The 65,015-nt window shown below is 35.9% G+C and overlaps 2 protein-coding genes across 2 annotated transcripts; both read right to left on the bottom strand.

The window, feature by feature from the left end:
- Positions 1-579: 579 nt before the first annotated feature.
- On the bottom strand, positions 580-12,864 carry LOC308338376 (transmembrane protease serine 11B-like protein; the record flags this gene model as incomplete). Its single annotated transcript, XM_080796374.1, has 10 exons — positions 580-741; positions 1,550-1,692; positions 2,162-2,421; positions 3,474-3,648; positions 4,170-4,208; positions 4,914-5,074; positions 7,773-7,840; positions 7,939-8,057; positions 9,462-9,577; positions 12,836-12,864. 10 exons carry the CDS (start codon positions 12,862-12,864, stop codon positions 580-582), a joined length of 1,272 nt encoding a protein of 423 aa, XP_080652500.1.
- A 13,580-nt stretch (positions 12,865-26,444) lies between these two features.
- Positions 26,445-43,134, bottom strand: LOC308338377 (transmembrane protease serine 11B-like; the record flags this gene model as incomplete). Its single annotated transcript, XM_080796375.1, has 10 exons — positions 26,445-26,606; positions 27,238-27,380; positions 27,730-27,989; positions 29,913-30,087; positions 31,138-31,176; positions 32,819-32,979; positions 34,561-34,628; positions 34,713-34,828; positions 41,712-41,830; positions 43,124-43,134. 10 exons carry the CDS (start codon positions 43,132-43,134, stop codon positions 26,445-26,447), a joined length of 1,254 nt encoding a protein of 417 aa, XP_080652501.1.
- Between the last annotated feature and the right edge of the window lie 21,881 nt (positions 43,135-65,015).

Genomic DNA, 65,015 nt, shown 5'->3' on the forward strand with positions numbered 1-65,015 from the left:
AAAGGCATTTTGCAGAGTTTTGCTGATGGTGAGATTGTTTCACAGTGATTTCCAGAGTCGATCAAGCTCCCCATACAAATAAGGGACTTGAATTCAATGCCTGATTCTGGTCAGCATCAGTTTACAACCATCCTCCTTCCTCAAATGCTATGACATAAAGGCAGATAGAGCATGTTTCAACCCACCCCTCAGGAAGTGTTGGTTCCAGTCTCTCCCAGTGCTGCCAGATAACTTGCAATGAAAAGGGACATATTTTCATAATTCCAGAAAGTCTGAGTGACTCAAACCAATAGCTTTATGCTATGGTAAGACAGTCAAGTCATGACGTGGGTTCATGCAAGAGAGAAATAGTAATTGTCCTTTTTCGATAGGAGCACTTTCTGTGCTCAGGTCTTCTTGACTAAACATGAGATTTACTTTGTAAGTCTGCTTAAAATTCAAGTTCATAAATATTCCCTCAGGACCACAATTCTTTCAAAACAGCCATTGCACACACTAATTTAAAATGCATGCTAAATAAGGTTGGGAGTAACCTTAGGCAAAAGTGACTTCAGAGAGTTGCTACAAGATGCTTTTCTCTTAGATACCAGTCTTGGAGGCAATCCAGTCGCGGTAGGCAGTCACTCGCATATAGACACCTGGCTTATTGACTTCACCACATTCTTCTCCCCAGCTCACGATTCCAACAAGGTACCAAATATTTCGAGAATTGGGATGAACTAGTGGTCCTCCAGAGTCACCCTAAATAAAACATAGAACAGTGATCATTATGAGAATTAACTTCCAGATACTTCACTAAGTGATAAACCCAGATGAAATTTGTGATTCATGCTTCATACAGACCGTAGGAAAATGTATGGTGTAAATCCCTGCATTGCCCTTTACCCCATCTGTGGCTGGAATATATTCTCTGGAGCTCTTTGGAGTTAACTTGAACCTTGAAGGCATGAACTTATAAGGTCTAGTTCTATGAGAAAGCTTTTGGGAGACAAATATTATAGATGTACTTGGAGAACTGGGCTTTATATCTGAGAAAAGTAGCCAAAACCCTGGCCATGGAGAGGCCAAGAAGGTAAGAGATATGGGCTGGAAGTAGTTGGGAATTCTCAGAGACTAACCCTTTACTGAAATATGGTTAAATTATGGACTGTGATGCTAGAAGACCTTGTGTGCCAGCTTTTCCGCTCACTTGCTATGTGCTCTTGTGCAGATCAGTTTACCTTCTTGTGACTCAGTTTTCTCATCTGTAAAATGGTAATGGTAGTATCTACATCACAAGGTTGTGATGAGGATTAAATGAAGTGTTTGTAGAAGACTCAGTCTGTGCTTGGCTCAGAGTAAGTCCAACTTAAGTATTTGTTAAACACTTATAAACATATATCACATGTAGTGGAAAATTACTTTAGCACCAAAACTAGAGGGGGTTTAACAGAATTGTCAAAGGACAAACTAACAGAAGCATACAATTGTCTCCATATTGATAATTCTCATAAAATAACAGCAATTATTTATACACTATATGGTCAGTATGACTAGTGTCCAGACTTACCTGGCAGGCATCTATATTTCCTTCCAAGTACCCAGCACATAGCATTGTGTCAGATACCAAACCATCATATCCTTCTCTAGAATTACAAGTGTTTGTGTCAATGATCTTCACAGGTGCCTTCTGAAGTACCTCTGGGTATTTACCTAAAGGGAGTAAACATCACCAGTAAAAGAGCTGCTTTGTAACAGAGCAGGGTGGAAAGCTTGTTTTGTCCTCTGTGCATAAAATCTACATTTGACTCTTGCCTATTCTTGAGGTTAAAAAGCCCACTCAGTTCCCTCACCCGAGTCAATGAAATAGAAATTTTCAAAGAATAATTTGAAGTGTTTTAAATGTTGTCTTTCTAGGTCTTTATCTCTCTTCTTGTATCTTTGAACTTTCTCAGTTAGTTACTCCAGGTTGGGGAGTTTCTACAACCAATTGGTCTCCACAGAATGTTCCAAACCAAGGCAATTTGCAAAGCCATAACTCCATAAGCATTATTTCTTGAGACATTGCCTGGGAGAACTAGGCATCCTGAAGTAATTGATGCCTTTGACTCTGTACCTTAGTCACCATTTTTTCTTGATGCTTTTGTATTCCAACACTATGGTAAGCCTTCACTGAACTTACCATTATATGAAAGTGCTCCCCATCCTGTAACAACAACTCCTTCACCTGGTGGAAAAACCTGTGTGGCTTCAGGAAGACAAACTCGATGTACATCGCTCTGAAACAAGACTTTTGTAGTGAGCTGTATAACTGCAATATCATCATGATGTTCACCCTGGATGTAGTCTTCATGAACAATAATTTGTTGAACATAACGTTGCATATAGGGGGGATTTACTCTGGTGCCAAAGCTGACAGTATAGTTTTTTGGATTGTTTGTCCTAAAGAAACAAAAATTATGTATTTTGTATTTATCTCAAAATAATAACATAAACAATGAATTTGGGACAACTAAAAAAAATAAAATTAAATTTTAAAAAATAGAAATACAGCCTGTATCTACTGTTCTCTTTTCATTACATTAATATTCCTTTGCTGTATAGCTCATTAGCAGTGATAGTCTGACTTTTAAAATTCATTTAACAATCTCGTTTGAGTCCCTATACCATATACTATGTAAAGTAATGGGAATATAGAAATAAAAATTAATAGTCATACCTTCAAGAAACTTAAATCTAATGAAAGATGGGCATAAACACAGACATTTATAATTGCTTAGTGATTTGTATCTAATTAGTGGGACAACAAAACAGGTGGACTTAAATCTGCATGCTCTAGAGAAGAGATTTCTTAGGGAAAGTAGCATTTTGGATAAGACTATAGAGCTGAGTCACAGTTGCCTAAAAGATCAGGAGAAGGGGACAGGCATGTGCAGAAGGGGAGGGAGGTATGACATAAGATGATGTGTTTTAGCAACTATGAGTGGTTAGGGATGTCTAGAGTATAAAGTGATGAGAAAGAAGAATCACGTGAGAAAAAAATGTAATATCGAGAATGAATGACTCTTTGCATTTTTATAGGTAATGCAGAAAAATCTTAGATTGGCTTCCTATATAGTCTTCCAAGCCAGGACACTTGAAATGAGAGTGCTACTGATAATGAAGCTGGGAAAACAGGTAAGAACCTCAACTATTCCAAGGTCTTCGGTCTCCCTATCCTTGGGCAACATGAAGAACTTAACTATTTATTTATTTATTTATTTATTTATTTATTTATTTATTTTTAATTTTTTTTTATTTTTAAAGATTTCATTTATTTATTTGACAGAGATCACAAGTAGGCAGAGAGGCAGGCAGAGAGAGAGGAGGAAGCAGGTTCCCTGCTGAGCAGAGAGCCCGATGCGGGGCTCGATTCCAGGACCCCGAGATCATGACCTGGGCCGAAGGCAGAGGCTTTAACCCACTGAGCCACCCAGGCACCCTGAAGAACTTACTTTTGAAAGCAGTGAGCTGCAGTCACCAAGTATCTTTCACTGATCAAAGATGCCCCGCAGTGGTGTTGGCCATTTTTTTTGAGAGTTGCTTGCCATGGCCATTCTCCTCTCTCAGCGTTGGAACCTCCCCTGATTCTGTCATACGTAGCTGACATCCTTGCTCGTGTCCCACAGCCTGTCAGAGTCAGTTTTGTTCCATTGAGAGTAGGAAGATAATGTTTATTTGATTATAAAGCAGAGAGTAAACTGAATTATTCTTGTATGGTTCTATCTGACAATATCTTGCACTGAAGAGGATAGGTTATAATTTGCACAAGAATCACTAGCAGCCCTTGGATCACCTCCATACGCAGCATAGTATCTCCAAGATTCTTCAGCACTTGGAGAATATGAGAGCTGCGGAAGGCAGATAAAGTCACAGTTAAGTCCATGGGCTCTGCCACCCTGATCTGAATTCTGACCATACCATTCACAAGCTGGATGATCTTGGGCAGATTGTTTCACTTCTCTGTGCTTCAGTTTCCCCATCCTCAAATGGGATGATAATAATAATATCTACCTTTGGGATTGATGTGAGGATTAAATGATTTGTATGTAAAGCACCTGATTAGAATTGTGCCTAGTTAACAGTAACAAGTCTTGACTGTTATGTCTTAGATCATCTCACACATTTAATTAAGAAGTATCTGAACTTACGGTTGTTGATAATCTTTTCAGCATCAACCTTACTGATTTCTGAAATAGAACAAAAAGCTCATGGTAAATATAATACCTAAAATTAATCCATTGACCGTAGGGCCAACGAAGTAAGATGCTTAGTTCAGCAGAGCAGGAGGGGTCCAGAAGATAATTTTGAATCTCAGGATAAAATGTCAGTAGAAAAGAGAGTATTGGTTTATTTGAATTGTTCTTTTACTTAATGTGAATGTATGATATGGAAATACCACCTTCATAGTTCCACATGAGAGACTTCTTTTTTATTTAATTGGAACTGTATTCTTTATCAACTAAGGTGGAAAATTGCCAGTAACTTTTCTTGGTGGAACAGGAAGACCTGCAAGTGAATCTGATTCCTGTCAGTGCACAAAAATAATTTTTAAAAGTGACAGATAATGGCAGATTGTATGCTTTTTTTGAATGTTATAGGAGATCATGAAAAAATATACAAGACTCACCATTACTTTTAAGGACTGTTCAGAGCTTTACTATTTGCTTTATAATAAGAAGCAGTTTTCCCCCCAGAACAGCTTTCAGTTATGCTATTATTATGATTTGAATATTATGTTCTCAATAATAAAGAACACAAATTATTGCTCTGATATAAAATAATGACATAGTCATTGAAAAAATTGAGTATCAGCTTTGTGCATGGTACTTGTGATGTATGTTAGAAATAAAAAGATGAGAGTAACACTGCTCCTATTTAATACATAAGCTTACCCATGAGCCTAAGAGAATTAGGATCTGTAGTCAGAGAGCCTGCATGGTTCCTCAGCATCTGACGTAAGATGCTTTCAATTCTTCTTCTTGTGTTTTCCTTCATTGATCTGGAAGCCTTGAATACTAGCCATATATGTGCAGTGACACTGTTGTTATGAGGACTAGAAACAAGATAAATATGTCTCAACAAGATAAACATATTTCATATATTGTTTAAAAATAGCATTTCCTTCCTCATTCCTGTTCTTTTATATTTTAATTTCTTCTGCTTTTTTATGGGTTTGTGTAGTAACTTCACTTTTGGTTAAACACAGGATCATCCATCTGCCTACACTTATTTGGTGACAATAAGCATGCAGCTCTAGTATTCATCTTAGAGGACAAGTAGTTCTACAAATCTGAAAAATAGGAAAGGCTTGAGCATAGAGTAGAAGTACCACAGAAGAGGGATTGAGCCCTGAATCAGGCTTTGTGCTTAGTGTGGAATCTGCTTGGGATTCTCCCTCCCTCTCCATCTGCACCTTCCACTCATGATTGCGTTCTCTCTCTTTCTCTCTCACACACACACACTCTCGCTCTCTCTCTCTAAAATAAATAAATAAAACTTTTTTTTTTTTTTTTAAAGAAGTACCACGTAAGAACTGGGCTCACTTATTCATGTATTCACCAAACATTTACTGAGCAACTTGCTATAGACAAGTGACTGGAATAGGTACTACTAGGTCTTGCAAGGGTGATTAACACATGGTTCCTATCCTCCAGGAATTTCCAGATTTCTAGGAGATAAGACATGTATAAGACATGTACAAATTACTACAATAAATTAGGCAGAAGCAATGATATTTACTTTATCTTATCTGCAATAGAAGGGTAACGCATTTTTTACTTAAAGAATCAGAGAAATTTTCATGGAAGAGGTGACACTTACACTGGACCTTAAATTATTGTTTCACTATTTCGTTATCAAACAGAAAATTTCATCAGGCAGAGAAGAGGAAGAGTACTACTCCAGACTAACTGGAGAGCAGTAATTAATTAACATCTACTGGGCATCTGCTGTGTTTTCACATTTATTATCACACTTAGACTTCACAACAACCTTGCAACATAGGTGTCATTATCTTCATTTTATAGACAGGGAAAAATGGAAGCTCTAAGCGGCTACCTAATATGCTTAAGATTATGCAGCTACTGAACCCAAACCATATTCAGTACAACTGACTCTGTAACCCAGGATTTTTAAACTGTACTACTCTTTATGCCCAGTCACAGAGACAACAATGTCTAGGAGATTGGGCTCAGATGAAGAGGACATTTAAGGCTAGTCAAGCGGTAGCAGTAAAGAGAAGTTGTTGAATAATACCGTGCTTGGGGAAGATGAACCTGACTGCGGTGTTCAGGCAAGATTGGTTTGGAATTCAGAAAGGGGTGAGCAACCTCACAGGTTGACCAGCAGACATGTAGGAATTGTAAGCAGCTTTGAGGCCAGCGTCTGAAGTGGCACTATTATGCTTTGGCTCTTTCTGATGGATGACTAATGTTTTGGCATATAAATCAGTAACTAGTGCTAAGAAGCACTCAGTACACACAGGTACCAAAGTGAAAACCTCTGTCCTGCAACCTCTCCATCACTTCCTTTGGACCTGCCCTTCCCGTAGATACCTAAAGTTACATGCATGGGAAGAAAAGCAGAAGCTCTCCAGTGGTCGCGATGATCTCTGAAAGATACCTGGGCCCTTCCACTTTAGCCTTCCATCTCTCTCCAATACTAAAATCAACCCTTCAGGTTAATTCTAACCGAGATCTTGATGTGTTCTGCAAGTCCAGAAGTCCCATGGGTTCCAGCAGCAGAGGAAGAAGGCAGGCCTATAGTCTGGTGCCATTGATGAAGGTAAAAGCAAAAATTGCCTTCATTGGAAATATGTTTATTTGCAAATATTCCCATACATTTCTTCTTTGATCCCGAATCTAGTTGTATGAGAGGCAGTGACTGTGCTATTTCATGGATCGATGAGGAGAATCAAAGTGATATAGTAACTCACCCAAGGCTCCGGGGCTGCTACGTGACAAAGGCTGGGCTCAGGTTGACTAATTCCTGTTCTTGGGCTCCTCTGCTATCTCATGTACTCTAAACCTCCATAAAGGGCACACATAGCCTGTTTTACGTATAGACTAGAAGGACCTCCTTGTCATCAAATCTTGGTGTAGATATGCTCTTTTCTACCCTGTAAGAATTCTAGGGTAGTTCCACAAGGTATTTAGCTGACTTGCAAGTGAAAAGATGTGAGAAAACAGGGTCTGTATTTACACTACTGCTAAAATGTTAGACTATCAAACATTAGTCAAAGGGATCATCTGCTATTTGCTGGACATAAAAACTTAAGAAACTTGAGTTATGAAGGGTTTAATGAACAATAAGTTCTCGATAGATCTAATGAATAAATAGGGAGCCCAATCTTTGTGGTTTTTTTTTTTTTAATTAAGATTTTATTTATTTATTTGAGAGTTGGAGAGAGAACACAAGTAAGCAGAGCAGCAGGCAGAGGAGCAGGCAGAGGGAGAAGGAGAAGCAGGCTTCCCGTCAAGCAGGGAGCCAGATGCGGGGCTCCATCCCAGGACTCTGGGATCATGACCTGAGCTGAAGGCAGCTGCTCAACCAACTGAGGCACCCAGGGGCCCCCCTTTGCTTTGGTTTTATATTGAATAATTATTCTGACATTTAGCTTAGGGTGATACTGTTTATTAGTAATTTATTGACTAATGACTATTATATTTCAAAATTCTTCTTACAGAGGTCCTTGAAATACATGTCTACAAATGGATTGATCTCTTTTCTAACTGCTATTATTAGTTACTTACACCAGTGTGATGACTTGAGAATTGATATATTGTCTGTAAATACTAGAACTTTGAAATGCATCAACCATCTGTTAAAGAGAACATAGAGCCAAACATCAAATTCCAATAATATATTTATATTTTAGAGAACTAACAATGAAATAAATATAGGAAAAGACTACTTTACCTTAGTCTCAAGAATTTTGCTAAGATAGTTATTTTCCAATGACGTCTCTCTTTGATAATTTCTGTTATATGGAATATCCAAAACTGTAAATCTACCTTGGTAGTAGTAGGTTTTATTTTCTGTAAGTTAAAGTGATCCAAGAATTATTTAAGTGAAATGGATTTCAAATGCAAATATAGATTACCTAGTAATACCAACTAGTAAATATTGTGCTTGTATTTGACATTGATATAGCCCATGAATCCTTCTGTCACAGTTGATTAGATATCCTGGGCATTGTGAAAAGTGTTTATTGGACCCATAATGCAGCAGATATAGATATAGACAAAGGTAAGAAAAAAGAGTAGTATCTTGATTGAGACAGATAGGACTATGTAAAAAAAATGAGATTTATGTCCCATAATCATCAGACTATGAATAAAAATAGTTATCATTTATTATGTACCATGGGAAGATACTTTATAAAACACATATGAAGTATACATTTTTTTTTCAGGAGAAATGTGGTCTCAGAGATATCCAGTAACTTATCTAGTATATAGCTACTAAGAGACAAGGATCAAATTTGATTTGACTACAGAGTCCACACCTAACCAATTATATTTCCTTCCCAAATTTTCATAGACATTAAGCCCATTTGGTATATGATACGTCTTGCCCCTAATATGTGATAGATATTAAGCTGTTATAGAGCACCTAGCATATAGTAAGCACTAAATCAATATTAATACTATTTTGCAATACGATCATTGCTTTTGAAGACTGTGATGAAAGAGACAGGCTCAATATGGATAAAATCATTACATGAGGCAATAATAAGGATATAATTTTAAATGATAATGTTAATTGTTTCTCTACAGTTTCTATCTGAATGCAGAGGATTAAAGCACCGTAATTAAAATAAAATATGACTTACTATTATAAATGTGGTGAAAATATTTTATATTGAGAAAGGTAATAGAAAAGGAAGTCAGAAAGTTCTAAAGAAAATGCTGGAAATGGTTTGTTTATGAACAATAATTTGTGAACCAACATTGTTAATTGTAGTTAGTCTGTCTGGGGGTCATGGATCTTTTACTATAGAGACCAAACTTTGCAATGGTAGGTTATTTGACTTTACCATAAGTAGTAAAAAAAAAAAAAAAAAATCTTGAAACTATTCAACTTTCTTTTTAATTCAGTGTTCACAGTGCACCCTTTAGTTCTTTATTTAGATTCCTTTATCTTAATATTTTAATTATAAAGTCATATAATACCATCTTGGTAGATTACTTTTTCTGACTATCAATTATCTATCTGTACATTCATGTCTGTATATTGCATACATTCTTTTGCTTGTGTATATTCAAAAGATGTCTGCAATACAGTGCTTGGTAAATGCATGTTTCTGGGATCTTGGGTCATTGATGGCCATTTTAAAGGAAGATAGATAATTTATTGTTTGCAATTATCTTTGTCTTCGGTAGAAATGGAAATAAAGTTTACAACAAACTGAAGTAAATAAAAATGTATTCTTTACCAACCTACTGCCAGAAAATGAACCAGGAGACCAATAGTTATTCCCAGGATTGCCAACACTCCAAATACAATGAGGGCAATCATCCATACTGGCAAAGATGGACGGGAAGCTGTGACTGGTCTGCAAGTAAAGGATAAAAATATAAAAGGTATATCAGAAATTCAGAAATAAATCACAGTCATTCCAAATATTTATTTCTTTCCTCTTGTTCACTCCCAGAAGCTCAGTTTAGACATCATAGTAGCAAAAGGTATATGAAGAAAATAAAGAAAATGAAGAAAGGAAGAAAACAAGAAAGAAAGGAAGGAAGGAGGAGGAGGAAGAGAAAGAAAGAAAGAAGTTTAAAATCAAACCTCTCTGGATTTATGCTATGAAGTTATTTTTCAGGAGTATGATGTGTCTAGTTCCCTCCCACCAGTGACAGAGTTACCATCCATAAATGAAGAACTTGCCAAGTTAGGGAGGATGGAGGGAGGAAAACAGAAATGCCTTAGAAGTTCTTTACGCCAAAGCCTATCATAATTTTTGAAGTATGATCATGATTCTATTTTATTTGCTATGCCCTTATGTACAAAGAACACACACAAATATGAATTACTATACTGGGTGAGAGCAGCGTCCATCTTTCTTACTAGCTTAATTATGGCTGTAGTTCAAAGAGATATTTTGTAGAAAAGCATGCTGTGTTCAACCTATAGTAAGTATTCTTACCATGTTTCATTTAGACAACAAATAGGTATTGCCTAAATTGAAGTAGGGATTTGGGGTAAATTTCCAGATGAAGAGGCATGAGAAGATAGTCTAGGAAGAGGGAACAACAAGCAGTGCTTAAAGAATGGCCAGCAATTCAATTTTATTGCAGCAAACTATGTGTCATGGATTGGCCAAAGATGAAACTGGACAGTATAATGGCTAATTTTAAGTGTCTACTTTGGCTAGGCTATATTGCCTAGTTGTTTAGTCAAACACAAGTCTACATATTGCTGTGAAGTATTCTGTAGCTATAATCAACATTTATAATCAGTTGACTTTAAGATATAAGTGGGTGGGCTTCAACCAATCATTTGAAGGACTTAAGAGCTAAAACTGAGCTTTTCATGAGAAGAAAAAAATTCTGCCTTGGGAGTAGAAATCTTGCCTGAGTTTCCAGCTTTATCAACTGTAAAATTGTGTGAAGCAATTCTGTTAAATAAAATCTATCTTAGATACATAGATCCCATGGTTTTATATCTATATATATATTTATATGCCCAGCTAGCTAGCTATCCATTGAGAGAGAAAAGGAGAGAAAGAGAGGGGGGAGGATCAAGAGAAAATAGAGAGAGAAAGGGGTATCCTATTGTTTCTGTTTCCCTGGAAAATCCTCTTCCTCTGTTGTTATACAAAGATGTTTATATTTTGTCTTAAATATTGAGGCTCCTCCAAGTGTGACTGGAGGACAGCCTTTATCAAAATCACCTGGAAGTGCTTACTAAATAAGCAGAAAATTGTATCCTACCTCAGATCTAGTTAATTCAAACTCCTGAAAGGGTCTGTGAATTTGCAGTTTAACACTTAGTGATGAAGATTTTTGCTAAACTATAGGCAATCTTCACAACAAAATTGGAAAACTTTAATCTAGCCAGGCCTATCACGAGGGCATTCAGATTAGAAGTGGCATTGAAGGGGTGTCTGGGTGGCTCAATCAGTGAACCATCTGCCTTCAGGTCATGATCCCAGGGTCCTGGGATGGAGCCCTGCTTTGGGCTCCCTGCTCTGCAGTGGGAGTCTGCTTCTGCTTCTCCCTCTTCCTCTGTCCCTCCCCACTGCTCATGCTTGCATGCTCTCCCTCTGTCTCTCTAGCGTGTTCACTCTCAAACAAAAAAATGAAATCTTAGAAAAAAGAAAGAAGGGGCATTGGAGGGGAATCTATTGGATCTCAGATAAAAATAAATGGGGTTGGTGCTTTCAGGAGAACAAGTTTTAGTATCTGATTTTTTTTTTTTTTTAAATACATCCCCTGTTGATTTTTTTCCCTCTCTCTTTGAAAACTATTTCATACTTCTTTTTTCCTCAAACCTCCAGCACCTTTTATCCCATCCTCAATCTGAGCTGACCTGGTCTACTGAGAAAATTAAAGGTGTCAGAAGAGAATATTTACAACTCCATCATCACATTTGTAAACTTCTCATCTGTACCCCACACTCTGCTTTTTCCTCACGTTTCTGTAGGTAAACTGTACCCTCGTCTTAAGGCAACCTCTCTGTCATCTCATCTCATTCTCCAACCTGCTTCTAATCTATGTTCCAGCCATTTCATACTACTCAGACTTTCATGGACAGCCAAACTCCTTCATACCTCCATGTCCTTACGCATACGCTGATTCTTCTGCCTAAAGTGTCCACCTCAAGTCTACCCAGTGAGCTCCCACTCAGACTTTATCACTGAACTCTGTCATCTCCTTCTTATTGAGGTCTTCCATGGCTCACCCTAATACTATCTACACTGAGAGTATTTTGTATTTTTACATAGCAATCTTTTCACCTCTAATGGAGGCCATACTATTCTGGCCCAAGTCATTAATTATCGTTGATGTTGTTACTGTTTTATACCTAGGCCATATTGTGGGGTCTAGTACATTATAGATAGTGTTTGTTGAAGTAGAGAATAAATGAAGCCAAGGGCTATTGAGGACAACTAGATTATGAAGGATATATAGATCAGAGGGATACAAATTATGGAAAGCCTTCAGTGTTAGTCAAAAGGTTTTTGACTTTATCTGGTGGAAATGACTAACATGAGTACATGCAGTGCTTAGGGAGATGAATCTGCAGTCTGCGTAATGATAGTTTAAAGAAGGGAGAAAAATAAAAGAGGAGGACCAATGAGCACAGAGGCAAATATAATCAATGGGAATGGAGTGATGGCATCCTGGATTGTGATAGTAAGAAAAGAAACAAAGGGATGAATTTGAGGACATTTACAGTAGAATATTTGTCAGAATGTGGTAATTAATTAGCTATGATGGTAAAGGATAGGGATATGTCAAAGACGACACAAGATTTTATCTTGAGAAGTAAAAAAAAGTCAAATGAAGTCTAGGAGAGGTAATTCGGGGAAAAAATGTTAAATATTTTATATCTGAAATTTAAGAGACCTTTAAATTTCCAGTACACAAATGGAGATGTCGGACCAGTAGTTAACTGAGTGAGGCACCATAGTTGGGGTTAGCTTAGGAGTCACCCCAAAACAGGGAACAAAGCAAGCTGTGAAACTGGATTAGCAAATTCAGTTCTTATTATATAAAATAGAGTACAAAATTGACATTTCTCTTCCTGAGGCAAACATTTGTTTCCATTCTAATTACAACTAATTTATCTCAATTTTTTCATGCCTTACCTGATTTTCACAGTCTCATTGTTTGACATCACTCAAAAGACTTTAAATTTTCAACATACATTTCTTAAGTATAAAAATTTAAGACTTGTCCACCTTTCAGGGATGGGTAAACACTTACTTCCTCTTCTAGGCATTCAGCTCCACCAAGATGACTTTGCTGCGCACTTGGTTCTCTAATTTTTGCCCCACACCCTTTCCTTACTTTTCTGCTCCCATAAATTGTCATTGATTACTTTTCTTTTCTTAGAAGTCTCTTAACGGGGGATATATTTATATATTTCTTGTTTTGTGTAATTTTGTTTTTAAATTTTTAGATCAGGACAGGACTTCATATAGATTTGGGCAAAGTTTTTTCTTTTATCTTTACAATTTGTTTTAGGGCTGGTATTCTTAGAAGAACAGAAATAAATCTAAATCTATTAAAATGTGATCAAGTAAGATATCTTAGAATTCATCCAGACACTATGGCTTGAAAGAAGACTGAAATATCTTCCTAATTTTTATTTGTCTTTCATCAAAAATGCTGTAGAATTTTATAGTTACATTCCGTATCCTCTTTTTCCATTTTGATTATTGCTTGTCACCAGCTCAGATGTTTCTTTCAGATGCAGCTACCATTAACTGATAACCTAAAGATCTTACACACCATGACACAGATTAAATATCTGTTTAAAAACGACAGACTTCCCACAGAGAAAAATCACTCAACTATTTACCCAATATTTCTGGTACTCCATACTATAAATTCTTTTGAGAAACCACATAAGGGAGATTACAAGAAGAGGATATAGAATATCTATTGTATCTTGCCATAAAAAATAAAAATAAAAAACAACAACAAACTCCTGTCCATGAAATCTTAATGCCACCTTGGCGAGGATCTAAAACATCACTTTCTCCTGAGAATTTTTCCATTCTGTCCTAGAGAACTACTCTAAGAAAACAATTGAAATTGATAAAATATGGCATTGAAGTCTTTACTTCTACGTCTAGTGTACCTTTTCTTCTCTTGTCCATTCATTATTCAGCCACTCATATGCAACCACAAGATTGCCCAAGGTCTCCTCAAAAGCACCTGCAGAAACAACTATGTTTCCAAATCCTCCCAAGCTCTTCCGGGTAAAATAATGCCTCAGTCTGTGGGAAGTTAACCACTAAATTATGGTTGAACCTTTCCTAGGTAACTAGGAGTACTTGGAAACAATGGATTAATCCTTTGAAATCTTTCAGGTGAAGACTTTACACAAGTGTTAAAATGTCAAAGAAGAAGAAGATTCCCTATTTAAAAAAAAAAAGCACATCCACCCAGCATAAAAATGATGTCTATCTTATAAGCAAAACAACAAAATAATCACCTGTTCACTTTCCACTTATTAAATGTGTATGATCACCCTTTCCTTTACTGATAGATCAGAAATGCAGCTAATAAGAAAACATCGGAGTTATAAATAATATGACATATCTAATAAAGAATATCTATTAAAAATTATTATTATCTAGTAAAAAATTATTTACTTTAGTTCAAAAAATGTCCTTAGTATAATCCATCACAGAGAGTATGCTCTTTCTAACCACATTTTTACATGAATAGTGATAATGTAAATTATATGTGTGTGTGTATGTTGTAAAGGGCTAATAAATTGACTAAAGATGCAAATTTTTAGAGAAATATTTGTATAAAGCCTGCATTTATATTTTACAGTTATCTGAACATTAAATATTTCATAACTCGGTTCACTTTATTTTGTATATTTTGATGAAAATGTCTTGTAGGTTGAAACTATTTTTTTAAAATGGCATTAGAGGTGCCTGGGTGGCTCAGTCAGTTAAGCCTTTGGCTCAGATCATGATCCCAAGGTCCTGGGATGGGGCCCCGCACCAGGTTCCCTGCTCAGTGAGGAGACTGCTTCTCCTTCACCTGCTGCTCCAACCCCTGCTTGTGCTTCTCTCTCTCTCTGTCTCAAATAAATAAATAAAACCTTTAAAAATATAATAAAATGGCATTAATAATCACTGTTCACTTAACATAATTATCTAGTTAGATACTTTAAAAGTAAATAGCACATGTCCATACATGATTCTCTTCTAGTTCATGAACATTTTACAGATAAAAATGCATGGTTTATAAACGATTCTATAAGGAATGCCTATGAAGCAATGGTACTGTAAGATTCAAGACAGTATTTATGAAAGCAGTTTAGAAAGTACAAGATATTAAACAAATACAAAGGAGTCATCATCCTTATCACCACCAATAACAATTTAACATTTAACAATATAACAATTTAACATCTTATTTATGAGAGAATTTTTCCCTCTGCTTCCTCCTTTGTATTTTACACCAGTCACACAGTCATTTTTCATTCACAGGATGTTAAGCTGCTTGTCACCCTTCTGAAGCATTCTCCAAAGCATGACATAAAACTACAGATCCAGACTCAAAAGCATATGTGTTACAGGGGTGTCTCCATGCAGAAAATCCAAAATGCTGTAGAAAAAATTACAAATCCCCCTCTGAACTCAGTTACTTTACTGCAACCCTTGGGTGGGAGTCATATTGGGGAAACAGTTAATTCTAATTATGTCTAATTAGAATTTTGGGCAAGGTAATGTCCACTTACCTATACATAATGTGCTGATATAATTTAGGCTGTTGGTGTTAATAAGATAAAGGAAACTTCTGCACTTCTTTTGTCCTGGTCAGTGGTTCTCAGGTAAATGTGCTAACCACAATGATACTTGGGATTTTAAGGGTTGGGTGCAATAGCAGCAAGCAATTAAAAGGAAACTCGTTTAACAAGTGTTGATGACATCTATGGAACTGTGGTTTAAAGGAAGAAATGAAAATTCCCTTTGAGTTGAATATTTAGAAAAAGAATAGACATAACTTGGATTGGCTGCCTGAGAGGTCCACCCAGGAAATACCACTGCAGATTGGTGAATCAGTGCTCTGACTCAGATCCCATCCAGCCCTTTCATGGAGAAGAACTCCTCCTCAGTGAAACCAGCTGAATCCACCAGAGCAGTCTCTGACAAATGACTTAAATATACATTATTTTTTTAGTATGAAAATTCTGCTACAGCATTACTCATTTGAAATGTGCTTAGTCTAAAAATTCTCACTGGGACTATATACATAGTATTGTAAAAAAATGGATTTACACTACATGTAATTAACTGAGTTTAAATTAGAAAAAAACAAAAGAAATGAAGTGTTAAACTATGTTAATATATTACCTACTTAAAAATACATTTGCATTTAAAAAATAGATATGTCATCACGATAAAAAAAAAAAGAAATGGATTTATAGGTGGAGATAGGTTATAGTGTAAGAAATACTAGTTCTCTTTTGGTAATTGTTCATGGAAAATGGTACTAATTAATCTAGTCAAGAGTTGTTTTACTGGGACACCTGCGTGGCTCAGTCGGTTAAGCCGCTGCCTTCCGCTCAGGTCATGATCCCAGGGTCCTGGGATTGAGTCCCACATTGGGGTGGGGGGGAGGTCCTTGCTCAGCAGGGTGCCTGCTTCTCTCTCTGCCTCTGCCTGCCTCTCTGCCTGCTTGCTGCTTGTGCTTGCTTGCTCTCTCTCTCTCTCTGACAAATAAATAAATAAATACAATCTTTAAAAAAAAAAGTCTTTTAAAAAAGGGAGTTGTTTTACTAAATGAATATGAATTAAGTTTTAGGTGACATCAAATTCTTACAAAAACAAAAAATCAGGAGGTCAATAAGATATTTTGGATACAAATATCTGGATCTTTAGCACCATCTTTCTTGTTTTTAACTATCTATTCATTCCATTCATTCATTTAATAAATATTTGTGGTAAACTTCCTGAGATTTACATATTGTTCCTAGTAGTGGAAATACAACAAGGAACATAATAAAGTCCCTGCCTTCCCAGTGTTTATACTTTAATGAGAAAAACAGGCAAACACTCAAGAAAATAGTAAATGCATAATTTAATATGAGACATGGCATAAAGAAAATGAAGCAGAGTAATTGGGTAGAGATTGGCCAGTATGTTGAGAAGGTAGCGAGTGGCTATCTTCAGGGTGGTCATGAAAGTCCTCTCAGAGGAGGAGGCTGTTGAACAGAGAAATGGATTATAACATATATAATATAATATATAATATAATATATAATATAATAATATAATATTATAATATAATATATATAATATAATGGATTATAATATAATAATATAAAATGGATTATAATATTATAATATAATTATAATTATAACATAATTATAATTATAATATTATAATGGATTATAATAATATTAATTAGCACAACTCATCTTCCTAAAATAGATATTCATGACATTTCTCTATTTAAAATCTTCAAAACTTTCAATTGCTTTCAGAATAAAATATAAAGTTCTCTGGTTGATATTCAAGGCTCTTTAGGATGTCATCTATTTTTATTTACGTGGTAGTTTGGTGAAACAAAGTTGGTAGTTTGGTGAAACAAAGGGCATAAAATAATCTGAACTTCAGCTTTCTTACAGGTAAAAATGCAAGCTAAAGATGTCCTACTTGTTAGGTGCTATATCATCTGAGGCCATGTATACCAACTGCTCAGCACAATATCCAGGACGTTGTATTATCTTAACGATGACTTTGTCTAAAATGGCAAGTGCTTTCCTACATCCCTGCTTTTATTCATGCTGTTTAATACTCTCAGGATTTGTCATTTCTACCCATTCATGCTTCATGGTCCAAATTAATTGCCACTTTCTTCATGAAGCTTTCCCTGTAAAGCACTTTCTTTGATCTCTTTTTTCTGGTTTCTAATATTTACTGTCATTAGTACTTTTATAAATTATAAAATTAGTAATTTTAGATTTAATTGTCTGCTATGTTGTACTGATTTCTATTTAAATATATCCTGCGGATGGTAAGATTTGGTAACATATGGGCTCCCATATGTTCATGGTAGGAGTTAGAATCAAGGCAGAAACTTTAGAGGGAGCATCTGTTTAATTTTACACCTATATCCCCTGTAATTAACAGTTTCACTTCTAGGTATCCACCTAGATTTGTATCCTGGCATAGGTAATTAAACAGGAATATATGAGGATGTTTATTACAAAATTTGCAATAGCAAAAAAAAATGGAAACAAATTATTAATTGGTAGAGGAATGGTTAAATAAACTATGACATATCAATATTCTGAAATGTTATTCAGGTGTTAAATGAGGTTATAGTAAATATATAGTAAATATGGTGGTTTGACTTACTCATGTTTCATTCTAGGTCCTTTTTTGTGCTGCAGAGATCGGAAAACTAAAAATAACATCTTCCAGGCTCCTTTGCTGTTAGAATTCTGGCTGCACTTTAAGTTCTATCAGCTAGATGCACTATGGAAAATAGTATTGAGGTTCCTTAAGACGTTAAAAACAGAGCCACCCTATGACCCAGCAATTGCACTACTGGATATTTACCCCTAAGATACAGATGTAGTGAAAAGAAGGGGCACCTTCACCCCGATGTTCATAGCAGCAATATAAAAAGCCTTCAGCAGATGAATGGATGAAGAAAATGTGGTATATATACAGTGGAATATTACTCAGCCCATCGAAAAAGATGAATATCTACCATTTTACATTAACATGGAAGGAACTGGAAGGTATTGTGCTAGGTGAAATAAGTTAATCAGAGAAATATGATTATATGGTTTCACTCATATATGGAACATAAGGAATAGTTCAGAGGACAACAGGGGAAGTGAGGGAAAAATGGTAGGGGAAGAAATCAGAGAGGGAGACAAACTATATGAGACTCTTGACTCTGGAAACAGACAATTGCTGGAGGGGAGGTGGACGGGGCAATGGGGTAACTGGGTGATGGGAATTAAGGAGGGCATGTGACGTGATGAGCACTGGGTGTTATACGCAACTAATGAATCATTGAACATTATACCAAAAACTAATGATGTAAAAGAAAGAAAAAAAAAGAAACAGAAGAGAGAAGCATGTCAGATGCCTTCTAAGGCAGAAATGAGGCCACTTGTGGATTTATGCTGGTTAAAGTTCATGGATATATGATGTTTCCTATAGCAGAGTTTCACTGTCCATTCTTCAGATTTTTGGGAGCTAAGAAACAATTTTAGAGTAGGCAGGGACCCGACCAGCTTGTGGGTGTCAGGAGGCTGCAGTGATGTTATCAATGCTTGTGCTCTTTTCTTCTCCTTCCTTCCTTCCCTCCCTCCTTCTTCCCTTCCTTCCTTCCTTCTTTCTTTCCTCCCTTCCTACTGCCTGCCTGCCTTTTTTTCTATATTAATGAGTTTAATTAGTTGGTATAAGAAAACACACATGTATCTGTTATCTCTGTTAAGAAATGGAAATTTGTCTGTCACGCCCAAATCTCCCCCAATACCCTATCACAGCCTTAACCTCCCACCTTCCCCCAAAAGTAACCTCTACCCTGAATTTTTCCTTTCTTTTTTTTAGTTAAAATACAATTAAAATACAGTGTCATATTAATTTCAGGTATACAATATAGTGATTAAACAATTCTACACATTACTCAGTACTCATCAAGATAAGCGTACTCTTGATCCCCTTTACCTATTTCAACTTTTTCCCACCCATCTGCCCTCTTGCAATCATCCAGTTGTTCTCTGAATTTGAGTCCTTTTTTATTTATTTAGTTTCTTAGATTCCACATATGAGTGGAATTGTGTGGTATTTCTCTTTCTCTGACTAACTTATTTCACTTAGTGTAATACCCTCTAGCTCTGTCTATGTTGTTGCAAATGGCAAGATCTCATTCTTTTTTGGGGCTGAGTAATATTCAATTTTTTAAAAAATCATATCTTCTTCCTTTTCCATTCATCTAGGGAGGGAAACAGGTTTCTTCCATATCTTGGTTATCATAAATAATGCTGCAATAAACCCAGAAGTTCATTTATCTTTTTGAATTAGTGTTTTTGTATTCTTTGGGCAAATACCCAGTAGTGGCATTATTGGATCATATGATAGTTCTATTTTTAAGTTTTTTAGAAACTTCCATACTGTTTTCCACAATAGGTGCACCAATTTGCATTCCCACCAGCAAAGCACGAGAGCGCCTTTTTCTCCACATCCTCACAAATACTTGTCATTTCTTATGTTTTTGATTCTAGCCATTCTGATAGGTGCAAGGTGATATTTCATTGTGGTTTTTATTTACATTTCCCTAGCAATTAGTTAGTTGAACATCTTTTCATGTGTCTGTTGGACATCTGTCTGTCCTCCTTGGAAAAATGTCTATTCAGATTCTCTGCCCATTTTTAAATTGGATCTTTGTTTTTTTGGTGTTGAGTTGTATAAGCTATTTGTATATTTTGGATATTAACCCCTTACCAACTATATTATTTGCAAATATCTTCTCCCATTCAGTAGGTTGCCTTTTGGTTTTGTTGATGGTTTCCTTTGCTATGCAGAAGACCCTAAAAAGCCAAATCAATCTTGAGAAAAAAGAATGGGACTGGAGGTATCACAATTCCAGATTTCGAGATAAACTACAAATCTGTGGCAATCAAGACATTATGGTACTGGCACAAAAGTAGCCACATAGTTCAATGGAACAGAATGGAGAGCCCAGAAATAAAGTCATGATTATATGGTCAATTAATCTACAACAAAGGAGGCAAAAATATACAATGGGAAAATGACAGTCTCTTCAACAAATGGTGCTGGGAAATTTGAATGGCTACAATGCAAAAGAAAGAATGAAACTGGACCACTTTCTTACACCATAAACAAAATTAACTCAAAATGGATATAAACCTAAATGTGAGACCAGAAACCTAAAACTCCTAGAAGAAATAGGTAGTAATTTTTTTTGACATGAGCCATAGAAATACTTTTTTAGATATGTCCCTTCAGGCAAGGAACAAAAAAGCAAAATTAAACTGAGATCACAACAAAATAAAAAGCTTTTGCAGTGAAGGATACCATCAACAAAACAGAAAGTTGCTGGTGCTTTCTGATCTCTGTATCTTATCTATTAAATTCAGAAAAGCCAGTTACAGTCCCTTCCTCTGGCATCAGTTCTCTAGTATTCTGTGAATTATCCTTGAGGCTTAGCCTAGAGTCTGGATCCTCAGTTGCTCTGACAACTTTTGAAGTTTGCAGTTTTCTGCTTCAAACTTCTGTTTAACAAGCCTTTCCTGATCTGAACTCTGACTGATACAATTGTAGATCAATATAGAAAGACTTCAAGAAATATTGAGTGAAGGGGTGTCTGGGTGGCTCAGATGGTAAAGCGTCTGCCTTTGGCTCAAGTCATGATCTCCAGGTCCTGGGATGGACCCCCACATCAGGCTCCCAGCTCAGTGGGGAGTCGGCTTCTCCCTCTTCCTCTCCTCCTGTTCATGCTTTCTCTCTGTATCTTTCTATCTCAAATGAATAAATAAAATCTTAAAAAAATATATTGAGTGAAAATATGAAATTCAGAATGATAATTCAATTATGATATAATTCATTAATACTTAAAAGAAATAGTAACTAATACTTCACATTTAAACTGGGTTTTAATAGATGTACTTAAATCCATGTGTTTATTTATGAAATGTTAAATAAATAGATGAAAAAATCTGGAAGAATTCACAGATCAATGACTTCTCCTGAGGAGAAGGATAGAGACCAGAATTTAAAACAGTGATTAAAGCAATTTTAGCTTGATCTATAATGGGTTTATTTTTTTTCACAAAGATAATGTGTTAATACATTGGTTATGTAATTAATTTTTTAAAAATGTACTTGTTAAAGTGAAATCAGTCTGTCCTCAATATGATCTGAGTAGAGGAAAAGGTAAAATTAGCAATAAAATACAACTTCTCAGATAGTCAGGGCCAAGTAAATATTGGCTAAAAATAAATTATATTTTTTGGCTTTGTAGGACTTTCCAGGATAAGATGATAGCTTAATGATAATAAGCTCCAAATCCAGAGAACCCAGGAGATAAAAATCTCACGAAGGTGTGAGCTATTTTTTAAAGAATGGAAGGAGTTTACCAGGGGGGAAAAGAAAAGTCAGAGAAAGACATTCTAGGCAAAGAGTACATCATTTGGAAAGGTCCAGGATAGCAGGTTTCAGAAATCTCATAGTTGTGATTGGAGAACAAATGAAGTTTAAGGGCACAATGGGAAATAAAAGAGATGTCTCCAACAGCTAGATCCCAATAGTGCATTTCAGCATCATTCCTTTTGACGTAATGATTACCTCTGTTGAACCAACCACAGGTCTAGGAATACAGAGATGGAAAAAAAGGCTTTGAGAAGTTCATGGTCTAGTAGGATATTTAGATGCATATACAGAAGTTTTACAACCTGTGGAATGTGTTATGACCAGGTGTATGCCTGGGTTAATCTGGAGCACCAGTGTGGGGATGTCAGGAATACCTTCTTGTGGGAGGTAACACCTGAGCTCTGTCTTGATTAAGGAATAGGAAGAGCGAATCAAGCTTTTTAGGGTTTTGCAAGTTATAATAAAGAGTTTAGGTTTTATTCTCTGAGGGTGTTGAGACCAGGACTGAGTAGGATGTTAAGCAGGAAAGAGAGGAGCTCCTAGACTAATTCTCCCTGATTACTAAGACTTTGTCCCTGCTCTGACTGTGGCTTGGTTTGATTCCTCTTAATTCTCATTCATCAAATGACATGGGAGGAAAATGTGGGCACAATCTCTCATTACCTTGGCTAGTAATTCCTGCCTTGCTGAATCACTTTTTTGGAGATGAATGTGACTTAAAAAGCATAAACATAGGCTTATAAAACCAGAGATGGCTATTTAATTGAATTCTTACATAATATGTACTCCCATGTTTAGTGAAAATAAAGTTTTTTTACACACCATGAGTGTCAACTATGACAAATTTTAAATGAAGACAATTAAATTTTTTGAAGAAACAACATATGAAAACATGACAGGATTATTTTCTTTTCATAATTAAATATAATAACTGTAGAGAACACAACATAGTATAATAATATATAACTGTCTTTTCTGGAATCCTTTAATTAGTTACTATAAACTGAAAATCTGAAATGTCCTTTAAATATCACTATGAAATGTTTCAAAAATAGCTTCTTTTGAAGTTTTCTCTTGCATTAAAATTATAAAAAAATGAAAACCAGTATCAAACCTTATTATTATTATCAAACCAATATCAAACCTCAGTCATGAGCAGGCATTACTTAAGACACTCAACAAAACATCTGACACAATGGCCAAAAAACTAAGTTGTAATGTCAAGGAAGAGAAATTGTACTTCAGTTGCACTATCTGATAACAATTTCTTTTAAAAGCATAAATGAAGAATAGTTACATTCAGTGGCATGCTAGTAAGTATTTAACAATCAAGTCTCAGGGCCAGGGGTTCGGAGGTCATATGTAGCATTGGCCAGTTTCTATGGTGTAAATAACAACACCACGGCCAATTCAGAACTACCCACATTACATACCAAACATTAATTTGGAAAGGGGTGAGAAGTAGTACTCTAATATATTTATTTATTTATTTATTTTAAAAGATTTTATTTATTCACTTGACAGACAGAGATCACAAGTAGGCAGAGCAGCAGGCAGAGAAGAGAGGGGGAAACAGGCTCCCTGCTGAGCAGAGAGCCTGATGAGGGGCTCGATCCCAGGACCCTGAGACCATGACCTGAGCCGAAGGCAGAGGCTTAACCCGCTGAGCCACCCAGGCGCCCCTCTAATATATTTATTTTTACCACACAGATACAATAGAGTAAATAACTTCAAGACCCAAAGTACTAGTAAAATGTAAAGTAACTAGGACATGATGAGTTTTGGGTATTTAGTACTCTTAGTTTTCGACTGTCGTGTGTTTCACAAATGACTAACATAGCTCCTGAAAATTTAACATTAAACTTGTACATCAGTGCAAGCTAGTTTCAGCTCACTGCTGCTGCACTTCTAAATACTGAAATTTTCAAAGATTTCACAAGTTTGGATATTTAAAAGGACTCATAAGATTCCATGGGGAATACCTACATAAAGTTTACATAATGTACTCCATTACATAACATAAGCAAAGGATAATGTATAGAAAGAGCTCAGGCTAGCATGGAGAGACCAAGAAATTTCTTACAAAAGCCTGCCTAGGGCGTCTGGGTGGCTAAGTGGGTTAAGCCTCTGCTTTCGGCTCAGGTCGTGATCTCAGGGTCCTGGGATCGAGTCCCACATTGGGCTCTCTGCTCAGCAGGGAGCCTATTTCCCTGTCTCTCTCTGCCTGCTTCTCTGCCTACTTGTGATCTCTCTCTGTCAAATAAACAAATAAAATCTTTAAAAAAATAAAAAAAAAAAAAGATGAAAACTCTAACCCTACCCAATCAGTGCTAGGGTTCATTTAGTTCCAACTGATTTCCCCCCATACAGACTGAGATCTGTGGTCTAAGGACTGACTGTGTCTCCTCAAAATTCATATGTTGAAACTCTAATCCCTGATATTATGGTTTTTGGAGATGCAGCCCTTACACCAGACACCAGATCTGTTGGTACCTTAATCTTGGACTTCCTAACCCCAGAACTGTAAAAAGTAAATGTATGTTATTTAAGGCACTAAGGCTATGGTAATTTTTTAGCATCCTAAGCTGACTAAGACACCATGCTCATAATGCTGGGGAGGAAAGAAAGAAGTTCACAGATATCTGGCTTCTGAATTAAGTATCTATAAGACGAAGAGATAGCTAGTAATACCTCTTACATCTCTTAGCAATGGAATTAAACTAAAAAGGCTTATGCCTTTTTTTTCCCTCTACTTTGATAAATCCAATTGGCTTATAAAGGGATTCCTTCTGTTATCCTAGTTAAGCTCCTGACCCGAGGAAAAGGGTAAATATGCATTCATGTCTTGCCAGGACAAGTGCAGTATGTTTCTAATCTTTCTTTGTGCTTTTCATTATGTACCTTCACTCCAACTTCAGCCCATTCTCTTCATCAAAGTTAAAGCAATCTTCTCAAAGTGTGATATTAGGTCATCTCACTCACATCTCTGCTTAGAAAACTCAAGGGGCCCCCACTGCAGTTAAAATAAAATCCAAGGTCTTTACAAAGTCTTATTTGACTTGATCCCCAGCCACATCTTCATATATTCCTTTCCACCATCCTCACTTACCTGCCGGGCTTCAGCCATGTTTGCCTTGTTTCCACCCTCATGGCCACCTCATTTACTTCTCTCGAGGACTTATGCTTGCTCCTTTAGGATTTCTCTTTCTCCCAGGTGTTTTGTATGTTTTGCCTCTTCATTGTTTAGATACAGTTCAAATGTTATTATCTTGGAAAAGTTGTTCAGACTGTCCAGTCTCAAGTACCCCTCACCTTCCCCACTATTTCCTATTACTTTTTGTTTTCTTCATTACATTTATCACAACCCAGAATCCTCTAATGTGTATGTTTATTGCCCATCTTTGTCCACTAAATGCAGCATCTTTGAAAGAAGATACTGTGTCTATACCTGATATTCCTGGAACACTCTAGGTGCTCAATAAATATGTGTGACCTTCCTGAGAAAGGAGTGGGGAGAGAAAACACCATCTTGTCCCACCTGGCTATGGATTGGCTTGACATCATGCATATCACTTGAATCATACTTTATAATAAAGAAAGAATGAAAGAGTAACATCACAAACAATTGAAGGAAGGAGTTTTTTTTCTAGTTTATTTTAGCTGCTTTTGAAAATATTAGCTACTTTTTTTATTTTAGGAAATTACAAAAGGTAAATAATTTGCAGAGGCTACAAGTCAGCCCTCCATACATTTATTTGTACATGCACTGTTAAGAGACTTATTACAATAGCTGTCACACAGTTCCCTGCCCTCGAAGACCTCACAGTATTTTTGCTATAAGTGAAGACAAATATCAAAAAGATGATACGAATAAAATGTCATATAAATAATTGCAACCTAAAAATTATTTTTGTACTACCGACTAATTTTGGATCTAAAGTCTACCAGGGGAAGTTCACATGAGGGTCACAACTGAAGAATGACTTTATGCAAATAATTTTTCCTCTCTAGTCTTTACTTTCCTTTACTATAAATTGAGAAACATTCTAGCTCATATTCCTTCTCCACTCCAAGATCGTATGATTATACAAGGTACACAAACTATCTCACATATAAATAAAAATGAATGTCTATTAATTTATCTGACAAAATAATAATTTACAGAATGAGAAATAATTTATTTGGTAGACCCAGCATATATGTTCTCATACTAACAAAATGTGTATTTCTTTAAATTTTGAAAAACAAATTAAGGTAAATTCTGAATATAATGGTAAGATAAATCAGAACTAGACTATAATTTGGCTAATTGAATTTAAATTTAAAAATTCCAAAAAAAAGAACAAGGCTATTAATAAAAATATTTTGGCCATCTTTTCTTTTTTTTCCTTGCTGTTTCCTATATTATCTGAATAGATAATTAAATGACTGGATAGTGTTTCAGATAAAATAAAATATTTATAAAGACCTTTATGTATTTGAATGTAAGAAAAGGCTTTATATCAACAATCAAAGAGAAAGACTTGAAGCAACAGATAAGAATACCCTGTAGTTGTCTTTATATTCCATTCCAAAGTTACTTTTCTTTCAGAGTCCAGTCTTGGAAGTAATCCAATCCCGATAAGCAGTCACTCGTGTGTAAACACCCGGCTTATTCCTTTTAGCGCATCCATCACCCCAGCTTACTATTCCAACAAGGTGCCAGATATTTCTAGAGTCCGGGTAAGCTAGTGGTCCACCAGAATCATTCTAGAAGAAGATAGGAAGACATGTTTCTTGCCCCATCCAAGAATTTCCTTTTACTGTTTCTCTGGATTTATCAAAAGCCCCTGGGCACTGAAAATAGTTTACCCTCTTTTGGGCTCAGAACTGTAGAATTTGGGTTTATTCAAAACCCTGGGCAACTACAAACCGAAATATATTGCCTATAGCTGCCGTAGGTTGGATTGGACAGAGCAGACTTTATATATAGAGTTCAGCCTTGAGTGTGGAGAAAATGATGCATAATGAAGTGTGAAGAATGGGGGAAGTGTGCACATGCTAGACCTCCTGCTGCACCTTTGGATAAGGAAGAGGTAGCATTCTATTGTGCAGATTTTCCAGAAAACAGGGCCAAATTTATTTTATTATCAGGTAAGTACTGTCCTTGGTATGGACTCCTAGACTGAAAACTCCATGAGAGCAGGGATTTTGTTCACCAGTGCATCCCCAGCATCTAGCCTGGTGTCAGATACATAACTGGGATCAATAAATACCCATTATGTGGATCAATATAATCTACTCTACGGAAATCATTAACACACACAAAAATTTTGTGTTAACAAAAACTTCCATTTAATTAGTACTTTGGGAGAAAATCATTTAATATGTCTACACGTACCTGACAAGCATCAGCTTTTCCTGACATAAATCCAGCACATAGCATTTTATCAGTCACTGCGCCCGATAATGCATGTGGAGCGTTACAAACTTCATTGTCAATGATCTTCACAGAGGCTTGCTGAAGTATTACTGGAAGGGGACCTAAAGGCAATAAATTCTGTGTATTATGGAGATCTTAACTTTGATTGTGGAGGCAATGAACATATACAGAATAAAGCAGATTTTTTTGGTCAGCAAGCGCCAGGCCAGTCGCAGCATAGATTGGTCCCTTTCTGGTGTTTACTGCAGCTGGCTGCCTCACACATAATTCCAACTTTTCCAATTCTTATTCCCAGAGGCATTTTAGAAATTGAAGACAATTTGGCCCCACCCCTTGATTTTCTTTTTGACATATTTACTGACTGATTAATTGTATGAGAGAGTGATTGATTAATTGATTGTTTAAATGATTATTCCCATGAAGCTATTGCTTTTTTACAGAAAAACTTACCATTCATATAGAGTGTTCCCCATCCTGTAACTACAACACTGGCATTTTCTGAGAGCTTCATCTTGGCTTCAGGAAGACAAATCCTACGAACATACTTTGTAAAAGAGACTTCTTCAGCAAGCTGCACAAGGGCGATATCATTATAAACCCCGGGGCTGCTATAATTTTCATGAAAAATAATGTTTTGGACTTTCCGTGTCATATATGGTTTATTTACTACTGTTCCAAAGTTGACGGTCCAATCATCTGAATTATTTTTCCTGAAAGACATAATTTAATTAAAATGCATGCAGTTTTTGAACAATCACGGTGTCCATAGTGGTTATTACCTCATAACTATAAAGCACGAGGCTCCCAGCCAACACAAGAAAATACCATATTTTTATTTTTAAGGATGTCTTTGACACAGAGATATGGCAAATAAAATAGTGCTAAGGACTATTAGATCTGTCAGATTTCTGCAAATCCTCCTAGCTAGAGCCACCGATGTCTTCTGCTACTAAAACCCCACCCAGTTTCTGAGCATTTGACTTAGGTAGGAGTCATATGAGCAGCCTCAGTGGACAGGGCCCAGAATCACTCTTATTGCCAAACACCCTGGGTTCCAAGAGCCTGTGGCAGGCTCTGGACATCTTTGTACATAAAAAATTGTCATTTGTTATTACCCAATCACCCTATTATTAAGTGCATTTTGGCTTCTAATTTAAATTTTCTGATTATTTCTCCAGTTCTTCCCTGAAACTCTTTCTCAATTTAAGACCTAACTTCCTGTTTAATTTTCCTCATCTTCCCTCAAAATATCAGTTGCTGTTTTTGTTTTCGTTTTGTTTTGTTTTTAATTTTCAAAAACGTGATGTCGTGGTAACACTCTTCAATCCTTCTCGCGTTCTGAAACTTTCGGTGACTGCCCACACTCTACGTGATTCTTAAACTCTGCTCCCTTAGAATCAATTCAGGGTCCATCTCCTGAGGTCTATATTTAAGAGGTCTGGTGTGATGCTGAAGGACCCATCCTTTGAACAAGTCCCCTGGGGGGTCTCCTGTGGATCGACTACTTTTTGAAAATTGCTTCAGAGACAGACCCTGCAACCAAGCTTTACAGAGACTTTCTCAGGCAGTAAGCAACTGGTCAATTAGAAATGTGCCCAATCAATACAACAAATTTTCCAGGGTGTATTTTCTAATGTTTCTTTTAACAAACCTTCTCTACTTCAAATTGTTCTTTTTGTTTGCTATCTACGGAATACAACCTGTGTTGTTCCACCTCAACACATCTGAAGAAGGTGGTTTTCCAGATCCAAAAGGCGTATTGTTCTTTCCCATCTACCTAACCCATCAATCAACTCTTTTATCTATAGGGTCCAGGTTAATCTTACCTCTTCATCCCTTAGCTGGTTATGATCACCCTCTTCATCATATTTTCACAGAACTTATTGTCTTGTTGTAACTGTGGAATCTACTACACTATGCTGATTAATACCTTTAGTATATCACATTTAAATATTTTCGACTAGGTAGTAACCACCTGGAGGACAAGGCAAATAAGCATGTAGTAACTGGAATCAGACATACCTGGCATCACATTCAATTTCTGTTAATTTAATAACTGTATGAACTTTGCCAAGTTACATCACCATTTCATTCAGACCTAGTTTCCTCACCTTTAAATAGATTAAATTATACCTTCCATACAGAATTATTGTTATGATTAAATAAAATGTAAATGTAAATAAAGCACTGAATGTCAGGCCTAAGTAGCTATTCTCAAAATGTGAATTACTTCTATCACCTTTTCCTCTCTGACAAATTAATTTTTTTAAAGCTTTATTTATTTATTTTAGAGAGAGAGAGTGAACGTGCACAAGCGTGGGGGTGGGTAGAAGGAGAGGGAGAGAGAAATGTAAGTAGACTCTGTGCTGAGCGTGGAGCTTGATACAAGCTCCCACCCCACCCTGAGATCACAACCTGAGCAGAAATCAAGAGTTGGCTGCTCAACCAACTCTGCCACCCATGCACCCCTCCTCTTTGACAAATTTAAATGCTTCTGCTGCCCTTCAGGTATGCAGGTAATTATACATTTCATTTGGCTTTGGTGGATGTTCACACATTTAGGTCAGTCCCCACAGATGACCCAAATAGGCCTGCACCCAGAATCCTACAGTTAGTTGGAATTTTGCACTTACTTAGCAAAGCAGTGAGCTGCAGATAACAGCCACCGGCTGCTGATCAGAGATGCCCCACAATGATGTTGACCTTTCCATTGCATGCTGGCTTGCCATGGCCATGCCCCCACCAGGGCGTTTTTCCCATTCACAATTCGGTTGCCTGGTATGATACTGTTGGATGATCTTCCACAACCTAAAGAAAGGATTTATTTACATAGGAGCAGCTATCTTTGATTATTCCTTTTTTTTTAAGAGAATATTTTTTTTTTAAATTTTATTTGTTTATTTGACAGAGAGAGAGATCACAAGTAGACAGAGAGGCAGGCAGAGAGAGGGAGAAGCAGGCTTCCCACTGAGCAGAGAGCCCGATGTGGGACTCGATCCCAGGACCCTGAGATCATGATCTGAGCTGAAGGCAGAGGCTTAACCCACTGAGCCACCCAGGTCCCCCAGTGAGCCACTCAGGTGCCCCTTTTTGATTATTCTTGACAAGAAACACATCTTAAAGCATTACTTGAAACCCTTCAGTGATTGTCGAGCAGCTACTAAGCAATGCTGTGTCTTTCCTAGAATGTACTGGGATCATGGTACCTGACTACATCTTGGTTTAGGTGACTTTTACTTATACCTTTTTCACTCTTGAGCATCTTTTGATGACTTTTATTTTATCTATTTGATATGATTCTCATCTCTCCCACTAGACTGCAAATTTCTTGAAGGTGGAGACTTTATTTCATTATGTCTGTATTTCGTACAGCATATGAAGCACTATCTATAAAGTCCCATGTAGATAATAGATACACCTTTGAGTGAATGAATGCATGGATGTATCTTGTGTGCAACATGATACTCTAAAAAGAATTCGTTTAAAAGATTTCAGAACTATTTTTTATCTTAAAATAAATGTATTTGATATAGCCTACTTTTATATTTTCTTATTATCCTAAGTTGTCTTTTTTCCCTTTAGTCTTTTTTATTTTAACTTATTCAGACATTATATTTTTCACTCATGATTACATTCTTTGAAATCAATTCTCATTTCATCCTTTGGACAACTCCTTACAAATGTTAAAATTCAAAGGCCAGTGTTTTTCAAAAGAAATTCCGGATATATATCTGGTATATCCAATAATTTAGAAAGATTACTTAATGGATTATTTAATGATATATTTCAAGACACTTTTTAGAATAATGATAGGGAAATATTTGTGAATGTTAAATTTTTTATAGTTTCTAAACTTACAGTTGTTGGTAAGTATTTCAACATTAGCCTTGCTGATTTCTGAAATTAAAATAAAACATAAAATTAATAAAATATAATCAAGCAATTATCTTCAATCTAGGAACATACATGCTACCTTCTTAGCCCAATTATACTCAACCTTTAACTATTCAGACTAGTTCACATATCAGTTAACAACCCTTCTCCCTCCTACTTTTTATATTTTGACCATCTCTACAGGTATCTACCAAGTAGTATAGGACAGGGGAAAAGGAAATAAAAAACAGAGCTCTCAATTTTGTTATAGTTGTAGCAAAATATTTACTGAGGTGAGAAGCTGACATTCTCACTTAAAGAGGGACTGGGAATTAATTACCTTTGGATTTTTTTCCTTATGATAATTCTCATCTCTCTGAAAATGCTCAGAGTTATCTATAAAGAGAAAAATTCTAATTAAAATTTTATTTCATTGGGCCTATCCTCTTAGAGTCATCTCATTTCTGTGACTGAATTATGAAATTTTGTGAATTTAACTTAAATTCAAGTCTCTTTTCTATTAGGAAGAGACTTAACTCTTTATTTTTATTATTATATTTTTTAAAAGATTCACCCATTTATTAGAGAGGGAGAGAAACAGTGTAAGCAGGGGGAGGGTCAGAGGGAGAGGAGGAGGATCTCAAGCTAACTCCCTGCTGAACATGGAGCCTCATGAAGGGCTTGATCTCACAACCCTGAGACCATGACCTAAGCCAAAACCAAGATCAGATTCTTAACTGACTGAACCACCCAGGTGCTCCTAGGAAAAGACTTTAGAAAAAAAAGAAAGAGCAGGGAACTACAAGAAGACCCACCAACAAGTGATGACTAAACTCCTAGGGCATAGAGGGGCAGCCTTCCTTCCCAACAGCTACCCACAGAGCAGTTGTGTTGTTCTTTTGAGAAGCTCTAGCTCAAATTCACTTGGTCCACTGGTGACAAGTATTGTGAGGCAAAGGAGTTATAACTGGAAGTTGTCAGCCTTGATAGACTTCAAGTACACCAGGATCAACTCTCAGTCTGGAAAACCACAAAACTGAGCTCTGAAATACATGCTTATTACCTAATAGGCCTTTAACCATCCAAATGAGAGATTCAAGAGGTTTGCAGGATCTTCAAGATCTTTACAGACTTCACTTTCTACATGCACTGCGGCAAAATCATTTTGTTCCCTTGTTTTCTAGACAATTATTCTAGACAATTATTCTAGACAATTTTTTTCTGTTAGTATCATTCTGTTAGTATCATTCCCATTCTTTCAGTGAGAAATCCCTATCTCCAACTTCCTTCTTATGCAGCAGTCTCCACACTAAATGATCAAGTAGGCCCTAAATCTGTTTCCTATAATGAGATCCTGACAAGAGTAGAGGGGAGGAATAATGCTTCAATTAGGGTCCCTCACTTCCTTTTTCATACAAAAACGTGAAACCTTCCAAGCTCAAGTATATGCCCACACTTTAGCCCTCCTTCTTATCACTCTTCAAATATTTTTATTGCGCTGCCCCTTTCATGCCAACTCATTGGTAGGAGTACCAGAATTTAAGAAGTATATTTTTCTTCCCAAAGCAAATTCCTGAAACTTCTGGTTCATTTTTTTCCTAGCACTTTTTTTTTCAAAGAGCCCAAAAACCCAAGTAACAGAAAATAATGAAAATAAGTGAAACACCTATGAGTCTCATGGAAGTAGGGACTGCATTCCAGAATGCCATGTTGTCTTTCAATATCTGATGAAAGATAGATTCAATTTCAGTCTTCATGCTATCCCTCTTTGCTGGAGGCAATTTGAATGTCAGCTGGAACTGTACACTTGAGCCATTGGAATCAGGACTAGAAAAAACAGAAATGTTCTAGTTTGCTGTTTCTTGATTTTTGTAAACATTTTGTGAACACATTGAATTTCCTATATTTTGTCATATTTCCTTTACATATACTAAAGAACAATACACAGATATTGTCTCAGTATGTATAAAGGGTAAGGGTCTCTAAAAACCTTCTGACTGGTTCACAGGTATTGGTCATGGAAGATGAGAATTACAAACTAGAAATCAGAGTATTTCAAACACATGTGAGAAATGGAGTATTGGTCAACAAATGATTGCTTTAAGATTTTCTTAAACAGTAAAAAACATGTCCTTGTGCAGATATTTTCTAATAACTTTAGAAAAAGAGATAAATGCAGGACCAGGAAGCATTTGAAAGATAACTCCTAACATATATTCAGGAGCCGGTACTAAGCTTCTCCCTATAATTTCTTATACATTTCTATGTCAATATAGCTGTACAATGAGAAAGCTCAGAAAAATAACTCTAAAGCATAAAGAGAATACCCACTATCTATATATTCATTACATTCTTTTTATTAATTAGAAAAGGAGATTAATTCATTTGGGGAGACTTTCAAAACAAGTCACAATTTTTTTTTTTTTTTTAAGATTTTATTTATTTATTTGACAGAGAGAGATCACAAGTAGGCAGAGAGGCAGGCAGAGAGAGAGAGAGGGAAGCAGGCTCCCTGCTGAGCAGAGAGCCCGATGCGGGACTCGATCCCAGGACCCTGAGATCATGACCTGAGCCGAAGGCAGCGGCTTAACCCACTGAGCCACCCAGGCGCCCCACAAGTCACAATTTTTAAAAATACCCACCACTTCTATTTTCAATAGAAAGTTTTTGCTTGTAAGTAGGTTAGTTGATTGGTTTTCTGGTCAGCTGGATTTTTTTTTTTGTTTTTTTTTGTTTTGGAAGTTCAGAATTTCCCCAGAATGGATATTGGCAATTATCAAATTATAAGTATCCTCTTGCTTTATCACTTATCCCCTGTGCTCCATGATACCCTCCTCCCTGAATCCCTCTTGACCATCAGCATACTCAAACATACTTCAAAGTCCTATTTAGACAATTTTTATCTTAAATGATACTAAAATTCACTTTGCTTCACAGCCATTATAATGATAGTGATTACTAAAGAGACCAAAAGAAGATTATTTTAGGAAAGGTATGGCCAGATTGATGTGAATGGGAGAAGAGGAGGCTAGTAGGTTAGTAGCAAAACAATCAGATGGGACTCTTTTTTTCACAGAGTTACAATTATCTTTAATCATAGCAGTCAGTTAGGACTGGCTGCTACCAATAGCCTTACAATTACCCTTCAAGTGTGGGGATTACATATTTGTACAGAACAGTTCCTATTCTGAACAGAAATTTAATTGCAATGACATTTTAATTTATGAGTCTTTCTTTCTTTCTTTTCTTCGTTTCTTTCTTTCTTTCTTTCTTTCTTTCTTTCTTTCTTTCTTTTCTTTCCATCTCTCTCTCTTTCTATTTTTTCTATTGTTCTTATTTAAAACCATAGCTGATGTGACACATCATCTACCTTCCTTTCCATAAGATCCTGATTGAATTTGCACTTACAGAATTTTGATGACCTGAGAGTTGATATATTCTTTATATATACTAGAATTTTGAAAAGCCTCCGCCATCTGTCAAGAGAAAGAAACAAAGTGACCACCATATCGGTTTCAATCAAATTATTATGAAATTATTAAAAGAAATCTCTGACTTACCTTAGTCTCTATATTTTTGCTCAGATCCGTGCTAGCTTGCGAAGCTCCATTTTCACAACTATCATTGTATGTAACTCCAGAAATATGAAAATCACCTTGGTAATAGAAAATTTTTCCTGTGAAACAAAGAAATACTCAAAGAATTTTAAAATAACAGATACCCAGGGCACCTGGGTGGCTCAGTGGTTAAAGCCTCTGCCTTCAGCTTGGGTCATGGTCCTATGGTCCTGGGATCGAGCCCTGCATCGGGCTCTCTGCTCAGTGGGGAGCCTGCTTCTCCTTCTCTCTGCCTGCTACTCTGCCTATTTGTGATCTATCTCTCTGTCAAATAAATAAATAAAATCTTAAAAATAAAATAAAATAACAGATACCCTCAAATCCCTCCATATCTTTGTCTTGAAATTAACATTTGACCCAGATTTTTAAATAATCGGGGGGAGGGAGAAAGAAAGTGGAAAGCAATGAAAGGGAGTGAATATCCACTCATTCTAGAAATAGCAACTACCCAGCTTTCATGAAGTGATACTCCTTTCTTCATATGATAATAGATGTTACTGCCCTGTTAAAGCCAGGAATATCCTCAGGATCCACCTCAAAACAGCAATCCAGGCAGTCACTAACAATCCACCTGAGTGTGCACTAGAGATGAAACCCACTTTTCATATGCAATCTAAATTCTCATCCTAGTGATTACCCAATTACTCTTTCTAAGCACTTCTGATACAGGAAATATTACAAACATTCCCCTTCACTTTCTGGATGATCTACACCATCTTATAATTTTTCTTCTGCCTCATTGCCTATCATCCTGCTTTCTATTCCTTGTAGTCATTCCTTGAGGAATTCCCACTGCCCTTCTACTTCCCTCCAGTATATGGTGGCTGGTGTTTGGTGAACATCACAAGGTCTCACATTCTCCATTCCTTCTGGTCCCTGAATGTAAATGGCTTTATCTAATATATTAGGCTACTACAATTTAAAACAGGACAAGCCTAGAGGTAGTTCTTCCACATCATGCATGTACTTCTAAAAATAGGAAAAAGCCATTTGCAAGGATGTGAATGGAACTAGAGGGTATTATCATAAGCAAAATAAGTCAATCAGAGAAAGACAATTATCAAGTGATCTCACTGATATGTGGAATTTAAGAAACAAAACAAAGGATCTTAGGGGAAGAGAGGAAAAAATAAAACAAGATGAAACCAGAGAAGGAGACACAGCATAAGAGACACTTAATCATAAGAAACAAACTGAAGGTTGCTGGAGGGAAGGGAGGTGGGAGGATGGGGTAACTGGGTGATGAACATTAAGGAGGGCAGGTGATATAATGAGCACTAGGTATTATATAAGACTGATGAATCACAGACTTGTACCTCTGATTAACTGAACTGAATTAAAATAAAAAAATTTTAAAAATAAGATAAATAAAAATTGGAACTAACATAAAATAGTATCCTGTGTTGGTTAAGCAATTAGCCGTTCATATATTTTGAGATCAACAGTACTTTTGATCCATTTTAAAAAGTAGCACGGGAGGGGCACCTGGGTGGCTCAGTGGGTTAAAACCTCTGCCTTCGGCTCAGGTCATGATCCCAGGGTCCTAGGATCGAGCCCCGCATCGGGCTCTCTGCTCAGCAGGGAGCCTACTTCCTCCCCTCTCTGCCTGCTTCTCTGCCTACTTGTGATCTCTGTTTGTCAAATAAATAAGTAAAATCTTAAAAAAAAAAAAAAAAGTAGCAGGGGACCTAGATGGCTCAGTCAGTTAAGTGGCTGCCTTTGGCTTGGGTCCTAATCCCAGGGTTCTGAGATGGAGCCCTGCTCCCTGCTCAGTGGGGAGTCTGCTTTTTCCTTCTCCTTCTGTTTGCTCTTCCCCCTGCTTGTGTTCTCGCACAATCTCTCTCTCCATGAAATAAAATCTTAAAAAAAAAAAAAAGTACCACATAATCTCTAAGGAATGCTAATGATAGGCTTTAAAAGTATGATCTCTGAGCTGAAATAATTTATTATCCTGGAAGTCAGGAATATCATTTCAATCTAAGATATGAGAGACTGTGTACTCTGAGAAACAAAGTAAGGGTTTTAGAAGGGAAGGGAGTGGGGAATGGGTTGGCCCAGTGATGGGTATTAAGGAGGGCACATATTGCATGGAGCACTGGGTGTTATATGTAAACAATGACTCTTGGAACACTACATCAAAAACTAATGATGTACTGTATGCTGATGAACATAACATAATAAAATAAAAAATAAAAAAATAAGAGAATAAAATAAAAAAGCTAGTTTCTTATCTTCCAATCATCTCCTATATTTTTCCTCATGGCAAGTGGTATGTATGAAAATCAAATGCTAGGTTCTAAGAAGTTACCTAAAGTCTTTCGAAAAGAATAATGCATGAGAAGTTAGAGGAGCTAGTTTAAACCCTCCCACCAATTGAGTGTGCATGTTGGTATATCACTTTAGCCTTCTGGACATTTTTTCATTAATCACAAAGACTAAATTGCAAAAATAAACTTCAGGATCCTCTTTCTTAGCATTTCATGCTTTTGATCTATGAAGTCTATCATCAAATAGAAGAGCAAACAACTAGAATCTGCTAATTTTGTGTTACAGCCGGTATGCTGAACTTGGGTATTTACAGAAAGGCAGATTTCTTTTTTTTAGGAAACTATTTTATTTTATCATATAGATATTATTTATTTATTTGAGGGAGAGAGAATATGGGTGTGTGTGTGTGTGTGTGAGAGTGAGAGAGAGAGTGTGTGCACTTGCACAAGTGGGGGGAGGGGCAGAGTGAGAGGGAGAAGCAGGCTCCTGAGATCATGACCTGAGCTGAAGGCAGATGCATAACCAACTGAACCACCCAAATGTCCCAAGTAGGCAGATTAATTTGTCAAAAGTCATACATATTATGCCCATATTTAAAGAAACCATGATGTTTAGATATGTGTAGTTATATTACTGGAAAATCAGATTGATTTGAGGTACAATTTTTAAGTTTATTTTCCCTTGCTTATTTTTATAAACTGAATTGTCCCCCTAGAATTCATATGTTGAAGCTCTAACCCCCGTGTGAATATATTTAGAGATATAGCCTTTAACAAGGTAATTAAGGTTAAATCAGATCATAAATCAGGTCATTAGGTTAAATCAGAAACTAATAGAACTGATAGCCTTATAAGAAGAGATGTAGAGAATAATCCTTCTTCCTCTCTCCTGGAAATTACCCCCCAACCCCATATACCGCAGAAAAAAAAGGGCATGTGAAGCTATAGTAACCCTGCTGGCACTCTGATCTTGGACTTCCAGCCCCCAAACTGTGAGAAAATAAATATTTGTTGTTTCAAGACACCTAGTCTGTGGTATTCTGTTATGGCAGCTTGAGCTGAATAATACAATTACTTAGATAAATGGAATGGGAATCTATCTGTACCCTACACTGTGGTCTATAAAATCATAATCATAATTAAAACACAATCATAATATAAAATCATAATCATAATTAAAATAATTTTACAGACATAGAAATGATTAGTATTTAGATAGTAATCTGTCCATATCCCAAGGTTTATAATAAAATCTATATTTTAAGATAGAAATATATTTTACTACCTTTATAAAACATTGCTTTAGACACTATCTATTTATTAGAATAACTACAGAGCTTCTAAAAGGCATACATGGGTGGGCCCTGCCCCAGTTTCACTGAATCAGAAAACCTAAAGGAATGGACACTTCTTTGGAAGAGCTCCACAGGTGATTCTGAGAGGAAGCCAGGGCTTAGAACTACTAGATAAACTATCTGAAGGATTTAGCAATTGTTTATAAATGTCTGTGTAAGCTTTTGGAAATAGTTTTGTTAAATAAAATAGTTAAGGAAGAGCTGAACCAGTCATTTCTAGAATAATGATCCTTGTGGAATATTAATCTGAGTTAATCCAAGAAGAAGAAAGTAAAAAATAATGTCTTAAAAACAATAGACATATTCAGACAGAGAAACTAATTTCATACAACTTGAATGAGAGATTATTCTAGGTGTCATCCAACTCAAGTTGCTCTTAGTATTAAATTATATCGTTCCTAATTCAGAATCCTACAGCAAATCGATCTTTCAGACTGACTCCAGATGACCTTTACAAGAGTTTTGAATGTGTATTTTTATTGCACAAGGAGCCCAGTTCAATTAACTTAATTACAGGTAACATAAGCCCATCTAGCCTTGTATTTGAAATTGTAGGTGGTTAACCATGTAGAGAAAGTCAAGGGCAAATTTTCATCCCACACATGTCCTGCTTGAGCCAGGATGTCTGCAGGTCTCCCTTTTGTACCACTCTAGTCCATGAATGCATTGTTTCTCCAGAAGAAGGGACTTATTAAAATATAAATTATATTTTGGAAGGATAACTAATTAAGCTACTAGGCTTCTTCACAGGGCTTGATTTGGTAAACTTGGAGCAAATTTCCTTAAGGGGAAATTATATAATGAACGTTATTTATTAATGAGCAGAATCAAACAGAGGACAGAAGGATCCAGACTACAGAGAGTTCAGGGGTCAACATAGCAGGCAAGAGACTGTATGCATACCTTACGCATCTGAAGGACAAGTTTTGAAGTTTGAAACCAAGATGGTTAGAGGAAAACATAAGGCACCCGGGTGGCTCAGTTTGTTAAGCATCCAACTCTTAGTTTTGGCTCAGATCATGATCTAATGGGTGGTGAGATCAAGCCCTACCTAGGGCTCTGTGCTCAGTGGAGAGTCTTCTTGAAGACTCTCACCCTCGGTCCTTCCCCCAATGTGCTCTCTCGCTCTCTCTCTCAAATAAATACATCTTCAAAAAAAAAAAAAAAAAAAAAAAAGATGGTTAGGGAAAACAAAGGAGAGTCCAGGTTGAAGAAAAAGCTGGAATTTGTATTAGGAAAATGCATCCTATGCTTCATTACTGTATAGGGTAATATGTTTCAGAGAAACAAAACAGAAAAACTTATGATAAAGTAGAATAATACACTTGAATGTTAAGGTCTGGGTTTATGTTCATCTATGACACTTAAAAGCCTATAATAATAAGCACTTTTCTTTTCTCAATCTTGATTTTTTGCATGTGAAAACAGTGGTAGTAGTAAAACCTACCCTCCCTAGCTCAAAGAATTATCTTGAGGATCAAGTGGAATAATGGATGTCAAATTTCTTTGAAAATATTAAATAACTTCACGAATTTAAGGTTTTATTTTTTTAAAAGGTAAAAATAAATTGGAATACCAAGATTTCTGAATGTGGTGTTAACAAAGATTTTTGAGATAAGTTCAAATTTATAAAAACATACAGTCACTTCTACTATCTACCATTAGATGAGACATTTTTGTGGATGAAAGACCTAAATGTGAGACAGGAATCCAACAAAATCCTATAGGAGAGCAGCCTCTTTTACCTCAGCTGCAGCAACTTCTTGTTAGAGGTGTCTTCAAAGGCAATGGAAATAAAAGCAAAAATGACCTATTGGGACCTCATAGAGATAAAAAGCTTTTGCACAGCAAAGGAAATAGTCACCAAAACTAAAAGGCAACCTATAGAATGGGAGATGTTTGCAAGTGTCTTATCAGATAAAGGGCTAGTATCCAAAATCTTTAAAGAATTTATCAAACTCAACACCCAAAACCCGAAAAATCCAGTCAAGAAATGGACAGAAGACATGAACAGGCATTTCTCCAAAGAAGACATCCAAATGGCCAACAGACACATGAACAAATGCTCAGCATCATTTGGCATCAGAGAAATACAAATCAAAATTACAATGAGATACTGCCTCACACTGGTCAGAACAGCTATAATTAACAACTCAGGAAACAACAGATGTTGGCGAGGTTGCAGAGAAAGGGGAACCCTCTTTCACTGTTGGTGAGAATGCAAACTGGTGCAGCCACTCTGGAAGACAGTATGGAGATTTCTCAAAAAGTTGAAAATAGAGCTACCCTATGAACCAGCAATTGCACTATTGGGTATTCATCCAAAGGATACAAACATAGTGATTCATAGGGGCACATGCACCCCAAAATTTATGCGGCAATGTCCATGATAGCCAAAATATGGAAACACTCAGATGCCCATCGACAAACGAATGCATAAATAAGAGGTGAGATGTATAGATATAGATATAGATATAGGTATTTCAGCCATCAAAAGAAGAATTAAATCTTGCCATTTGCAATGACATGGATGGAATTAGACGGTATTATGCTCAGCAAAATAAGTTAAGTCAGAGAAAGATAAATATGATATGATTTCACTCATATGTATAGTTTAAGAAATACAACAGATGAACATAGGGGAAGGAAAGAGAAAATAAGACAAAAACAGAGAGAGAAAAGCCATAACAGTCTCTTAACTATAGGAAACAAACTGTGGGTTGCTGGAGGGGAAGTGGGTGGGGAGTGGAGTTACTGGGTAATGCCATTAAGAAAGGCCCTTGATGTAATGCGCACTGGGTGTTATATGCAACTGATGAATCACTAAACTATCTCTGAAACTAATAATACACTGTATGTTATTAATTAAATTGAACTAAATTTTTAAAAAAGATGACACATTTGTGGATTATCCATTGCTATTTAGCAATTATATCTCAATAACCAGAACTGAGCCAAGAAGAGTAGGGATTTCCAAATTTTTAGATATATTTACTAAAAGATATAACAATTCAACTACTAACCTATTGCATAAGCTCCTTTATTGACAATGCATTTTGGCCTCAAAATATTGAAATTTTCTGTTTTGTCCATACTCTCATAGTTGGTAATATATTACAGAGTGGCTCAAGGAGGCATTTGATTCAAAAAAATTTATAAGCCTTGGTATTAAATAATAGAGAATTATTACACTGAAATAACAGTATATAGATGAGAAATTTTCCATGAAAAAATTTAATATTCATGTTGTTTCTTATCAACTTCTAAAAATAAAAGGAGATTTAGTAGCAAGGTGAAAATGAACAATAGGCAATACTGACCAACTGCCAGAAAATGAACAAGAAGACCAATAGTTATTCCCAAGATTGCTGTCACTCCAAGAAAAATGAAGATCACCATCCATGCTGACCAAGATCTTCTCTGGGAGGATATGCCATACCTATAAAAGGAAAAAAATGGTTCGAATCAGATGATAGACATGCCTAATTTACCTGGCTCTCCTTCAACTCATACAACATAATACATAATTTATGAACAGGTCCTTATTTCAACATGAAGCATAGAAGCCTTAAACATCTCAAAGAGGGTAGATCCTAACGCTCATTCATTAAACAAATCATATTTGAGTACTGTGTTAGCTTCTGGGGATATTGCAGTGAGCAAGATTCACTTCAGAGATTCATGGTTTCTCTGAAGAGAAATTGATTTGCTCTTTTTATTTATCTAAAGCAGGTTATAAAATACTGGGTGTGGTCTGATTGTAGTTTTGACTATAATCATATCATGTATACAGACATATATAGATTTATAAACAAATATATATATATATATAATATAACCATTTGTAAGTTTTAATTAAATGTGAGAGGAAATACCATGATGCCAACCTCAGTTATCCCATAACCGCAGTTATGTTATAAGATTATAGGTAGAGTTTTCTTTTTTGTTTACTCTTTTCTTAACTATATTTTCTAATGTTTTTACAATAAACATGGATTATTTGTGTCACATAAATTAAGAGGTAAGTTTCATCATCAAAGCCAATTAATTAGGTGAAAAATAATCAGAAAATATGGTGACTTGGCATCACCCAAATGGAGTGGTCTAGAGTTATAATTAGATCTTATAATTACCCTCAGTCTAATCTGTATAAAGTTTGGACACTAGTTATTTATCATTCATATTTTAAAAGACATGATGTCATGAAATTGCTGATTTGGAGGAAGAGCTTTAAGAAGCACTCATAAAATTCTGATTTCAGGGGCACTTGGGTGGCTCAGACAGCTAAATGCCTGCCTTCAGCTCAGGCCATGATCCTTGGGTCCTGGGATGGAGCCCTGTATTGGGACCCCTGCTCAGCGGGAGCCTGCTCTTCTATCTCCTTCTCCCCTTCCTCCCCTGCTCATGCTCATTCTCTCTCTCTCAAATAAATAAATAAAATCTTTAAAGAAAATCTGATTTCAAAGTAGCTTAAGCAGTTCCCTCAATCTTTCATATTCTGCATCACCTAAAATGAAACTTGTAAAACAGAGGAGTTTATAATCAGGGGATATATTTGGCACATTAGATATTCCTATGAATATGAGAATCTTTTTGTTTTGATCCCTCTAGAACCAGATTATTTTTAGGTAGAGAAGTTCCTTTAAAAAAACAACTATTACCTTATGACACAACTGTACAACTCCACCCAGTTTTATTCCCTCTCTGCTCTGTTCTCTACTCTTAATCCTACCTCTTCTTCATACCCCTTTGATGACTTGTTAATTAGTGTTTCCCAGAACCAGAATTATTTGTCAAAGCTCCTCAAAGAAACTCCCTATTTCAGATGCATTCCATGTATGCTTTCATACCGGAATCCTGCTGTTTAATCTCATCCTCAGAGCAAAGAGCCATTCAGGTATTGTGTTTTTTACACTACATGAATCACACTTTAAAAGGAGTATGCAATTAAGGTAATTAATAGCTATTTAGAACCCAATAACTATCTGATAATAAATCTTTTCAAATAAGTAGAAATGTTTACTGTGATACTGAGGTCTCAAATTTGTTTTGCATTAGTCAGTCGTAACTTAGTCTGGTAGCTTAGTCTTTCTGAAATGTGCAAATTAATTTGAAGGACTTTTAACGTTATGTACCCCGAATAATGACTCCAAAGTAGCTGAAATGGTTTCTATTTAAGTAATCACCAGATTACAGTTTATATTTCTTTGGAAGCTCCTTTTAGAAGCTCTGGGAAGTGCTAGAGAATACATTTTGTGAACAATAGCACTGATGCTTTTTTCCCTTTCATTATGAATTTCTTCTTGTCATAAATAAGGGTATACTTTTATATCTAAAACATCACAGTTGTTTGTGTTTTATTCAACCCTTCCTCTAGTAAATGTGATGCATGGTCTCTAGGAATTGATTATTATTTTTGAATAATAGCTGAAATTATTTAAATGATATTTTAAATATTTAAAAAGTTTCCATTCATGAAACAATTTACTTTCTCATTTAGCAGATTAATTTTGGTCTTTTTTTTTTAAACAGAAATCTGCATTCCAGAATGAACTCATTTAACAAACAAAACAGGTTAAAAATTAATCTTCAACGAATTTAACCAGCTCCATACACTTAATTAAACTATAACTGCCTCATTTTTGTATTGAATCTAATTCAAGTAAGCGCTTGTCACTCTTCTGGCATAATCAAACATTTCCCTTAATCAAATCACAATAATGTCAATAAAAATAATGGTAACTTCATGATTCACAATTTTAAAGCATCAATTTTACTAATTTATCCCCACAGTCTATACCAGGTATTATTTCCTAGATTAGATTTTCTTACAACCACCTTCTGATATTGCATTAACAGTTAAGTTATAAAGCATTACAATAACTGTAATTTTCATTAATTAGAATTTAATTTATAGACAATTTGAATTAGATGTACCTGAATTTTATTATATAGGGAAGAGTGTTAAAGCAGAATTTCAGTGCAAAATTCCCCAAATTTTATAAAGATCAACTTTTTTTTTTTTTTTCATAGAGGACTTTAAGTCATTAGGGAAAGAGTTGTGAATAAGGAACAGGGAAATTAATGATCAAGTGAGTTGAATGGTTTCCACCAATAACTTCCCCCTGGAACTGCGGAAAAGCAGAGAGCCTACAGAGGGAATTTATTTGAAAATCCATGAAGTTTTGAGGACGCTCTGGAGTCTGCCAGCTGCCAATTCAGGACCTGGATTGTAAGTACATTATTCCAAAAATCTATAATGAAATTTACATTTTAAAATGATTTCCAAGGCAACATTTTCATATCAGAAAATATTATTTTAATTACGTTACTAGAGAACAAAAATGGTAGTGTTCTTATAAAAAAAAAAGTAAGCAAAATTTTGCTGAGATTGGATTTTTTTTTTTAACTTCCAGAAACTTTCCAAAAGATTTTGCCAAAATTTTGGACTGCAGAAACAATAGCATTTTTTTAACAGTGTACAGAAATAAAAATCTAAATTATAGAAAGCAAGCAGTTAACGAAAAGCTAAAAGATAATCTAAGAATTTGCTAGGTTTTGTAGACTTAATCTCCCAAATAAAATCCCATTTACCTGTACATAGTATTCTGATTGTTGTGGTGTTGTCAGGAACAATGATGGTGATGATGATGAGGGTGACAATGATGATAGTGATAATTAAAATTAGGGCCTTCCGGTGTAGCTTTTAAGGAGATCAGTGTTTCCCAGGTTTATGTGTGACGTCCAGTGTTGATTGGTTTGTTTTCATGGGCTGGGTGAAATGTAGAGAACAAATATGATGACACTTGTATGACCAGTATTAATGACTTTCATATTTCTATGGTTTCAAGACAGGAGTCATCCAGGGAATCACAAACTTCCTTGACTTGGCTATTTAGAAAAAAACAAATAATAGCCTACTCCTAGATTGGTCTTCTAGAAGGTAGACATAAGAAACAGATTTGTGGTACATTGGGATAATCCTAACTCTGTGTTTGGCCAGTTCCATTTATACCGGCTTCTTCCCCAGCTCACACCAGCTATAACTAGGCAGAAGTTTCTGACAAATGAATTTTCACAAGGTACCAATTTTAATATAACTAATATCGCCATTCTGATGTAAATGAAATTGTATTTCATTGTGATTTACATTTAAATTTCCCTAATTACCAGTGAGGATAATTATCATTTTCATTCTGGGTTTCTCCTTCTGAGAATTTTGTTCATGTATCTAGCTATTGGGTTATTTATCTTCTTTCTTATGGATATATGTGAGTTATCTATTTATACTGGATATTGCAATTCTATATGTAAGGAGCTTGGAAGTTGCTATTCCATCCTAAGAAGAAGTATAAAGCTTAACAGACTATGAAATCAGCAACTTTTTGGGGGGGTCTATATCTGAAGAGAGGACACAGAGCAAACAACTGCCCCAAATACTGGGAAGATGGACAAGAGAATACAGTTAATAAGTGAGTCAAGACTCTAAGTATTCTTAAGTCTTGACTGAGTTAAGAGTCAAGCGCAGAAACCATCAGAACAAAACCAGTGTCAGGAAAGAAAAACCTAAAGTGTAATTGACAAACTGCTGGAGATTTGGTATGAATAACTCAGAGTTTTAAAAACTCCAGAGGGACCCAGTCATAGGGGGAAGCCCATAGCATTGTGAGATTCAGCCAGACTCCACAATAATATTGAAGAAAAATCCATCTGGGCTTCCGGTGGGGAGACAGAAAAGGGAACATTTTGAAATATTCCAGAGTACTCTATTCTTCTTAACAAGGCCTGCCTTGGGAGACAACTAGTTAATCAAAGCCTATCATACTGGGGTATTAACAGAACCTAACTAACCTGGGAAAGGGAAATACCTAACCTCAGATTATTTTTCCATCCTGAGAACAGGGGATAAAAAAATTGACAAACACATGTGAAGTTCACAGTCTAGAGGCATAGACTCACTAAAAGAGTAGACTTAATCATCAGACTGTAGAACACTCCTTCTCCCTACACCTTACCACCACATTACTAAAGGCCTGTTTATGGTATTTCCTTTTACCTGATATGTCATGCCCAAATATCAGGGAAAATTTACAAGACGCACCAAAGGGGGGAAAAAAAAAGAAAAAGAAAAAGAAAAAAGAAAACTCTCAGTTTGAAGAGACAGAGACAGAGCAAGTCTCAGAACCAGACGTGGCAGGAATGTTGGAATTACTATACCAGGAATTTAAAACAGCTATGATTGATATGTTGACAGTTTTAATGGGCAAAGTAGACAGCATGCAAGAATAGATGGGAAATGTAAGCAGAGAGAGAGAAATCCTACAAAAGAACTGAGATGCTACAGATTAAACAACAACAATAGCAACACTGTTACAGAAATGAAGAATGCCTTTGAAGGGACATAACAGCCTTAAGTGTGTATGTACCTAACTACAGTGTCAGACTACATGAGACAAAAAGTGATAGAACTGCAAGGAGCAATTGATGAATCTGTCACCATAGTTAGAGACATACATAGAGACATGACTATATCAGAAATGGACAGATCCAGCAGGTGAAAAATCAGTAAGAACATAGTTGAACTAAACACCATCAATCAACTGAATAATTGATATCTATAGACTACTTCATCCAACAACAATAGAATACAAATTCTTCTCTAGATCACATGGAATATTCATCAAGAGAGATCACATTCTGGACCACAAAATACACTGACAAATTTAAAAGAATAGAAATCATACATTGTCAGCTCTCACCTCACAATGAAATTTAATTGGAAGAAGCAGTAACAGAAAAATAACTGGAAATCTCAACTTCTGTGCAGGTTAAATAACTTGCTTCTAAATTACAACAGTCATTTGAGAGAACTCTCAAGAGAAATTTTAAAATATTTTGAACTAAGTGAAAACAAAAACACAACTTATCAAAATTTGTGGGATGCAGTGAATAGAAGGAAATTTATAGCATTGAATGCATATGCAGTCAACCTTGAACAAAAAGAGGCTTAGGGGTATTGACCCCCCAGTTGAATTGAAAATATGGCTATAACTTGATTCCCCCCAAAAGTTAACTACTAATAGCCTACAGTTGACTGGACGCTTTACCAAAAACATAGATAGTTAATACATATTTTGTATGTTATATGTATTATATACAATGTCCTTACAATAAAGTAAGCTAGGGAAAAGAAAATATTATTAAGAAAATTTTAAGGAAGAGAAAATACATTTACACTACTGTAAAAAATCTATTGGTAGATCTGTGCAATTCAAACTGGTGGCAGTTCAAGGCTCAACTGTATTTTATTAATTCTATCCTATTGTAGATGGTATTATTCTTTAAATTTTATGTTATACATGTTGCTGGCATATAGAAATAAAATAGGTTTTCATACATTGACCTTTCCAGGAAACTTATTTATTTTTTTTTACTTGAACATTCTTTTGAATATTTATCATATACCTACATCAAGTCATCTGCAGATAAGAATAGAATTATTACCTCTTTTTCATTGCTTATATTTTTTATTTTGTTTTGATTGATTGGTTGACTGATTCACTGTTTTAACCTTGTGTCCTAGAACCCTAATATATTGCTGACAGTAACAGGCATCCTTCCTTTGTTCTCAATTTCAAGGAGAGGTTTTCAGTGTTTCATTATTCAATAGGATGTTTGCTGTCACTTTACCAGATTAAGGAAGTTATCTTCTGTTTTTAGTTAGATGTATTTCATAATAAATGAACTTTGAATTTAATCAAATGCTGTTTTTTGCATAATTGAGATAATCATATTTCTTTTCTACCTTTATTGATCAATGTTGTAAGTCACATTGATTGATATTTAAATATTAAACCAACTCTATTTCTGGAACAATACCAACTCGATTGTAACTTATACACATTTTATGTATCACTGGGTTTCATATGCTAGTTTGTTTAAGATTTTTGCATCCATGCTTCTGAGAGAGGATGGCACAGTTTTCCTGTCTTTTAATATCATTGTTAAGCTTCATAATCAAAGTTTGTTGGCTTTATTAAACAAGGTGGGAAATAACTATCTTGTTGCAAATAAATTTTAAAATTTATATGAAGTAAAAAATTTCTAGGAAAAAAGACCCTTAATTTGCCAAAACTGAAATAATCACCACTATACTATAAGAATTACTACCTGCCTTTTCAAGAATACTACATTTTGGACTTTGCATAAACTTGAAATAAACTTTCCATTTTACCAACTCACTAAGATTCAGGAGTTTATCTCTTGAAATAGCTAATAACAGATATATCATCTGTAACAAATATAAATATTACCTAATATTTACTGTCAACTTATATTTTTAAGCAAAATTTAAAGATACAAAAATATTTTTAATAGATATCAATCATCTCATATGCATCTCTTCTTCCTTTTGATTTGCTTCTAGTATCAGAAATAGAAACTGTGGACTGGTATGGTTCTCCAACTTTCCATGGATGAAGAACATTGCTGCTGAAAGAGGATAAGCTTTTCTTCCATTTTGAGCAAAGCGTAAAATTTTAGTACTCATGCCATTTTTCTCTTCTCAGCCCCATAATCTCAAAAGAGCTGTCAGTTCTTAAAGGAAAAGCACAGATGTCATGTTATAGTTATGGTCTTATTGAGTCATCATTCTTTAAATGACTAAGTTATAGAATGTACATTTGTTCTAAGGACACTCCCACAGACATCATGTCCTAACTTCAAGTCAACCATGAAGTCTCAATGTCAGCTTGGATAAGAATTATTCAAATGCTTTGCAGCAACTGGAATTATCCACCCCATGATGGTACTTCCTCTTCCTGGGTATATATTTTCCCCAGAAGCTTTACCTTGTTATTTGCATTTATTTTCATTTATTTTCAAAGTCCTTCAAAACTGTCTTAAGGCTTTCTACTAAATCTTCTACAAAAACTCCGGCCCACAGTAATTCTATTATTTTTTTGTGATGAAATTTCACATACCTCATAGCAACTAATTATTATTTACTATTCTATTTGTGCCATATCTATTTCCCCAAGTAGATTATAAAGTCCTGAATTGTAGGGTTTATGTCTCATATTAGTTTTTCATACACTCTAGTGTTTTTTTTGGTTTGTTTTTGTTTTGAGAAAGAGTGAGAGAGAGCCTGGGTAGAGGGGCAGATGAAGAGGGAGAGAATCTTAAGCAGGCTCCATACTAAGCATGGAGCCTGATGGGTGGCTTGAGATTATGACCTGAGCTGAAAGCAAGAGTCCAACACTGAACTGACTGAGACACCTGGGTATCCCAATTCTAGATTCTCAATAAACACTTACAGGTTGTCTAATTCTTACAACATGAAACAGAATGCAAGCACCTCTTCTCCTTTCTTTCTATTGTTTGTTATTCCTACATAGTATTTGGTTCTTCTTAATACAATTTTCTTTTGCATTTGCAGTAATATTTTGGGTTAGCTTAGCTGGTGAACTAGCAGAGACCTTTTTAATCATAGCAAAATTAGAAGCTCACTTTTACCACTAAAGCCCATATGATCAAGCTGTAGGGAATTGTTTTGTATTTATTAAACTCATGAGACATACTTTTCTGTCCAAGATGTCATTTAGTTAACTTATAATGGGAGCTACCCAGTTCTTTATGTATCAACTCCATAACTGGGAAACTAGCTACATATTCTCAAGGGAACTGTGTAACCTAGTCAATAGGCCTGTTACTCAATAAGCAATGTATATGTATCAAAACCAAACATTCCAATACTTTACTGCCTACCTCCTGTATGTCCTCTAGAAAAAAACATTTCTTGTTCATTTGTAATTGAACAATTCGAATTTTTGTTGCTGAAAAATACAATTTGATTATATAATCTGTCCCTATGGAGAAAAATTGAGAGGAAATTGACATGCCTTGCCAGCCCTTGTAATATAGTGAACTGAAGTCCAACATTACTGAAAAGGTAAGAGACCATACTGTTGTTCAATGAGTTTCAGTCTTATAAGATGAATTACTAAAAGTACTTACAAGTGAAACAGTGGCAGTGTTATAACTAGTGTCCATGGAATTTTGATATGTCATAAAATGAGAGAAATATAAGAACAGAGATTATACAGTTTATTTTTCACCTGAGAAAAGCTGATATTTAAAATCACTTGTCCCTGAGTTTGACATCAATTTTAGGTTCAAAAAATTCCAGAATATATTACTGAAGCATGACTTGGGCAAATCTAAAAGTTGAAAACAGTCATTACTTGAAGCCTATGTGTTGTCAGATTAACCTTATATTTACTTTATTTTTATTTTTAAATTAAATTAAATTAAATTTCTTTTCAGTGTTCCAAGATTCATTGTTTATGCACCACACCCAATGATCCATGCAATATGTGCCCTCCAAAATACCCACCATCAGGCTCACTCAACCCTCCACTCCCCTCTCCCTTCCATAACCCTCAGTTTGTTTCACAGAATACACAGTCTCTCATGGTTTGGATTTCTGCCATCTTACTTGTCCTCTCCATCTCCCAGTGTCCTCTGTGTTATTCCTTATGCTCCACAAATAAGTGAAACCATATGATACTTGACTCTCTCTGCTTGACTTATTTCACTCAGCATAATCTCTTCCAGTCCCATCCATATTGATACAAAAGTTGGGTATTCATTCTTTCTGATGGAGGCATAATACGCCATTGTTTATAACCCCTTTAGATTAGAAGATTAAGGCAATGTGATAGAGTTATACAGAAGTACTACTCTTATCATCATCATCTTCATAATTATTATTATCATCATTCATATAAAACTAATAGCTGTCACTTACTGAAGGTATACCAGCAGCCTTGTATCATCACTTCCAGTGTTTTTATATATACAATTTCATATTAAAATTTTCAACAACTCTATAAGTACTGACATTCTCATTTTACAAGTGAAGAAATTGAACTTCACAGAGTTTAGGGTTGCCTGGGGGCTCAGTCAGTTAAGCATCTGCCTTTGGCTCAGATAATGATTTTAGTGTCCTGGGAATCACAACACACATCAGGCTGGGCACTCAATGAGGAGTCTATTTCTCCCTCTCTCTCTGCCCCTCCCCCCCCATGTGCTCTCTCTATCTTAAATAAATAAATAAAATCTTTAAAAAATCTTTTTGAACTTCACAGAGTTTAAATTACTTGTCAAAGTTTACATAGATAGTGAGAATAAAATCAAGACAAATTTTTCTTAAAAAAATGGAACTGGATTTTCCAGTAATGATAGACTAAGCAATTTAGACCAACACTTCTGATAATTATAGTAAGAAAGATGAAAAAATATATAGTTAAAATTCTTTTGAAGAGATCAGAGAGCTAATAAGAAAATGAAGAATTCCAGGACAAAGGTGTAGTTTGAAGATAAACCTAAAGAAGTTAACCTCTTATTTAGAGCTCCTATTTTTGAAAAAGGATGCTGGATGTCTTAAAAGATAAAGAGGACATTTGGCAGTATCAAGGAGACACAGTCAAATATGGAATCCAGGATCTGTTATGGGTAGAGTGATTGGTAACCTTCGCTATGATGTTTAAAGGCAACATCCTAAGTATAAATATATCCTAAATCTGGATATCTTTATGGGAAAAGAAGATATTCCTGCTTTAGGGAGATCATAAATCTTAATGTGAAGGATAAAATAATAACCGTCCAGAAGGTAATTTAGGAAACGATCTTTATGACCTTGAAGAAAGCAAAATCTTTACACAAGGAGTACACAAAAAGTAATAACCATAAGAGAAAAAAAAAGGTAAATTAGAGCACATTTAGATCTTATTTCTCAAAAGACCCATTAAGAATGTGAAAGGCAAACCACAGAACGGAAAACACCTTTGCTATGCATTTTTCTGACAAGAAACTTATAAGCAGAATAGATAAAGCACTACTATAAGTCAAATTTTTAAGAAGGCAGACATCCCAATGGAAAAAAAAAAAAACTTAAATAGACCCACTTCAGAAAAAAATAAGATATGTAAATGTGCATAATCATATGAAAAGATGTTCAACTTCATTAGTCGTCAGGGAAATGGAAATCAAACCACTGTATATTGATCATTTTGGCTTAAGTTAAAAAATGTAGTAATACCAAGGGTTGTTGGGAAGAGGAGCTAAATCATTGCTGGTGGAAGAATAAACTGGAGTAACCCTTTTGGGAAATGGCTTGGCAGTTTCTACTAGAGCAGAATTTGTGCATGCCTTTTAATTCAGCAATTTCACTCCTATTTTAAACCCACCACAAACGGCATTTGCACGTGTGCTAAAACCATATACAAGAACATTCTCAGCAACACCATTCACCATAGCTCCAATGTGTAAACAACCCAAGTGTCCACGAACAAAAGAATGGCTACATACTTGTGGTATTTTTATACAATAAAATAGTCTACAGCACTTCAAGTAAAAGAAGTTTAGATACGTGTAGAAACATAGATGACGCTCACAAGTGAAAGAATCAGAAACAAAATAATATGTATTAGCCATTTCTGTAATATTCAAACACTTAGATCTAAATTATAAAGTTAGAAGTCCAGGATAGCGTTTGCTTTTTGGAGGAAAAGGCACATTGCTTGGGGGAAATTTTTTTGGATGTGGTAGGTGGCATGTAGCTTCTAGATGCTGGCAGTGCACTATTTTTTGATTAGGTGGTAATTACATGAGTGTCGGCTTTGTGACGATTCATTGATCTGTACATTTGTCTTCAGTGTTCTTTTCTTTTCTTTTTTTCTTTTTAAAGATTTTATTTATCCATCTGACAAAGAGAGATTACAAGTAGGCAGAGAGGCGGGCGGGCGGGGGGGGGGGGGTGGAGTAGGCTCCCCGCTGAGCAGAGAGCCCGATGTGGGACTTGATTCCAGGACCCTGAGATCATGACCTGAGTTGAAGGCAGAGGTTTTAACCCACTGAGCCACCCAGGCACCCCAGTATTCTTTTCTATGTGTGTTATTCTCCACAACAAATTTCTGGAAAAAGTACAATATACGTTATTAAAAAAGAAAGCAAAATAATAATATACTATCAAGTATATGTACTAAAAATTTACTATACTGCACAATACCTTATAAAGTACGGTGGAGGTAGATATAAACGATAAAGAAAGAAATTCACCTGCCACCTAAAGAGATTACATATGATAAAAGAAACCAAATATGTTTTTAACACATGTAAACATTGTTGTTATAATAACCAAATGACTTTTTCCAAGAAAACTGACATGTTTAAGGGATAATATATTCCAATGCATTTTTCAAATGGAGTTTTCATAAAAAGAAATGAGTATTCATTATTTTCTTACTAACAAAACATAAAATTTAAAACACACTGCTGATGGTCAAACCTCTAGTCTCAATTTTTATAGTTGTAAATATATTTATGTGATAGATTTGGTTTTGTTCATACAACTAAACATTTTAAATTTCTCCTCAGTAGTAAGTACTTCCCAAGTATTATAAAAGAACTACTCAAACTATAGATACTATACATTTTATTATGGTTTGCAATATATTTTCAGCTTTCTGAAAATGCCAGTATTTTATGCAACTTCACAAGTTTTGTTTTGTTTTTTTTGAAGAGTGCATTCAGAAATGGCAATTGAGTTCTCTTCTTTTATAATTTTTTAAAAAAATATAGGTATCTTAATTGTGCTCCCAGAATTAATTCACTTGAAGCAGCAGATTTTCATTCCCGATGTGAATTCTGATTTCCATCTGGAGTCCTACCTACATATTTCTCTTTGGAAAAAAGTCCATTTTTATTTTCATTTTTTAAAGATTTTACTTATTTATTTGACACAGAAAGAGAGATATCACAAGTTGGCAGAGAATCAGGCAGATAGAGAGGAGGAAGCAGGTTCCCTGTTGAGCGAAGAGTCCCATGCGGGGCTCGATCTCAGGACCCTGAGACCATGATGTGAGCTGAAGGCAGAGGCTTAACCCTCTGAACCACCCAGGTGCCCCAAAAGTCCATTTTTAAATGGCACACTGAGTGCCATTTATTTACTACTGTCCTCATATTTATTTTTAAATATAGGATTACTTTTTGTAGGCACTGTGGCTAATTTAAATAATAAAATAAGACAAAATTAATAAATTCATATGGTATATGTAACTAATAACAGTTACAAAATAAATTATTCTTTCCCATTATTCTGATAAGGATTCAACTCAGTTTTTCTGGATATTTTCTTCATTTGTTTCTTCACTTGCATTTATCCCTGTTCACATCACTCATCTTAGGAAACTCTAAATTCCCAGCTCAGGCTTGTCCCATTGTCTAATATGAGTCCTTCTCATTCCTTTCTCCAACTCACTAAAAAGCCTTCTGGGGTGTTCTTTGGAAGTCACAGAATGATTTCTGCAAAATCTTCACGTCCTGAATCTCTTCTCCAAGTATTATCTTCTTGTTCTAACTGGAACCTGACTTTCCTCCAGCATAAAGATTTCTTCACCACCATTTAAAGTGGTGGCTGTTCTTTCTCCCTAATCCCTTTCACCACTGTCCATATGGGTGAAGAGGATATTTCCTTGCTCATCATTGCCAATTCCAAATCATTATCCCTCTTTGCTCCTTGAAATCAATTGTATGCTACTGTAACTCCATGTGGGATGTATTGAGAATTCATATGGAAGGTGTAGTAGGCTGAATAATGTACACCAATAGATATCAGGCCCTAATCTCTAGAACCTGGAAATGTTACCTTATAAGGAAAAAGAGTCTTTGCAGTTGTAAGTTAAGGATCTTGATATGGAGAGATTATCCTTGATGATCGAAGTGGGCTGTAAAATGAACTACAAGGGTCTCTTATAAGAGAGAGACAAAGGGAAATTGGACACACAGAAGAGGAGAAAGGCACGTGAAGATGGAGACAGAAACTGGAGTGATTTGACCACAAGCAAAGGTGTGTGGCAGCCACAAGAAACTGGAAAAGGAAGGGAGTGGATACTGCCCTACAGCCTCTGAAGAAAGGTTAATATGGCTTTTAGCATCAAGAGTAGTGGACAATGACCTGAGATAAAGCTGAGAGATAGTGAGGGACTAGATCCTGTTAGACCTGGTGGGCCATGTTAGGGTTTCTTCATCCTAAAGCAAAGGTATAGTTATTGGATATTTTAAGCAAGGGAATGATCTAATCAACTTTGTATTTTAGGGATATCACCCTGCCTAGAGAAGGGCTGTTGTGTGGAGGGCAGCAAGAGAGGATGTAGAGAGCTTAGTTACAAAGTACTTGTAGAAATCCAGGTAGGTTCCTTGGTCATGAGGGCAGAGCCCTCATGAATGACATTGATACCTTTTTATAAAAGAGACCCTGAAGACCTCCCTTGCCTCTTCTATCAGGTAGTGCCATAATGAGAAGATGGAAGTCTATGAACCAGGAATCAAGTTTCCATAAGGTACCAAACTTGCTGGCACCTTGATCCTGGGCTTCCTAGCATCCAGAGCTGTCAAAAATAAATATCTGTTGTTTGCAGGCTACCTAGTCTGCAGTATACTATTGTAGCAGCCCAAAGGGACTACAACAATTGACCAATGAGCAAGGAAGGAGTTGGTTTCAAATCCCTAGAGTCCTTGCTTCCATTTAGGACATGTCAGAGAGGCCAGTGTATGTCTAAGGAGATTATGTCAGCTTCAGAGGTCTATATGGCATTGATTGAAAGCCTTGTTTCAACTTCTCCTCTTCCCAGTACCGCTTACTTCATTGTCTTAGAGGTGTTATTTCAGTGAGCTCTATCCAATAAACACATATACATAAGTGTCTGTCGTAGAGTCCATTTTCTGGGAACTTATGAGAGAATCTCTAGCTTTTAAAAGAATTTAATTCATTTATACTTATTATGATTACTCATATTTCTAAGCTTGTTTCTGCCATTTTTATGGTTTTGGTATGCTTAATTTGCTTTTATTATTTCTGCTTTATAATGGAGTGAGCATATTTCTTTATTTTTCTTTATTTTATAATTTCTTAGGTGGCTTAGAAATTACATCTTATTTCAATTTATGTAATGATTACCTAAAAGTTTCTAGTAAAAACTTAAACATATATCTCTGCCATTCCCTACACTGAAGAGTATCTATAGAAGAAGATTTTAGCACCCCTTTGAACTAAAATAATCTGAGATTTTAATTTTGGAATTCTTTTTTGTTTGCATGTCATACAAGGATATTATTGGAAGTTAACCAGGTTTCTCTGGTACCTTTTAATAATCTCTCTTTGATCCTAGTTAGTTTTTGTAGTGTTCATTAACAACAGCAACAAAAAAGCCTATATATTTTTCTTACCACTTGAATGCCAACTTTGGAGCTCTACTCATACCACAAGTAAATTTTAGAAGCTAAATGTAAATAAAAAGTAAAATGATAAAAATAATAGAAAAGAATGTAGAAAACTTTGTACATTTTTTAAATGTAAAAAACTTGCTAAGCAAGACACAAAGCCCTTTAAAGTAATAAAGGAAAATAACTGAGTTTGACAACCTAAGAAAGTAAAGCTTAAATATGGTAAGTATCATTTATAAAGTTAAAAGAAAAATGACAGACTGAGTGGGGAAAAAACCTTACTGCATATGTAAAAGAAAAAGGATTATTTGGGTGCCTGGGTGGTATAGTTGGTTAAGTGTGGGGCTTTTGATTTGAGCTCAGGTCATGATCTCAGGGTCATGACATCAAGCCCTGCGTCAGGCTCTATGTTCAGCACAGTGTCAATTTGAGATCTCTCTCTCTCCTTCTTCCTTGGCCCCTCCCACCTGTGCTCTCTTGCTGTCTCTCTGGGAAGAGGAAGGAAGGAAGGAAGGGAAGGAGGGAGGGAAGGAGGAAGGGAGGAAGGAAAAAAGGAAAGAAAGAAAGAAAGGAAGGAAGAAAGGAGGAAAGAAAGAGGATTACTTCCATAATATATAAATGGATTCAACACAGCTGTATGAAAAAGGCAAATAACCCAGTAGAAAACAAACAAACAAACAAAAAAAACCAGTAAGCACTATAAATAGACAACTCACAGAAGGACATTGAGCAATAAAACTTTGGGAAATTATTTTGCCTTAATTGAGTTGAAAAAGCTTTATAGTTAATGAAATGCAAATTAGAAAAATTAGGACATTATTTTTATTCATCAGATGGGGGATTAAAAATGGCAAGTTGAAGAATGCAAGGAAAGTAGTAGGTTGTTACAATCTATACAGGATTATTTTACAATATGTGTCAAAATTCAGCAGTAACATTTCTAGATAACAATCCTATTCATATATTTTCAAATATGCATAAAAATGTATTACAAGTATTATGGCAGAGACTAAAAGCTACCAGTAAAATCATTTTCTCTTAAAAAAAAAAAAAAAAAATCCTGGAGCACCTGTGTGGCTCAGTGGGTTGGAGCCTCTGTCTTCAGCTCGGGTCATGATCCCAGGGTTCTGGGATCGAGCCCCGCATCGGGCTCTCTGCTCAGCCAAGAGCCTGCTTCCCCCTCTCTCTCTGCCTGCCTCTCTGCCTACTTGGATCTCTGTCAAATAAATAAATAGAATGTTTAAAAAAAATCCTTTTCTCTTTCTAGCTGTGTACTTTCCAGCCACTGTTTACTTAAATATGAATGTGTGACCGATTTACCCTCCAGTGGCATGTGAGCAGAACTCATGTGTACTGTACTTCTGGTGCAGGGCTTTTAAGAAAAGTAAATGTGCCTCCTCCATGATCACTTTCTTCTTCTGTAGGCTGAATACAAAATGATAAGTGTTCCTCATGGATGGTAGAGCTCCATGATGGAAGCATCCTGGGTCCATGAAACACTTTTTGAAGAAAATCACTTGGTGATCTGAAACACCCGCGTTGGACAATCATGTGAGCAAGACATAAAATTCTATTACGCTTGAGCCATTATGTTTTTACTTTGAATGTTAGAACGGTTTTGTGTTATCTAGAAAATACAATATGTTCCCTGCAGCATTCTGTTAATTAGAGGAAACCAGAAAGAGCTGAAGCTATCCATCAATATAGGAGTTGTTATATAAATGATAGGAAATCTAGGTAATGTTTTCAGCACATAGAATGAAATTGTTCAAAGTTGAAATTTTCATGTTGTATATCTAACAATTTCCTTATAAGTCATTAACAAATTATTTTTAAAGTGTCATTTTTAATAAGAATTAAAAAACAGATGAAGCAATTCTCAAAAAAAAAAAAAAACCCACACACAATGATGCATTATTTTTAAAAGTTATTTTAATTCTTGCTTACCACCTTTTTTGGGACTTACAAAGCAAACATCACTGACACTCCCCATTGATCCTCATTGAAAATCAATTGCAGATTAAAAAATAGCCACAGGGACTTCATCTACTTAAAAAAGAACACATACCTTTGTTCAGGAAATAATAACAAAAAAGGCATACAGATACTGTGCCAATTGTTTTATTTTTAAAATTAAAGCAGTTGCTAGTTCATTTCTACACATAAGTTACGTAAGAAAACCCCATAGTCCTTTTTTGTCCGGTTTATGATCCAGGAATGCCTTTCTCAAAGACCTGAGAGCCCTGTCCTTGAAATGTAAATATCATAAGGGGTGACACTCCCATCTCCCGTTTTCCGTGGGAGGGTAGGAGCCCAACTTCAGTGGCACCTTACTCCTATTTGTAAAACAACAACCTCTCACAAAGATATGAAATATGAAAGCTATGAAAAGATATGCCGATACTGTCTTCTCTTCCCAGTTGACAGGCGGCAGTGTTACCCTCCTCCACATCCTCTTCAGACGTTAGTTTCACTATATACAGATGCTGCTGGAAGTGTGAGATTTTCAACAAATAATGCATTTCCTATTTAAATCCTGAAAACTTTTATTTCATTATTCCCATGCTCAGCATGGTTTAGAAATCTCAGAAATAGAAATTGAACTAGAAAAATAACTACCTACCTAAAATATGAAGAGAAGGATCTGCATGTATGGGTGTTATGTATCTACTATAAAACAGCTTCTGTGTTTCTCCTCAGTCTGCTACCTTTTGCAGGAAGAAGCCTGAAAATCAAGAGTATCTATTCATTTACACCACCAGAAGTGCTAGAATGAATAAGAGAAATATTCTAGTGCTGATAAAGGCATCATTGCTGTGCATGCTGTCTGATACAAGTGGTTTCTTTGAAAATGTTTTGTGAATTTCTTGAGTGTGTTAAAATTAAGTTATTAAATTCTATATGTTTATATAAAAGGATATTAAGATAATAGCCCTATTATTAATATAGTGCCTTATTGTAGTAGAATATATGATTGGCCTTACATAGTTTCTAAGTGGCCAGTAGGGATATAGGAGGACAATGCAGCAGGAATGGTGGTAAATGTAGAATTGTGCACCAGAGGAGGTTAGGGTTGACAACTGGTGTGTGTTTGCGTAGTAGACTATGTAAGATTGAGAAATGGGAAGCTACAAACATTTTGGTGCTATATTAACTTCTTTTGTGTGTGAACTATTTGGTTTCCCACCTCTAGAGGCTGGGTTGCCAACAGGATTGATTTTACTGCCTTGAAGACACTTCACAGGGTTTGTGACTGCTGGGGTTCTACCCTGTATCTTGTTCCCATTCTGTCTTGCATCATGTAGCTGCCTGATAGGATGACAATTTATATCAGGGGTAAAAAAAAAAATAGGCAATGTGTTCCACCAGGTAATGCATGTATGTTTTCATAGTAAAATATAAGAATTGATCTTTGAACTTCTTTCAAAAAGTATTGGAGAGTCATTCTTTAAAAAAAAAATCAAGTTGAAAGATAACTGATGACAGATCTTTCAAAACCCTTCCAATATACAACATTGATTTCTGCCAAATCTGCCTGTAAGCCCATGTTCATCAAAGAGTGATCCACCAGCAAATGATTATTTAAAATGCACATTCCGGGGCGCCTGGGTGGCTCAGTGGTTTAAGCCTCTGCCTTCGGCTCAGGTCATGATCTCAGGGTCCTGGGATCAAGCCCCGCATCGGGCTCTCTGCTCAGCAGGAGCCTGCTTCCCCCTCTCTCTGTCTGCCTCTCTGCCTAGCTCTGATTTCTCTCTGTCAAATAAATAAAATTTAAAAAAAAATAAAAAAAAAATAAAATGCACATTCCTAGACACCCCCAGCCCAAATGTATGCAGGTTTGGGAATGGGGCCCAAGATGAATTGTTGACAAATATGTCTGGTAAGTTTATAGACACTGAAGTGTGAAAAACATTGCTCTAAGAGTATTTGAATGAGTTATAACAATAACAACAACAAAAAAACCTCTTGGAGCTAAGGATGTTACTGTATATCCTTTAAAATTGTACAGGGTTTTAATCCTGAAAGGATGAGACCAGTGGTTTTTGACATGTACTGAAACTAGTAAAATAATTATTAGTATCCCCTTGGGTACTCAGCTGCCAGATTTTTTAAGAATCTAAATAAGATCTGTAGTTTAACTAATAATACTGGACTAATGTTATTTCCTGTTCTTGGTAGTTGTCTTATGGTTATACAAAATATTTAGTTTAGACACAGTGGGGTGGGTAATTTAATAGAACACTTACTATTATTCTTACAACTTTCTATAAGTCAAAAATTAATTTGAAATGAAATGTTTTTTTAAGCCACTAAAGCCTTTGAATAATCCTCAGTAAATCTTATTGCAGAAATAATAAATAAGTCCAGTATTTTGAACTACTGTGGCTGTATTGTCAAGCTTAAAAATTAAATAGCTGGTTATTTTACCAGCAAAATGAGTTTATTAGGAAATAGAATATTGCAATTCAGGATAAGCCAACTATGGCACACCTTAGGGAAGTCTGAAGAAACAAAGGGAAGGCTTTTCTAGGTTCATCCCTTTGTACCATACCTAGTTCATAGTATAAACAGAGCAATGGTTGCTCTCTTCCTAAAGCAGGTCATCCTTCTAAATTTTTTTTTAGGCAGTTAAGGGGGGAAATAAAGAGCTCTTCCTGAGTCTGCTGGGTTTTGGTGGCTTTTTAATCCAATAATCTTCATGCCAAGATGGCCCCTCCTGGGACCACCTGCTCCCCTTAGGAGACCAAATATATATTAATTAGTATAAATCATAATATCACAGTTGGATTAAGAATACATTACTAAAATCAATTCCACATGTTTCTTTTTACCTTTTTAAAAATATGTCTACTAAAAAATTAAAATACATGTGTGGCTTACATTATATTTCTGTTAGCACTGATCTAGAGATGATGGTCACTTTTATTATTTTGACTTTTTTTTAATTGAACCTTCGAGAATGTGATGAGAACTTTGAAATCTATTCTAAGTTTGGTGGAAAGCCATTATAAGGTTTTAAAACAGAAAATGATGTGATCAAACATATTTCAAAAGGCTCCAAGTGGTGAAGCAAGAAACTAAACGTCAAGGCTGAGTAGGAGCAAGAGACAGAACGTTAAAAGGTCATTGTGGTTGTCCGGGTGAGAAACATGGCTATTGGGACTGCAGAGGTCATAAGAAATTGTTGCAGTCTGGTATGTTTTGAAAGTAGACCTGGTAGGATCCACTAATGGATTAAATGTGGTGGAAAGTTTGGGGCCTGAGCAATTGGGTGCATGGTGATGCCACTGAGATGGTAACACTCAGAAAAAATATGGAATGGAAGTTGGAAATCAAGACCTCATTCTCAGACATGTCCCATTAGAGAGGGCTTTTAGGTCTATGGGGAGCTGTTAAATAGGCAATTGCTTATATGAGATTGGAGTTCATTGAAAAGGTTGTAGCTGGAAATACAAATTTTGGCAGTTGAGAAAACTGGAGACCAATTATTGTCACTGAATGGCCAGACAAGCTGATTATTCCAATTGCTGTCTAAAGAGAGTAAGCTGCAGATACGGGTTTTCAGTTACCCGATGAGTAAGTCATAGGGATGAAATGTACAGCATAGGAGATACAGTCAGTGGTATTGTAATAGTGTGTGTAGTGAGAGATGGTAGCTACACGCATGGTAAGCATAGCATGATGTAAAAACTTGTCAAATCACTATGTTGTACACCTGAAACTAATGTTAGCATTGTGTGGCAACAATATTTCAGTAAACAAGTAAGCAAATAAGCGGCAGGTTAATGGATGTGCCTTGACAACCATGAACAGGAAGCTAATTGTAAATAGCAGAAGCTCAAATGGAATGAAAGATTTTAGGAAGCGACTCTGCTATTATAAATGCTTTCATGTTTATTTTTCCAGAATGAACTCTATTCCACAGTAGTAAGAACAACTGAAAATGATTGCTGAACTAATGAATCTAATGTCTGTAGAATTTTGGAGCTTCAGAGAATAAAAGAAGTAGCAAATGATAGTCTTTTCAAAAGGAAGCAGATGGTTAATTTACAAGCAATGGACAAATGAGGTTGAGTTTAGGAAAAATTCTAGAGGATGTTATTATACTAAAAAAATTTCAGATGTGGGATGTGAGAGAAAGAGAGGAGTCAAGAGGTTTAGAGGCTGTACAACTGGAAGAATGGCACTGACTGAGGTGAGGAAGATACTGGGTATCACATGTTTGGAGACAAGACACATGGTGTTTGAAATGGTTACTAGACATCTTAATGAAGATACAATAGGCAATTGGATATAAGAATTTGGATTTGAGGAGAGAGTTCTGTGGTAGATATAAGAATCTGGAAATGTCATCATGTAGGTGGTATTTAAAACCATGAAACTGGGGGCACCTGGGGGCTCAGTCAGTTAAGTGGCTAACTTTGGCTCAGGTCATGATCCCAGGGTCCTGGGATTGAGCCCCGAATGGGGCTCCCTGATCAGCAGGGAGTCTGCTTTCTCCCTCTCCCTCTGCCACTCCCCCTGCTTGCACGTTCTCTGTCAAAAAATAAATAAAATATTAAAAACAAAAGCAAACAAACAAACAAAAAAACCCCAAGAAACAAAACATGAAACTGAATGAGATCACCAAGGAAGAGTAACAAGGTCTTAGACCTGGAGTCAGCCAACATTAGGAGGTCAAGGACGAGGATGGCAACCAGAAAATGAGACTCACCTATGAATACAAAGTCTGAGAGTAGTAGGAAATCAGGAATATGCAATGCCCTGAATGAAAAAGAAGGTTAGGAAGGAGGAAGCAGAGATCAACTGTGCCAAATGCTGTTGATGAGACATTGAAGATAAGAACTCTACCATTAGATTTAGCAACATGGAGATTACCAATGTCCTTGCAAAGAGCAGTTTTAGTGAAATTTTGGAGCCAAAATTTGATTGAAATGTGCTTAAGGAATAACAGAAGGACAGGCATAGGAGACAGTAAATATAGACCAATTTCTTCTTAAAGCTTTCCTGCAAAGTCTTGGAGCAGCAACTGGTGGAGAAAGTGGAGTCAAGATAATTTTTTTGGGTGTATGCGTGTTTGTTGTTTGTTTGTTTAAGATCAAGGAAATAACAAGAAGGAAATGACTAAGTAGGAAAGGGAGGGAAGAGTTGCAGGAACAAATTACTTAAGTAGGTGAGAGAAGGTGGGATCTGGTGTATAGGTGGAGGGATTGGCTTTTCAGTCAGAGCCCCTGAGGCAACAGGTAGAAAGGCCAACTGTCAGGAGCAGCTGCTGACATGGGAATAGAGGTGGTGAAGGGTTTCTTCAGAGAGCTTCAGTTTTCAGTGGAGGAGGTGAGAAGCAAGATCATCCATGGAGAACGGGGATGGAGAAGGAGGCATTAGGGGAACTGAGGAGAGGAAAAGATGTGAAATAGACATCTAAGAGAACGTGAGGGCGAACAGCAAAGGGTCACATGATGTTGGGGAAGCACCGAGAGTCTACTGGAGGTTTGTGATCCTGAATTTGAAGTTAGACCTGTCAGTGTGGTTTTGTATTTTTCTCTAAACATGTTCAATGGCATGGTATAGGAAGAGAGTAGGTGGAGATTTGGATTTTATCAGGGTTGTGGTAAAAAGCAAGTGTCATATGGCGGTGAAGCAAGAGAGAAGTCCATGAGTCAAAGGCATGTGTGGGGATGGACTGTGGTATTTGCTTAAGCTGGGTACAAAGTGTCAACTAAGGAACATCTCCTACTTGCATGTCACAGGTCTCTGTCTTCCACTCCACCCTGAGAGTTGTACACTAAAAACTTTATTAGGACAAAAAATTGTAGTCATAATTATTAAAATTGAGACCAACAATATGTATGAAGTATTTCCTTATACCGAAATCCATTCCACACGTACAGTGTAGAAATCTTTACAGATGTGTCAGAAAACCATTAAGGACATTATGTATCAAGAAATAAACAGGCACAAAGATAGGATCATCATATAATTCATGCCTTTTATTCTGTATTTGATTGTGTACCATGTGGGAAAGTGTGGGGAGCAAAATTATTTATCAAGCAATATGAGATACTTGGAGGTACTGTGGTAAAGCCCAGAATTATAAAAATAATAGCATAATACACTCATGAAGGCAATACTATTATTTTCTCTATGCAAAGTAATTCCTTTTTAAAAATTTCTCATGTATTGCTGCTTGCTTATTTTTATTACTACCATCATTCTTTATTTAATAAATCTTTATTGAGTAAGTGCCATAAATAATATACTTTCCTATGAACTGTGAAGTTTATAAAAGTGAATCAGTCATGGTCGCTACAGGGGACTGGCTAGTTGTTGAAATCAGA

The sequence above is a fragment of the Martes martes genome (genome assembly GCF_963455335.1).
Source record: "Martes martes genome assembly, chromosome: 2".
Taxonomy (NCBI): Eukaryota; Metazoa; Chordata; class Mammalia; order Carnivora; family Mustelidae; genus Martes; species Martes martes.